Source organism: Chenopodium album, chromosome 18, assembly GCF_948465745.1.
Source record: "Chenopodium album chromosome 18, dcCheAlbu1.1, whole genome shotgun sequence".
Lineage (NCBI taxonomy): Eukaryota > Viridiplantae > Streptophyta > Magnoliopsida > Caryophyllales > Amaranthaceae > Chenopodium > Chenopodium album.
The window spans coordinates 3853825-3925612 of NC_137851.1; the positions used below are offsets into that span (position 1 = coordinate 3853825).

The 71788-nt window shown below is 33.1% G+C and overlaps 5 protein-coding genes, 2 long non-coding RNA genes and 2 pseudogenes across 16 annotated transcripts; 5 read left to right on the top strand and 4 right to left on the bottom strand.

Annotated features, from left to right (window-relative positions):
- Positions 1 to 3059: 3059 nt before the first annotated feature.
- LOC145592745 (uncharacterized) lies at positions 3060 to 4043 on the bottom strand. The gene is made up of 2 exons (XR_014102479.1): positions 3692 to 4043; positions 3060 to 3276 (listed from the first exon to the last, which is right to left on the bottom strand). It is a non-coding gene; the product is annotated as an uncharacterized LOC145592745 (long non-coding RNA).
- A 6889-nt stretch (positions 4044 to 10932) lies between these two features.
- On the top strand, positions 10933 to 12920 carry LOC145592746 (aspartic proteinase PCS1 pseudogene; annotated as a pseudogene).
- An 8415-nt stretch (positions 12921 to 21335) lies between these two features.
- On the top strand, positions 21336 to 26531 carry LOC145591205 (E3 ubiquitin-protein ligase SDIR1-like). 2 transcript variants are annotated; one of them, XM_081647608.1, is made up of 9 exons: positions 21336 to 21575; positions 22109 to 22249; positions 22469 to 22523; positions 22643 to 22695; positions 22786 to 23014; positions 23173 to 23287; positions 23904 to 23949; positions 25440 to 25565; positions 25982 to 26531. In XM_081647608.1, exons 2-9 carry the CDS (start codon positions 22175 to 22177, stop codon positions 26099 to 26101), a joined length of 819 nt encoding a protein of 272 aa, XP_081503734.1. In that variant the 5' UTR covers positions 21336 to 21575; positions 22109 to 22174; the 3' UTR covers positions 26102 to 26531. The 2 variants fall into 2 exon arrangements, with proteins under 2 accessions (XP_081503734.1, XP_081503735.1); XM_081647609.1 differs by having other exon boundaries at positions 25443 to 25565.
- Positions 26532 to 27970: 1439 nt separating this feature from the next.
- On the top strand, positions 27971 to 30326 carry LOC145591204 (laccase-17-like). Its single transcript, XM_081647607.1, has 6 exons — positions 27971 to 28130; positions 28228 to 28379; positions 28464 to 28708; positions 28817 to 28945; positions 29023 to 29985; positions 30102 to 30326. Exons 1-6 carry the CDS (start codon positions 28017 to 28019, stop codon positions 30230 to 30232), a joined length of 1734 nt encoding a protein of 577 aa, XP_081503733.1. The 5' UTR covers positions 27971 to 28016; the 3' UTR covers positions 30233 to 30326.
- Positions 30327 to 32838: 2512 nt separating this feature from the next.
- LOC145592747 (laccase-17-like) lies at positions 32839 to 35490 on the top strand. Its single transcript, XM_081649253.1, has 6 exons — positions 32839 to 33051; positions 33178 to 33329; positions 33424 to 33668; positions 33780 to 33908; positions 33982 to 34944; positions 35062 to 35490. The coding sequence occupies exons 1-6, from the start codon at positions 32935 to 32937 to the stop codon at positions 35190 to 35192; spliced, it is 1737 nt and encodes a 578-aa protein (XP_081505379.1). The 5' UTR covers positions 32839 to 32934; the 3' UTR covers positions 35193 to 35490.
- A 2946-nt stretch (positions 35491 to 38436) lies between these two features.
- LOC145591207 (laccase-17-like) lies at positions 38437 to 40867 on the top strand (annotated as a pseudogene). Its single transcript, XR_014102268.1, has 6 exons — positions 38437 to 38549; positions 38660 to 38811; positions 38895 to 39139; positions 39249 to 39377; positions 39462 to 40424; positions 40529 to 40867. The product of XR_014102268.1 is annotated as a laccase-17-like (transcript).
- Positions 40868 to 40914: 47 nt separating this feature from the next.
- On the bottom strand, positions 40915 to 43734 carry LOC145591208 (peptidyl-prolyl cis-trans isomerase FKBP20-1-like). Its single transcript, XM_081647610.1, has 6 exons — positions 43579 to 43734; positions 43129 to 43258; positions 41833 to 41966; positions 41664 to 41743; positions 41369 to 41461; positions 40915 to 41283 (listed from the first exon to the last, which is right to left on the bottom strand). Exons 2-6 carry the CDS (start codon positions 43235 to 43237, stop codon positions 41133 to 41135), a joined length of 567 nt encoding a protein of 188 aa, XP_081503736.1. The 5' UTR covers positions 43238 to 43258; positions 43579 to 43734; the 3' UTR covers positions 40915 to 41132.
- Positions 43735 to 45483: 1749 nt separating this feature from the next.
- LOC145591209 (protein CHLOROPLAST IMPORT APPARATUS 2-like) lies at positions 45484 to 49393 on the bottom strand. 2 transcript variants are annotated; one of them, XM_081647612.1, is made up of 3 exons: positions 47360 to 49393; positions 46570 to 46749; positions 45484 to 45796 (listed from the first exon to the last, which is right to left on the bottom strand). In XM_081647612.1, exons 1-3 carry the CDS (start codon positions 48446 to 48448, stop codon positions 45734 to 45736), a joined length of 1332 nt encoding a protein of 443 aa, XP_081503738.1. In that variant the 5' UTR covers positions 48449 to 49393; the 3' UTR covers positions 45484 to 45733. The 2 variants fall into 2 exon arrangements, with proteins under 2 accessions (XP_081503738.1, XP_081503739.1); XM_081647613.1 differs by having other exon boundaries at positions 46591 to 46749; positions 47360 to 49380.
- Positions 49394 to 53357: 3964 nt separating this feature from the next.
- Positions 53358 to 58564, bottom strand: LOC145591210 (uncharacterized). 7 transcript variants are annotated; one of them, XR_014102270.1, is made up of 5 exons: positions 58397 to 58564; positions 58169 to 58266; positions 53926 to 54040; positions 53721 to 53827; positions 53358 to 53642 (listed from the first exon to the last, which is right to left on the bottom strand). It is a non-coding gene; the product is annotated as an uncharacterized LOC145591210 (long non-coding RNA). The 7 variants fall into 7 exon arrangements; XR_014102274.1 differs by lacking the exon at positions 53926 to 54040; XR_014102271.1 differs by having other exon boundaries at positions 53358 to 53817; positions 53995 to 54040.
- Positions 58565 to 71788: the final 13224 nt, after the last annotated feature.

Here is a 71788-nt window from a genome sequence, read left to right on the forward strand (position 1 = left end):
CGACTTGGTCTCCCTAGACAAAATCCTTTGATCAACAATAATAAGGTGGTCTAAATTGTATTTAAAGTGATTTGAAATCGGGTCAGAAATAATTTGGGTTGAATTTAGGTCGGGTCAATAACAAGTCGTGTTGATTTCGAGTCGGGTTAGTAACAGATCGGGTTAAATTTTTGGGTCGGGTTAGTAATAGGTCGGGTAAATTTAGGCCGGGTCAATAACAAGTCGGGTTGAATTTGGGTCGGGTCAATAACAAGTCGGGTTGATTTCGGGTCGGGTTAAATTCGGGTCGGGTTGAATTCAGGTCGGGTTAGTAACAAGTCGGGTTAAATTCGGGTTTTGACGGGTTAAAACAGCACTACAAAATTAATTAAGTCAATATAGCATCAACTAAATTTGTTGCTATTCACCAAAAATTCGTTGCCAATTTATTTAGCAACGGGTTGGAAATGAAAATTTGTTGTTGCTAAAAGGCTTGTTGCCATGGGATTTTGGCTACCAGTTGCAAAGCAATTTTGTTGCAATATTGCATCCGTTTAAATATAGTTTCCATGATGGTTGCTATTTTTGGTGCATTCGTTGCCAACTTTGGCAACAGATTACCATTGGTTGTTGCTAAAATTAGCAACAAATTATTAATTTTAGTACCTAAAATAGTAATAAATTATTAATGTTGGTTCCTAAAAATAGCAACAAATTATTAAAGTTGGCTCATAAAAATAGCAACAAATCATAAATATTGGTTGCTATCAACACTACGAGACAAAAACCCAATCCCTATTAGCAATTCGGTTCAACCTGATGCAGACCTTTACCAATCCGAAACCTCACTCGAGTAAACTCGGCTCAACTTTGCATGTAAGGCTCTTTGAATCCCAAGTCTCAAGAATCGTAGTTGGTAGGAGTCGAACTTGTGACCTCAAAATCACATGGTAAATCTCTTACTAACTATACCAAGTACTATTTGTTTAATTCTATGCATATAATTTATAATAAGTGAACGAAATATTAGAGACGAAATTGAAAAATTTGTCTCTAAATTAGGTACGAAATCAAAAATCTGTCTCTAAATTAGAGACAAAATTGAAATCCGTCTCTATTTGATGTTATTATAGCAACAAATAATAAGAAGAGTGTCTTCAAATAATTTTATACATAATAGCAAAAAGTGGCTTATATATAAAAAAATGTAACACAACTTGTTTTCAATGGTAACAAATAAAAAAATACGCTATTATCTAGCAATAATAGTTTAGACAACTTGTTTCTAATGGCAACAATTTGAAAATTCATTGCCTTTGTTTGTTTCTAAATCAATACAAATAAAATATTTGTTGCCATAGTTTGTTACTATATGGCAACAAGAGAAAAGTACGATTCCATCTAGTAACAACTATTAAGATAATTTGTTTTAAACAGCAACAAATCAAAAACATGTAGCCATTAATTATTAAAAAACTAAAGCATAAAATGTCGCTTTTAATTAGGCAATGAAAGAAATTATATTTGTTGCTATCTAACAACGTTTTAAAAATCTGTTGCCAAACTTAGTTGCTAAAAAGCTTTTATTTTTGTAGTGCGGGTTTGGGTCAATTTCTGTTCAAATCGAGTTTGGCTCAGGTTAATAATTTACGGGTTACATTCGGATCAGGTTATCTCCGGATCGGTTCATATTCGGGTTCAGGGACAACCACCCCAAACCATATAAAACGGTAGTATTACTCGTCGTAAGCTGTTATTAATCACCAGAGTATAAATGTAGGTCCATCGCAAATTACCGAATATAAAGAGGCTTTCCGCGTTTTTTGGTTACTTGTACTGCCCACATACCATGATACATTGTTACTTTTACAAAATTATATACATATACAACAATTTTAAAGCCTTATTCCTCATTTGATTAGAGAACGACTAATATGAATCGTCATTATAAGGAACCACCGCTCTCCACAATAAAATGTAAAGAACAAAGATAATACTACCTTTGTTACTTTATATTTATAATAAAGGAATTTTTTATATCTCACAAAAATATCCCTTTGTTGTACCTAAAAAGTAACGGAGGTAGTATTTTAAAAATGTCCATTACAACTCAGGTTTCAATGTTCTAGAGCTTCAAATGAGTAAATCGCTCTACAAAGTATAAACCAATAAATCAAAATCTTGACGGTGTAAAGTTACCCCAACTCTTACGAAAACCTACTAAACACGTAGAACCAATAAAAAGGATGATAGCAAAAAGGTGAGAGTAATTAAGTCGTAACTTAATTAAGTAATCAAATAAAGCTAACCACCATCATTAATGTCCAAAGCTCTGAAACGCGGTTTTATCGAAGAAGATATTAACATACGTAATACTACTAATAAATCTTCGACTTTCGGCCACTTTTTTAGTGCAAAAATAGGGCTATTCCCTTCTTTCCTTTAGTAAGTTAGAACTACTACGTAGCACTTGGGCAAACCAACGCTTTTTGTTTGCTTAAAACTTAGCATATTATCAATTATAGAATAATTAATATAATGTTCATACTAACTTTTCAACTCATTGAATTGACTACTTTGGACTATGATTTACTGATTTCAACGGGATGAGCATTATTACTAATGCTACGTGTTGAAAATTAATACATAATGACTTATTGTATGTTGGAGGTCCATTATTAGCAACACTATGTATAACACACTACCACAAAAATGAGAATACAGAACGCCTAAAACATGTAATATAAAATGCCTCAAAGGCGTTCTTCTGGGGGGTGTCCTATAAAGTCTATAGAACGTCTCACGAGGCGTGCTATATCTAACACAATACAAATCGCCTATCTAAGATAGGCGCTTCATATTCTAAGTAAAAAGTAAATAAAAAACATGGGAAAAAGAGCGGTCATCTAAAGATAGGTGCTCTATAAGTATGTAAATAGAGAATGCATATCATAGATAGGCGTTCTCTTTTCCTTACTTTTTTTTATAAAAAAATAAAATATTATTATTACTATTAATATTAATAATATTAATAACAATAATAATAATTCAAAAATAACATCTAAAATTACGACAAAACATCGAAGTATAGTTTCTCGTTTTAACTTCAATTAATAAAAAATAAACATGTACGTAGAAAAACTCAAATACAATTAAAAACTAAATATAACACAAATTATATAATTTAAGATCAATTTTCTAAACTTATGCAGCAGCAATGCAGCATCTTCGCATCATCACTAGCTCCAGAATTGTTCTATCGGTTCATGTCCATTCATACTGCATCTGCATCAAAAGCTAAAAAAAAAAAAAAAAAAAAATTACAAAACAATTGTATAAAGAGCACCAACATAGCAAAATACCACCACCAACTACAACACCCACGGCCACTGCACCACCACCTACACCACCTAATACCGCACCCCCACAAGCCCCAACTGCGACACAGCCCCCACGAAATTAGAATGTAAAACAGAAATTATTAGAGAGCCAAAATAATTGAAAATTAAAACAAAAATCTAAAATGTAAAACAAAAATTAGAATTGGAATAAAATAAAAAAAATTAGATCGAAAAAAAAAAAATCATAAAAAATGCAGTACCCAGAAACTTAAATGTAACTCAAAGTAACATAAATAGAGTTAAATGAAATCAAACAATATCATATACAACATTTAAATTGAAAAAACTTGCAAGTCATATTCGATGATTACAAAGAGAAATATCTTATACTAGTGGCTCAACGCTGTCTCGTGGCTTGGTGTTACGGTGGACGCTCGTGCAGTGGCTCAAGGCTCGACAAAGGGCATAAACAACTTGCGAGGTGGACTGGTGGGCGTGAGAAACTGGACGACGGTGTGGGGGGATTTGAGGAGAGAGAAAGAGAGGAGGATGATTTTTGATCTAAAAAACAAAGAGAAAAGGAGTGAGAAAGAGAAGAGGATAAGGAAAGGGGTGGCTGTTTTGTTACTTGTATAGTTGTATGTTTTAGGGTTAAGGTAGGTTGTGGGTATATACGACAGTAGGTTCGGTTTTATTTTTTTTTTAAATACTTATAGAATTGATAGGCGCTTTATATTATATAATGTAAAATTTGGATATATTAAATAGAGCGGTTACCATATATAGACGCTTTATAGGTTTCAACATACCAAACACTTATCTTACATAGGCGATTTGTATAACTTTAGAGATCGCCTATGTAACTTGACAGTTATGTATTGTGTGTTACTTATTCCATATTTTGTGGCAGTGACATATTAGTATATTACTCAGTAGGTAATAAGATCATTAAGATTCAAGTAATCAGCTTTATGTTAGGCTTTTTATGCTCCAGTATATGTCTTACTAAATGGAAAAGTAGGGGAATGGTTCATTTAATAATACTAAGATTCTATTTTATTCAAGTTATTTTCTAAGAATTCACTTTTCTTGTAATTTGGTGAAGTTGTAAGCATATTATAATTTAAAAGTTCACAAGTTCTATATTTGTTTCTTTTTTATTTTTTTAATGTTAAATCGATACATTTTCGTGGCCGCTATCGGTTATTATAAGTTCATTATAGCTAATTAGCTCGAAATTTAGAAAGTTAAGTTTAAATTCATATGTACTGATTACAATGTATAAAAAATAATTGGTCGGGAAATAAAAGTAGTCTATTAAACGTGTACAGAACGAATAGTCGTTTTCTTGTACTTGTTTCACTTAAGATATGTGCATGGTTGTACAACCTATGTGTTTAGCCTTCTTAAAACGGAGTAATTATATTCATAAAGGTATGTAAATCCTAATACTTATAGAAATCTAAATAATTGAACGCCTATAACCTCAAACCTGAAAAAGATTACAAATTAAAGTTCAACGTTTTGTCTCCTTAATGACAGTACTTACGTGTTCAAATATGGACTTAATGATCCGAACTCTATCCTTAACAAATATCATAAAGATAGTACATAAATTATACATAACCATCAAATGTTGTGACATTGAATATAACCACATAACTAATCCATAAAACCTGAGTTTTTTTTCTTATAAAATAATAAAATATTATTCGTATTATTTAATTCATGGGAGATTCTGCAAGCATCAAATGTCAATATTGCGAAGAATGATGAGGAATCGCAATCATAGTGTGTGTGTAATGTTCAACTAACACAGACACAGATATAGACATGATCGAATTCGATAGACTAAATTAAAAAACGTCAAAATAGTATAGTTAATTTGATCCACAATATTATATAGTACGTGTTAGGCAGGCCGCCATTTAGGAATTTTACCAATTTCTCTCCTTCTATGTGTTGTATGTTTGCCAAATTAGCTTTTTTTTTTTTTTTTTTTTTTTTTTTTTTTTAATTGCTGAGCGAAAGTAACTCTGATGTTGAGAGCACAACCGACACCATTGTACTGTGTCCTTATATGCTTATTTGTCGCTTTACGAATTTAATCTCTTCGTTTTTTATGTTCTTTAAGATTATGCACAAGTTTTTAACAATCTTAGGGAATATATGTATTGTATGTTCACGATCGTTTACAAGAACAAATAATGGGTTGATTTTGCATCATACAAAGTTGATTACTGTATATATTAATGGTCAAATTAGCTAAATGGAGCATGTATGTAGACCCATGGTTCATATAATTACTTAAAATCTTATTAGATTCATTTTCAGTGTATGTATAGTCTGCTAGTTATGTTAAATGAATACTCCGTAAAAAGTATCTTATAGTTTCTAAAGTATAATTATAGATATTTATGGTTAAAATTGCGCATTAACATTGTGAAAATTCAAACTTATAAACGGTTGTAAAATGAAGGAAGCAACCTTGTCATGATCGCTTAGCTTGTATCATGGATACTTCTAGCTAGTGTAGAGTTGCTTTGGTGGTTTACTGGTTGTTGGCCTATGGCGGGGTCGGCGATAAGGAGGTGAGGGGGTGCAACAAGGTTAGGGACTAGAAGCTTAGAAAGGCTGGCTAGGTCACCTGTATGTGGTAAATTAGGATAGTGAAGTCTTTAATTTGAAATTAGCTAGGCCACAACGGCCCACAAGGATGTTAACAGTGTGTGCAGATAAACTTCAACGCCTTCAATTCTTTCGCTCGTTGAAATAATTATGAATTCTTGCATGCTTAATTTGAAAATGAAGTTCAATTCATAGCAGTAAAGTGCTTTTTTGCTTCACTTATTTTTACTTATGTTAGACCAAATAAGTATAAGTTTATTCCGATAAGATAAGACAATGAATAAAGTTCTAATATTGAATTACACATGATGAACTATAAGATAAAACTAGAACTAATAAGTTTAAACAAGATAAGATAATTGTCTGCGAGTGAAGATAGCACTACGTACGTTTAGAGTGAGATTTTGATCAATAACAGCCCATGATAATTGGCTTGATCAAGTCGATTTGAGAGCACCATAATTAATACAATGGGACCTTGGCCTAATTTCCTAGTAACGTTATAAAATTAGCATAGTTAGCCTATAGTCATAATCTAAAGTGCATAACCTAAAAATGTTTACAAGTGTCAAATTTTGGAGGAATATATAGGAAAGTGGAATTTTGGTTTTCTGGTGGTATAAAATTGGCAAGTCACTTTCTATAATTTTAATGAATGAATTATATAGATGACCAATGAAATATAAGATAGGATCGATAGTGATAAAATATGTAAGCTAAACGTAAACATTACTTTGGATGATATGATCAATGCAGTTGGTTGGCATAAAACACTTTGAAGACTTGGCCTGGTAATTAAGCTAAGACAAGAGAAATGTTTGCATCAATGTAATTTAAACTGGCTGTTTTTGTACAAAATTGACGGCTAAGACGCTTTCCTAAGTTCCCATCTTGATGCGTTTACTATGGGGTGGATTTTTGGGTCGTAGCACTTGCAGCCAGAACGATGTGGCTGTCATGCATATCTCGAGGCCCCGTTTGAAGATGACTCATGACTAATTTACAATACTAATCTATCGATTTCCAATCTCATAGTTTGAAGGTGATATTAAATATCCTGTATTGTATTTTAGTTACATATAGAGTTAATTATATCGAAATATAAAGATATGCAGATAATGCAATACTCCGTACCATATATACCATACAACTTTCAAATCGACTTCTCACTATGCACATTTGCTCACTATATAAGCTTCATCATTATGACACGGAGTATATGACTTGTATTAGTTGTATACTTCGTATTACTCCGTAGTACCGTTGTTGAGAAAACATATTACCAAAAAAAAAAAAAAGCTTCCTCATCCTTCCAAGAGTACTTGATCGGTTTTTATACTTTTCAACAAGGGAACCTTTAGAAAGCATCAACTTTCCTAGCATAAACGATAAGTTTAAAGCCATGTTTGGCTGCTAAAAGTGATTAGTCCTCTGTTCACACTAACCAAATTATAATTTATAATCATGACTCAATAACAGTGTTTATACTTCTTTTAAATAACGAAATAAAACCTATGTTAGCAATACCTTGAGTATCCAATATGATTATTTATTAAAAATAATATATGTAAAACTTGATCCATATTGATCTTGAGACTAGAATAGAATTCAGTATTCAATATACAAGTAGTATTTGTTAGAGAATCAACTCAACAAAAAAAAACTAAAACCAATATATACCCCCGTAAATCATAATTGATTAATAAAAGATGTTTGTTTATCTGAGTTCGTTCGTTAGTCTTTAACCAGTATTAACTCATCAAGTGATTGAGTTTTATCATATCTCTCTCTTTTTTTTTCTTTCAAGTTTTGATGATTAAAAGTCAATTCAATATGCTTTAATAACAAAAATGTAATGCATAGATCTATCATGCATAGTTCCCTCACCTCTCCATGTTGAGTTTAACAAACTCTTGGTAAGAATAATAATGTTTGAAGAATAATGAAATGATTAAGGGTAGAGCAAAGAATTGATTCAAGAAAAGTCTTGTCAAGTAAAGATTGGCTTTCACTTTTCACTTTCAAAGTAGAATTGAATGTGTAGTTTTAATTACTCATTGATTGATATATTTGGCATATCCATGCACGAAAAAGACGCTATAGACGATGATTTGGACTCTTCATCATCTTTCTTTAGATATGAAAGTTACACGTTTACACAGATCCTAAGGCAATTAGTGATTATTTTACAAAAAGCAAGGATTAAGCCAGACAACATTCTAAGCTTTCGATTACTGGTAATTCTTAATGCGAGTAACGTTTTAACACCGCTCTTCTTTACGCTTTGGCTAACTTTCCTTTTCTTAGCGATGGTAAGCAAATACTGTTTTTTCAACGTTAATTAAGAATGTGTACAATATGCCAAGTAAGTCCATCAGCTCTGAAAGTAAGAAAGAAAAAATGTATTGTATTTTGTACTATGTAATTTAAATCTTGTTAAATACATTTAAGTTATAGTGTATTTTGAAATTATTAAAATTTTTAAATTTTAAGTATTAGTCGTTAAAGATGTGTATAGGGATTGTGAAAATTGAAAATCAAGTATAAAGAGCAAAACAGAATTGAGAGGTTGTAATACAAATTGTCTTCAATGAAGTTATATACTTCGTATAAAATTAATTTGATGGAAATTAAACTTAGCTACTAAAAACTAAAGATCACTTTTTTCAAAAAAAAAAAAAAGAGAGAGAGAGAGAGATCACTTAAAATTTTCCTTCCTTCATAACTAAAAAAATACACGTACATGTATATAAGTAAAAAAGATCAGCCACGAAATTCTTTTACTAGTAATTTTAGAGAATAAATGAAATGCATAAAATTACATTGTCCTACTTCAAATTATATCGTAAACTACAAATGATATGAATACACGATAGATGTGACATAATGTACACAACACATCCTCCAAACAATATATATATATATATATATATATATATATATATATATATATATATATATATATATATATATATATATATATATATATATATATATATATATATATATATATCATTTGTTTTTGAGGTATAAATTCCCTAATCTCTCCTAGTAATTAACTCTAGTTGAATAAGTGTTGTTTCTAGGTTGTTAGTTGAACCCCTCCCTTCAAAAGAAAACAATGCCAAGAAAAAATCCAAAAAGACGACTGTCTATTAAAATTTTGTCAAGCACAATAAATGGAGTTTTTAGCTAAATGCCTAAATCCTTTTTCTAGTGTACTGTCCTCAAATTTTATTAGGGCTCAATTATTGAGTTGCCTTTGTCAATTACGATTTTTCTTGTGACAAGGAGAGGTATAAAAAATATAAGGCAAACTTCCAAAAATTAGGTAAAATAATGTCCTTAAACTATACACACCTCATGAAGAAAGTGCATAATTTGAAATATTTCCCTTAACATTTAATAAAAGAAATATAATGCATGAATTATTAGGGAACAATTATTGAGTTGCCTTTACTTTTAGAAATTAATTTGTATAATTAGGATATTATTTAGCTAAATAGTGTAGTATTGTAGCTATCTGATTTGTTCCTAGTCAACTAATTAATATTAATTAGAAATCATGATAGTTTAAGACAGGATATTGACAAGACTATTAGTATAAACCTTAGTTTGCTGATGATAACTACTCACTTGATTAATTTTATTCAAATTAGGAGTGCCAATTAACAATAATTTCAATTTCTGAATTGGCATCCAGCCATATCATTTGTAGTCCATGGCCAAATTGGCAACTTCCATCTTACATTTATTTCACAATGACTTTGTGCAACATTTTGTGGAACTTTTGCGATATAGTTTCTTCATTTCATAAAATTCTTTCCAGTCATTATTAATGAGGATAATAAACTAATAAAACTCAAGTATATAAAAATGACCTAATTTGCATGCTCTAATTGGGTCGTGTTTTAAAATTTATTTTCAATAAGTATATTCGCATTATATTGTATCAGTAATATGTAATTAGAGATATCAATAATCAAAGTCGTGTCTTAAAATTCTAGTTCCAATACAAGTAAATACATACTCCGTAAGTATATATGTAGTCTTCGTTAAAAGAAATGTAAGCTTACAAGGCATACTTTAATTTTGTTTGATCTTGAAGCTCCTTACTATACTATTAAACCAAATAAAAAAGAGAACAAGTGTCAAATGTTGGTAAAGTATAAAATACTTGTCGGGCAGCTTCTTTGACATACTATTGACGAGGTCGATCATTGCACAGGGCTCAACAAAAAAACATGATACCATAACATTACTATCATTATACTTGTACTATCTATCTAACTTCTAAATTATACTTAATTTACACGTTTGGAATGTAGTCTAACCAAATTAGGTGTATTTTTTCTATTCATGAACTACACCAATTTTACTCACACGTCGCATTATCTTCATGTTTTCACCAAATTTACCTTACCTTAAATTGGAGATTTGGAGGTTTTTTTTTTTTTTTTTTTTTTTTTTAAAGAAGAGGTATTTGTTAAAATACTTAATTTGATTTTCATTTTCTCAAATTATTTTTTATTTAAAAAATAAGCAAATAATCCAAGTTATTCCAATTTGTAATTTGTACACATGTACGAGTACATGTTACAGCCGTATAATCCATTAAATTATGTCATAAATACATTAAAAAAGATATATCTGAAAATCCACTAGATTTTGTTTTACTTTTTTAAAAACTAATTCCTGGCCGAGAGAACTTGTACCGAAATTTATTTTATAAAAACATAACGATTTTGGAATTTCTTACCAAAACCACCGATTTATAATTTGTCCTATTTATTATTCTCTATATTTTCTTATCCTTTCCCCCACTATTGTAACACAAAATCCTTCCCCAAAATTTTTAACAGTCTCTAGCATTTGGAAACATCTGCATCATAGGGGGCAAATTCACCCACTTTCCAAGAACAAAACTTTGAAAAATCAAAATTAGACCTTTTATTGTTTATTTATTGGTAACCCAAAATTTTAAATTTAAATCCACAAATATCAAATTGAATCAAAATTAAAAAATATCCCCTGTTTCTTTGTTTCCAGATCCCTAGCTTTTCCTTTTTCCATCCTTGGGAAAACCAAGCTCTTTTTCATTCATCACCAGCTGTTTTGTACCTTTCTTTCCTCCCTGGACCATCCTATATATACCATCACCAAACCCAACCCCCTTCTTTCCTTTTCTATAAATAACTTCATGGCGTCATTTTATCAAACACCTTTCATACACTCCAAAAATCCCAATCAATTTTCAAAATTTCTCCTTTTTTTCCCCCAAATTACAACACGAAAATCACTTCAAAACCCTTAATTAATAATACCCTTTAATGGGTAATTCGAAATTTCATCAAAAATATTTAATTTATCTGATTTTTCATATGTTTCAGATATGCTCTGTTTTCGTCCAATCAAAACAGAGCAATCACAGCTCAACTCCCTCTAATACTGTTATGTTTGCGCTTAAAGCTCAGCAAATCCCACCTGGGTCAATCCGACGGCCAGCAAGTAAGCTTCCTTTTCATCACAACGTTAGTCTTACAGTCTCTCTCCTAGTTGGCACTCCGCCACAACCTGTGACAATGGTGTTGGATACAGGGAGTGAGCTCTCTTGGCTTCACTGTAAAAAAAATCCGGGTTTAAATTCCTTATTTGATCCTGTTCACTCAACTTCTTATTCTCGAATCCCGTGTAGTTCACCCACTTGTAGGGCCCGAACGCGGGATTCTACTATTCCTGCGTCGTGTGACCCGAAAAAATTGTGCCACGTGTCAGTCTCTTATGCGGACTTCTCGTCTATGGAGGGAACGCTTGCAATGGATAATTTTAAATTGGGCGATTCGTCGATGCCCGGTGTATGGATCAGGGTTTTAGTAGTAGTTCCGAGACGGATTTGAGGACTACCGGGTTATTGGGTATGAACCGTGGGTCGTTATCGTTTGTGACACAAATGAATTACCCAAAGTTTTCGTATTGTATTTCGGGTCAGGACGCTTCGGGTGTGTTGTTATTTGGAGAGGCTAATTTTGCTTGGCTTAAGCCAAGAAGTTACACTCCTATGGTAAAAGTTACTAGCCCTTTACCGTATTTTGACCGTGTGGCATACTCGGTACAATTTGAAGGGATTAAAGTTGGGGGTAAATTACTTACTTTACCCAAATCCATCCTTCAACCCGATCACACGGGTGCGGGTCAAACCATGGTTGACTCGGGTACTCAATTTACTTTCTTACTTGGACCAGTCTATACCGCGTTGAAGAATGAATTCTTGGCCCAAACTAGAACCACATTAAAAGAGTTAGGCGACCCAAATTATGTGTTTCAAGGCGCAATGGATCTATGTTATCGAGTACCCTTAACTCAAAAGGGTTACCCGGTTTTACCTACCGTGACACTAATGTTTCAAGGAGCCGAAATGAGTGTATCCGCGGAGCGATTATTATACCGGGTTCCGGGTGAGGTTAGAGGACCCGATGGGGTGCATTGCTTCACATTTGGTAATTCGGATCTACTTGGTGTAGAAGCTTATATAATTGGGCATCATCATCAACAAAATATGTGGATGGAATTTGATTTGGTACAATCAAGGGTAGGGTTAGCAGAGGTTAGGTGTGATTTGGCCAGTCAGAGACTAGGATTGGGCCTCTAAAAACAGTGGATTTTTTGTCTTTTTTTTTTTAAATATACTTTTGTACGTAAATGTGAAAATAATGTGTTCAAAGCTTAAAGATATGGTGTTGGTAGGAGCTTGATTAAGAGTTTGACCAAACAAGGGTAGCTAAATATCTAAAGATAGGTCCACTTCCTTGAAGGTGAGCCGTGTGAAGTGGTTTTTTTGTTGGATGGGACATAACTCTCTTTAGGTTTGGCATTTGCCAACTACGTGAACATGTGCTATCTTTATGTACATTTCAAGTTTTTACTTGTATATAACAAATTTAAATGGTTAAAAGTTCTTCATATCTTTATACGGAGTACTTTCTAAGTTTTTATATAGCAATAGTTATAATTATGTAGTATTCCGTAATAATTTTCACACCGCATAAACAAGTAGAAGGAAAACTAAAAATGAGGATTTGGTAGCATTAAAGCTCAACTTTAAAGAAAGAAGGAAATAAAAACATTAAGTAATAGAGTATGTATACTTCTTTTAGGTATATATATTTATGTAATAAAGAGTGTTTAATTGGTCAACCTACTTGACTAGTAAAGCTAGTCAATGCATATAAGCATTGTTAATGTCTACATTCTAGTTTGGGTTAGGAATAATAAAAGTAAAAACTTAAAAGTAGTAGCAAGTTGGTGTCTTGGTGATTCTAACATTATTATAATCACATATGTATAATTTAACATGTTTTCAAAAAAAAAAAAAGGTGTAATTAAACATTATCAATTTATCATCCATATTCTACTTACAGAGAACATTAACTCCCTTGTTAAAAAAAAAAAAAAAACATTAACTCCGTAATTGCTTATACATACCCCCCTCAATAGCCATTTACGAGTACCATTTTTTACAGTTCAATCCTACATAAAAGTACTTCTCCATATTTTATCCCTAAATATTTCAAATCAACATCTCATTACCATGAAAAACATTTTGTAACTTGACATTATTTGCAAAATCTTCATCCATAAACAGCGAGGTAAAAACAAAAAATTTACTGTCTTTGCTTGGTAGTAATTTGCATAGCATCATCAATTTTTATCAGTGAGAAAGAGAAGACCAATAATAAAAATTAGGTGAGATATGAGCCAGATGTATGTTTTTGGTCCTTGTCACGTGTGCACAACCATTAATAAATTTCTAGATTCATCTTCACCTTTTTACGCACCTCCAAATTAATTTATTAATTAATTGTCAGGTTCATTAGCAAAAAAGATAGTGTTGCTTGTAATCGTGACATGTAAACAAAGCAACAGTACGTTTACTAATTATTCATGCTGTTCATCACATATATCTTGTGATTTTCTGACTCGATAAAGTCCCTCTTTTTACTCAACTATCTCCTAAGATTAATGAACAAGTTAAATTCATTTATTTCATGTTGTTTCTTTTAGTCCTCTTTAATGTTGAGAGAATTGTTTGATCGTGAGTTGATGCGGTAGTGACCATTGTGTGTATACAAATACAAGTATACAACGCATATGTCAAGCAACGCTCCGTGTTAAATTACTTTGCCATGCCTCTATAACATCGTCGCAATAAATGTTAGTTAGCCTCTAAGTTGAAAAAAGATCATACTTAATTTATTAATCTCTGGTCTGGATAATTACAATAGTTTAATTTTTACATTATTCGTACATTAATTTTGACCACATATATACCACATCAGTACTCTGTATTTACTAATATACAAATACTAATTGTTATTGTGTAATGTGCTGTTAGATTAATTTTAATTTATATTTTCAAAGATTAGTTTTTTTATTTTATAACATTGACAAATTTATGCATTCACAAAGTGAGTCAATACAATTTTTACAAGTATTTGAAAACCGTGGGAGCATACATTTCCGTAGTTAGTCCACTATTATCAAGCTATTAGCAAATAGTGTAGCAACAGACTTAGGGGGCATTTAGTCCACTATCTTCTTCTTTCTAAACTACTTTGTGTTTGTTTTCTCCAATAACATGTTATAAAACAAAAAAAAAAAAAAATTACAATTGAAAGTTGTATCTATAAACTAATTCGTGAATTACACGGGTCAGAAACCTAGTTTTATACTTCCTCTGTTTTTTAATAGATGCAACACACACTATTTCACGATATTTAAGAAATGTGGGGTTCACATCATATAAACACTTTAAAATGGGATGAATGGTTGTTAGGAATATAATTTAATGGGCCATGTGCTTTAATTAAGGAAAATAGTATAGATTTTCCCTAAAATAACTATCTATTTATAGTGTGTTGTAAATACTGTGACATTTCCATTTTAGGGAAGTGTTGCAAGTATTAAAAAATGGAGGAAATGTTACACTAAATGGAATTATTTTCCATTTTTCTTCATTCCCTTTCTTAAACTCTTTCTCTTTAACTCCTTAAGGAACCAAACGTCACCTTAAAAAAGTAGTATGGGTTGAAGCTAGTCAACCATGAAGAGAAGTTGGTCAATAATGGGTTGTACACTGGTACACTGTACAGTCAATACTAATAGACCTCGTGCTGCCCATCCTTCTTGACTGGATTGGATCCAGTTTACTCGTGGGCCCGTGGATCCCTCATCCATTTTTTCCCTTCTTTTTGCTGGTTTTGGATTTTTGGATTGTATAAAACGTACTTCGTAGTAATTTTTTTAAAAGTCAAAAGAAAAAGGCGTAAAATTCTACGAAGTGTATTTTGATAGGAAAAAAAAAAAAGAATATTAGTTTATACATAGTAGAATACTTGTATTAGTTAAAAACAATTTATACAGAGTAGTTAATTAAATTTTAATATGGACTTTATTTTTCTTTTGAATTTTATTGTTGTACAATATTCTTGAGTCTTGATAAGGAGTAGTTATCATCATATAAAGAATTTTCATATAGAATGGAATCTTCTATATCCAAGTAAATTGTAGTAAGGGGTTAAGGGCTGGTCAAAAGAAGACAAATATTGAAAGGTGATACATGTAATGATTAGTCAAATATAATTTTTAGTTAAATATAGATGCTAATTATTGGTCGCCAATTTTATGACATCCCTACCACTTAATTTTTAATCCAATTGTGATTCGAACTTACATGCAATTTGGAATTTTGTTGTAATTTCCTTAAAAAATAGTTTAAAATAATTGTTCTAAAAAATGAGTGTAAAATAATTTTGAATGTAAATAGACACATAGTTCCTCAAAAAAATGTAGTATATAGACATTCTACTTGCCCTGCAGGGTCAGCAATCATATTTTCGTTGCAACAGGGTTTGCCCCAGAATTTCAACGGAAAAAAAAAAATTCTTCATCGTAACATCGTTATATCACTATTTTTTTTTTTTTTTTTTTTATCTAGCAATCTAGCAGAATGCCTTGCATTGGGAAGACTATTTCACTATATTTGATTGCAAATTATTTTAATGTAATATTTAATTGGGAATACTTCAATAAATCTACAATTTATAAATTTTTGGTATAAATGATATGGACATATGATCCCTTTTTTTTTTTTAACAAAATCAATTCACTAATAAAAAGACGTCCGTCATTTGTAAATGAAACTTAAATTAACAAATACATAAAATAGAATTAAATAAAGATTTTCTTTATCAAATCTACATTCGTTGAAAAAATCTTGTACTGTGGTACATTCCTCACACACATTGCTAAAAGAAGCAGCCTTTTCGAAGAGAGTCTAAGGGTGCTAATCGAGTTGAGCAGCTCATGAGCAATTCAAACTTGACTCGATCAAAACTCAATTCGAGATGGCTCGACTTGAATTCAACTCGACTCGATGTGTTAACGAGCACGAGTTGAGCAAGCTCTAACTCAACTCGACAAGCTCGTGAGTAACTCGATAATATATTGTATTCATGTAGAACTACAAACAAAGTTATTGCCATAAACAAATTTGATACTTAATAAGAGTTAATTTATATTATAAAAAAAGAAATAGTGAATCTTTAATATTAAATAAAATAATTAAAAGAAAACGATATAAAGTGAACAAAAACAATAAAGACCTATAATTTTAAAAGGGCTAAAATTTTAGCGAGCAGATCGTGAGCTACTCAACTCGACTTGAAAATTTAACGAGCACATGAAAAAAGTTTTTGGCTCGTGATCGTCTCGCTTGATTAGCATCCTTAGGAGAGACAGTCTAACGATTTATTGTAGCCATAATGATGATTATTATTTATATGATTCGCTTTAACGCATTTGAGAATTCGACAACCGTTGCGATATCGAATAAATATAAACTAATGAACTGATAATAGGGCAAATGATTATTACTTTTTTTATAAGCCTTGACACACAAATAAACCCTAACGATAAACAAACAATTAAACTAACAAAAACTAACGACTCCAAGACGACGAATATCTACACTACTCGTGTAGATTTATTGAAACCACAAATGCAACGTTATATAAAAACAAGATTAAAGTGCCGAAAATAGTCAAATTAGAATACTTCTGGCCTAAACGGTCAAAATATTATTAACACTAGAAGAAAAGAGGAGAGAGGAGGGGACGACTATATTGATACTATCTTGGACATATGGTACCTTAACTTGTGGTGCCACAATTTCTTGTCCATCCCTTAGACCCTTACTCCTTTAAGAGTTAGGACACGTAAAGGATAAGTCATAAGTGGTTGTGTAATATTGTTGCTTGTAGTTGTAGGATCAAATCCCTTAAATATACATGTATGTCGTATGTAATTAATATTATTGTGCAATTAGATGTTACTTCGGGCTTGTTTTGATTTATTGAACTGAATTGAATTAAATTGTTTATGAGAGAAGTAAACTAGGAATTGAACTGAAATTAAGCTGAAGAGAACAGGTCACTATATATATACACACATATACAAAGATATTAAAGGGTGCTTTAGTGCTTGTAAATTGTAATGGATGACTTTATAGTGAACTAGATGAAAGCCCGTGCGATGCACGGTTTTCCATATATTAATCTCAAGAAAAGATATTTTCGTATTTGATTTTTTTTTCCTATTTAATAATTTCAAACAAAAAAAATTAAAAATAAAATAATAATAATAATAATAATAATTTAATTAAAGTGTTATTTCATATTACAAAAGTATTATTTTTTTTAATGTAATTTATAATGCGACTTTATTTATTGTTGTTATGTATTTTATTTGTGGTTGTTAGTTATATGACAATTGAATTTAAAAATATAAATAAATTGTAAATATGATATCTTTAAAAAAAATATTGTAAATATGATAATTTATCGGTTACATAAGGATAAAATCTTTAATGTGAAAAGATTTTTTTTTAATTTTTACATATTTAAATCCTAAATCATTATTCGTTGGTTTATTAAAAATAGAAATATTAAAAAATAATAAAAACCTGTATACTATTTATCTTCTATTTCTTCATCTAATAAAACTGGATAAATAAAACATGTTAGCAAAAATAAAATTTATATAAAATTAATCTTTATAGTCTTATAAAATAAATCAATAAAATTTTTGTGAAATTGATCTAAAATTCCTAATTGTACAAAATCAAATCTATGCATTGGAATATTTTAATCGTCCCCAGTCGCCGCTTCTTATTTGTAACGATTGAAAAGTAACTAATGGAGTAAACTTTTCTTTCAATTAATTTTGGACGAAACTGTACAAAGTTGGCTTTAATTGAGGCATGAATGTTAATTTGTTCAATTAAAATAATTTGATGACTTGATTAAGCTACCTAAATCACAAAAGAATTATTTTAATCATAAAATTAATTAATAAAAACTAAAAAGGTTTATAAAAAAATTTAATAAATGTAAATGATTTATATAGATATAATACCTTATCATACTTTGTTTTTCCAATCATTTTTGCTCGAATTTAATTCGTTGATTAATTAAATTAGATATGCATATAAAAACAAAATTCAGTAAACAAAACATAAACATATAATCATTGCGCATTCCAAATAAACACAATGTAAGCAATAATCACAAATATACATTTAAACATGGATTTTAAAAATAAAACTAAGAATTACGTAGCCAGTGATGACCTAAAACTAACACAAAATTATGACACAAAATTCGCTTGATTTGGTTTTGTGTTGATATGAAATTTTATTGGTGTTGTAGGATGTGTCAATTTATAGTGGTAGGCATCAAAATTTTTAATTTAATTATTATTAACGAATAATTTTTATTTTTTTATCATAAACACTATCAAGATTATCTTAGATATATAAATCATATATCTATAGATAATTTTTAGTTTTTAAAATAAGTTAAATCCTTATAAATCACTATTCGTTATTTTTAACTACGTGGCAAAATTCTTAAATCTCATTCATTACTTTTGTTTAGGTGCCAAGTGAATTTTTTAATTCTAAAATAAAATAGAAATCTAATTTTAATTGGTAAAAAATATACCTTTGCTTATGTGGCGCGTCGAATGCTCTCCAAAAATGCCTACTTTATTTATATACTAGTTTTGTGCCCCGTGCGATGCCCGGGTTGTTTATTGAATTTTAACATAAATTTTTAATCCAAGATAACTCATGACCGACCCTAATTGATAGGTATACATAGTAATAAAATTCTATATTCTCTTAACTGATTAGTTTATATTATAAATGGATGTTTTAAACTACTTCCTTCGTTCCAAAAAATATTATGATACAAAAAAAAAAAAAATTTATTTGACAAATAATTTTTGAGATTATAATCTAATAATTTAATAAAATAATAATCCAATTTGTACATCTGAAATATTGATAATTTATCGAAAACTCTAAACTAACAATTTTTATCCTAAAAAACTTTAAACTAACTTTATTATCTTATGAAATCTATTTAAATCTATCCAACGTGGCACAACACTTGGCGAAAAATTAGAACGCCAAGTGTCGTTGCCTCGTGACCAGGCTAACAGTTTAGCTTTATATATTAGTTATATGATGTTAGATTAGTGATAAAAATACTCAATAACTATCTTTCGAAAGGAAAACGTATAAATTACACATACTCCCGTGGATTTACTTTAGGTCTATCATCACTAGGGTAGCTAGCTACGATATTGAATCGTTAACTAATATATTTTAGATCGTTATTTATTTATTTATTTTTCATTAAGAAAATTGACAATACTTAGAAGGACAATATGATGTTTGAAACCTTTTAATCTTTAATTAAAAATAAATATTAATTTTAATTCCTTTATATATGTATATGTACAAATGTTAGTCTAACTTTGCATGATGATTAAAATTTAAAAATAAACTCAAAATAAAAAATATAACATCTAAATTACAGTAGATAAAGTTTTAAGTTGATTACGATAAAATAAAATATTTAAAAAAATTGATATGTACGAAGTATGAATGATTTGCCAAATTGGTGCTAAAAAATAAAGAATTACTAAAATAGTGTTCACTTTAAAATATTTCTTAGAGTAGTGTTCACGTAGGATTGGAAAACTCTAAACCTAATTTTTATCGCTTTGTATTTAAAGTCTAAATAAAAAAAATCATTGTAGTCTCAATACTATTCTCTAAGGGTTTTAATTCACCATTTTTTTTTACAAACTTTAATTCACCATTGTTCCAAACATTGATGTTTCATGTTAAATATTTTTTTTGAGAATTTATGTCCATAACAAATATGCTACAAATGGATTGCAGCAATCAATTCACTTATTTGAAGCAGGGGAAGCATGAAATGTCTAGCTTTGGTCATATTATTGTTAGGGACATCCTTAAGCTAGCTGCTTTGTGCTCCTTTATTGATTACTCGCAAGTCAGCAATGTAGGAATGTGGCTGCCCACAAACTTGCTCAAAATAGTAAAAACTATGAGGATTTGAGAGTTTGGGTGGAAGACTATCCTTCTTGTATTAGCTCTGCTATTTTGCTAGATATTTCTAGTTTAGCTTAATAAAATTCTTGGTTACTAGCTATGCTATTTGCTAGATATTTCTAGCTTAGCTTAATAATATTCTTGGTTACTTGCTGTCAAAGAAAAAAAAATGCTAGAAAATTTATATATTACTACATCGTATTCATACTCCATAGTGCTAATATCCATTTTTACAATTAATAAAATACAAAAGCATTAATGATGAGGCTCAATGCTAAATACAATTAAGATATCGTAAGTATTATTTAAAATAAACAATTTGATGTTTGACTTGATAAACATATATCTTATATGCATAAATGAAAGTTTGGCTCGAAGAAATCCTACCTACTGTAATCTCTGATGTTCTCCTTGATTAAGGTTTGAGTAACTAATATAAAAAAATCCTCTTCGGGTCAAAAAAAAAAAAAAAAAAATTGATGGTATACATATTTATTAGGATTTTATTAGAAAAAAGTTCTCTCAATGATTTTTTAACCATAACTTAGGTTCGTAATTTCCAAACCTACATGGACACTAAATTGAGAAATATTTTAGGTGAACACTATTCTAGTAATTCCTTTATTTTTCAACACCACATTGGCAAATCGTTCTACGAAGTATAGCCTAACTTTTTTTTTTTTTTTTTTTTTTTTTGACGGATGTATAGCCTAACTTCTAACGACTAATTAGTTACATCGGGGGTATATTATTATCCATTAAAAAAACTTAGTGTAGTTGACAAAATAAATGTTAGGATTGACAAGGTATTTCCGTAACTTCTGTTACTTGTATTATCCAACTCCTAAACGCTGCGTTTTAATAAAACTTCAAGTTTTACACCACAAAATTAATTTGTAAAAAAATTCTGGAAAATTAGAGCTGACGAGAGACCTCCCGAGTCAAAACGTTGTGCGCAACTCGTCCGAGTCACAACGCCGGCTTTCGTTGTCTACAATTCTTTTGCTCTCTAAATTCTTTCAATTTTTTTTACCCGCATTTGTAATTTAGGATTTAGTATACTAAAAAAATTATTGATCATTTTGATTTTGATCAATTGAGTACATTTTGTTCGGTTTTACTCACAATTTCTGACGCGAATTTTCGTAAGTTCCTCTTTTTTTCATTGATTCTGTATAATTTTGTTTGATTTGTCTTTTATTATAATTATTAGGGTTTATTAGGTGAATTGGAGTTAAATAAGCGTCATGTTTTCTGTTTTTCTTTAATTGGGAAATGTTTTAGTTAAAGAATCAAGAATTTGAGCTGTGTTTGGTAATTTTAGGGTTCCATTTCTAAATTGATGTGCTAAAACGTTGAAATTTTGTGGCTTTATGATTTGTAGGTTATGAATTAGGCCCTAATTTGACGACATTAAATTTTCACTCCCAGCTTAATTAATTTAGGGATTTTTTTTTTTTTTGAGTAATTTAAGATCATTTTGTGTGTAATTAGTTTACTGGCATGTTTTCAAAAAGGGTTTATAATTTGGGTTTACTTGGACAGTTTATGGAGAATTGTATATTTGTATGTATTGCAGAATGCAAATATTTATGAGATTGTGTATTGGGGCAAATTTATTGGATGTTTGTTGTTTTATATTGACATTTTTCTTGTTATTTGTTTTGAACCTCTGAAGGGAAGCTCTTCATACAACATACAGATTAATTTTGTACTGGAGTTCGTTTTGTGAAATTATACAATCATGAGTTTTGTGTTTCGAGGGTCTCGAGCTGATATCGAGAATGCTTTTCCAGGAATGATTCCTGAACGACGTGTGGTACATTTCTTGTAGCTTGATTTCAAGTTGCATATCCTTATTTATGGAAAATTTTAGGATTAGCACAACAGTTCAAAGTTCCTTACCCCTGTGTTAGAGTTTCACTGATATAAAATGCCCTGGTTTAATAAAATTTACCTTGTCAAACTTGACACTTCTTGTTTTATGATATTGACACTAATACAAACATTCATTTCTTCTGTTGTTTTTGTTTATCAGCGCATTCATGCAGCACGGCCAGTGAATACCAATTCACTTGCTTTTCTTGTTACTGGTATATTACTTGCTTCTGTCTTTGTAATATTTGCAACTTTGGTTTTTGTTTGTATTATATATGTTTCTATTGGTGAATTTTGGATTTGGCTAATTCTTATACATTTTTATTTGTTGCAGTACTTTTGATCTTCATGATACTAAATTCACATCAAATGTCACCGAATTTTTTGGTATATATGTTTGAGATATGCAAGTTGATTTGTGTTTAGTAAATCCAGTTATTTTAAGTGTAACATGATGTGTTTTTACACTATGTGAAGCTCTGGCTGGTATTTGGCTTCTTTTTGATGGCTACTAGCCTAAGAATGTATGCCACATGTCAACAACTTCAAGCGCAGGCACAAGCACATGCTGTAGCAGCCAGTGGCCTACTTCGCCATACCGAGCTCCGTTTGCAGATGCCACCATCGATTGCATTTGCCACTAGAGGACGTCTGCATGGCCTTAGGCTGCAGCTTGCACTTCTTGATCGGGAGTTTGACGATCTTGGTATAGTGAATTGAGTTGCCTTTTGCGCTTGCCTATAATTTAAGTATTTAAATGGTGGAATGATGCTGATGATTCACTAATGTTCAAATTGATTTTTTTTTCTTTTCCTGTCCATTTTCCTTGTGTTCTTTCTTCTAAAATAAAATTGTCATCTGCAGATTATGAAACTTTAAGAGCGCTGGATGCTGACAATGCACCTGCTGTTCCTTCAATGAGCGAGGATGAAATAAATGCTCTTCCTGTTCACAAATATAAAGTTACTGATGTAGAAGGGTGAGATTTTGTTTGACCTTGTTTTCAGCAAAAAGGTTCCTTATATATTCGTTTCTTTATTTAAATGTCTTCAACAAGTGTTATACAAGTTTCACATCACTATCAATTTGTGGCCTATATTTTGGATATGCAAGTATTCTTCCATGAAAAATGACATGCGCGTGCACACACACACACCAACTGCTAAACATGGCTATTAGGTTGCTGTGATACGTGAACCGTGTCAGGTAAGCAGATTTATAACAAACATCATCTCATTGGAGAGATTGAAACCCATTACTGTCTTTATAATTTGTCTTGGTGTACATGAAGTGATAGTATTCTTCAACTTAATTTTCATGTTTTTGCATGCACTTGTCGATTTCCAGTTTGGAGCTTCTACTTTTGCATTTTAATCTATTGTTTATGTAAATTTATATCTGTATTTTTCTTTGGAATAGGCTATCCTGCTTATCTTTTCTTGATATCCATTGACAATTATTAGGCCAATCTTGGTAGAGATAATCTATATTAATGCTCAAGAAGGATTTTAAATTTAAATTTATTTTTCTAAAGTTTGTTCTTGTTAAATTTTGCTAGCATATGCGTATTGACGTTTTGTTTTCTTTTGAGACAGTGATATGGTATCAAATAAGCAGGCATCATCTTCAGTGACTTCTGAGGTATTCTACTTCTGTGTGCTTGATTTTTGTTGGCTTGAATTCCGTAAGATGCTGTGTGGATCACTACTATACCACAGTCTAGATGAAGATAAGTTCAGTGAGTTTAATAGCTTTATAGGCCATCTTATTAGTTTCTTAAGAAGAAAGAGAGATACAAGGTCAATTTATCAATTACTTAACAAGTAATAACAGTCTTCCTTAGGCTTTAACAATCCGACAGAGCTGACAATTATATGTTTAATTAAGCATTCCATGAGAATTAGCAAGGTCTTCTCGTATATATTCTGTGTAGTGGAACAAACAATATTCCAGGCAGCTCTGAATCAAATATCGCTTCCTCTTGAGTCTTGATTGCATTATTTATTTTTAAGTCTAGACACAGATAAGTAACTTTTTAGATATACTAGGTTGAAATGATATTCGATGGTGTGGAGGTGTGATAGATCAGTACATCAGTTTCTTCTCTGCTACTGAATTTACAATTTTTAATTTTTTTTTCCACACCAGATGAGCGAGCTATTGTAGTCCAACATTATGTGTATTTGTGGTTACTGAGCACTGAATATTCAACCTTTTCATCAGGCCTCTGTTTAGTTGTGGCTCTATCTCTAGTTGTTTTACTTTAGTCAGTAAACAGTACTTCTTCCTCCCTTCATGTTTATCTTCTTCCTTTAGTATCTTCTTCCTATCTTTGTCTCTAGTTTTTCTTTAAAATCCTTGTTTCATTTATTAGGAATCATAAGTTTTGCTAGAACTTCGGATATATAGGCATCTCCATTATCTTTGGGCTATAATTCTGCCTTGAAACGTCTACTAAAGGTCATTGGATCATTATATGAGTCTTCCATTTCATTCAAGTGCTCTGTGAAAGGGAAGCAACGAGAGGGGTGGGGGGTGGTTAATAAAGCCCTCAGTCCCAAAATCCTAGGCCTATGACCCTTATATATTTTTGCACGACTCAGATATATTGGACAATGCCATTGTAGACTTGTAGTCTATATACCAATAAACGTTTCCATTGATTGTGGTTATGTACAGATTACTTTAATTTGACTGAGATAGTAAGTCATAAATGAAACCTGGATTTGCTCTCATCTGCTCGAGAACAGTTGGATATCCTTGTAATAGGATTTTTTCTGTTTCATGTTCTTTTTAACTCCAGCACTTTTGTGCATATTTTCGTGATTTGTTTAAGGGTGAAATCTTTTCTGTTTAGATTTAGAAACTGAATATACTCATGGTCCTTGTTTATGTGATTCATTCTGATTTATTTATATCTGCAGAGAAGGTCAAATCTCTACTGTCTGTTTTGTCCCTAGATTAGGCCTATACTAAATTTTCAGTTAATTGAATATATGGCTATTGAGCTTGAACCAATAATAGCTGATTTAGTTCTGAACTTTTTTAATGAACGTAATTGATGTCTCTCTTGTCTATTCACTATATTATATTGATATCTTTTGTTGGGTAACTTTCTCCTAAACCTGAAGCAGCAGGACATTTCTATCAATATTGGCAGCTCCAAGGGAAGCTCAGAAGATGAACTAACTTGTACTGTATGTTTGGAGCAAGTAAATGTTGGAGAACTCATTCGTAGCTTGCCATGTTTGCACCAGGTGAGTGCTATTAGAGGTTTTCTTTGCTTTTCTTGTGTTTGAGTCTTCTGTTGGTTTACATAACTTTGTGTTGTGAGAAAATGAGATTGATATATTGTTGCCTATTACTGATAATACAGTATTTCACAAGGTTGGTAAGTAGTAAGTTAATTTTCTGTTTTGTTTTGTTTGTTTGTTTGTTTGTTTGTTATTTATTTATTTATTTTTATAGTCAGTCTTTAAACTTGAAATTTGTTGTTCCATGCAACAGTGGTTCAGTTTCTCTCTGTATGACCACAATGGCTAATTGGTTATGGTGCTTCAAACTATTAGAAAGCTTTTAACGAGAGTGACTAAACTGATTAATGATTGCATGTTTGAAGTTTTTTGTCATCTCATTTTAGAAAACTTATGCTGTTTTTTTCTTGCTCGTGCAGTACCATGCTAGTTGCATTGACCCATGGCTTAAACAGCAGGGAACGTGCCCTGTATGTAAGTATAAGGTTGGGACTGGCTGGCACGAAGACAGCCATGATGATGCTTCATATATGGTTTAAAAAAGCTCTGTAATCATTGCATTCAGCCTGTTTACGATTGTGTGTAGCTTTAGTCCTAAGCTGGATGCCTCTACATTCCTGTGAAAATTTAGCTTATCCCAGAACGTACCAGTAGTAGGAGTATTTGCTGATACATTGTTAGAAAATTTATACACGGCATGCTCGGTATAAGATAATAGAATAGACAGAATGGGGATGATGTTTCATGTGAACACATGCACTATAGTATGGCCTATATGTGTGGGTACTGAAAAATACAACTGAAGATGTTCTTCGTTGGGCTATTGTATGAAAACTACATGTAACATTGCCACTCTCTTTATTTTATAGCTGTACCAAACAAGTCGTGAAGTTAAGCCTCTTGCTTTGCTTTGTAAATTTATTAGCTTTATTAGAGAACTTGCATTATTACATTTTTCATTTATGTGAATTTACTCTGATTTCTTTCAAAGTCTATGAATTTTGATTTAGATGCTGATACAGATTGAGATTAGCTTGGGATTTATTGACATATTGTTTATGAGAGCTGGTAATATTAATATTACTGGTTTATATAATATTGAATACGAAGTATTGCAGTAAGATTGAGGCCATTAATTGACTTTCCAACATCCTTTATTGATTGGATTGAATTTCCAACATTAAAGAACATTTAAGTATAATAAAAAAAGACATTAATCAAGAGCATAATGTATATCATGCTTCCGAGTGCACAAAATATTGATCGATCGTCCTAAATTGGGATTTACATCCACAAAATATTGATTGTCATTAAATTGGTAGCTCTATAACGCTAATTGATAGAGAGTAAAGCCTATATTTTAGAGAAGAAAAGTTGGGTAAAGAAGAATGCTTAATCCATCTTCAATTATCTTTGTATTTCGTTTTTATGTTTGTTGGTTTCGTCTCTTTTTACGGGAGATCAAGTGCATCGTTGATTGCATACCAAGCTAAATTAAATGTCTAATCTCGTATAATCTGTAATAATGTAATATATCTTCATTTATCTCTCTCAAATTATACTGTATTATTCATCGTATAATAAATGGTAAGCAGAAGTACGTATTTTGTAATGCACTCTTGTATACAGAATTGAAATGGACTTTGCAACCATGCATGCATACGTTTATAAGGAAAGCCTGTCAACAGGAGTACCCTCTAAGTGACGCTTATTTTTATTTTTTCACAACAGCTGTATATGCTTAATTCTATCGATTTCACAAGTCATTCACTAACGAAGTAGTCATTTAACAATTTATCACTACGAGTATACGTTTACAAGACCGACTAGATTGGACTTACAAAGAGAGAGTTGGCTTGATAATTAACTCGACAATAACATAGTCGCGCTAAAATATCATGTCATCATTTTGCTATTGTGTTTGAAATTGTACTTACACTAACACATGCCCTCGCTGCCAATTTGATAATGATTTGCACTACTCCTGCTGGTGTGTTGATTATTAAGTACATCTTGCTACTACCGGTTAATTTAGCATATATGATGATCATCATTTTGCGATGAATATATTCACAAAGTGAAGATTTAACTTCATTATCACAAGAACACTAGCTAGCTAGGAATAACCAAGCAAGGCTTTACTAATAATATCAATAATATAAAAAAGGAACAAGCTCAGTTAATTCTTGTTCTTTTTATATAATTACAATAAAAATACATGAGAAAATCTATATACTTTGGGATTACTCTAAAACCAACAATCTAACAAACATATTAGATTAATCCATTAGTACTTGCTGGAGCTTCGATTACCATTACTTTTGTTTTCCCTCCCACCTAATTTTTCAAAATACACCCTATATAAGCTCCTCAGTTCATTGCTAACTCCAAAATCATTCTCAATTTGGTAATATCATTCTAATACACTCTCTCAAGCTTATCAAGTTGCAAAATATGGCAACTTCCTACAGATTATTCTTTGTCCTTTTCAGCTTCGTGTGCTCGATTCTTTCCTACAATGTTGTTGATGCAGCTGACACTGGCATCACTAGGCACTACAAGTTCGATGTACATGAAACAACTCTATTTATTAGTTTTGTTCTTATATTATATGCAACATTGTGGTCTAACTCGATATATTCTTGTTGCAATATTATGTTTGTAGATCAAGATGCAAAATGTAACAAGATTATGCCATACTAAGAGCATTGTTACAGTAAACGGAGAGTTTCCAGGGCCTCGTATTGTTGCTCGAGAGGGTGATCGACTAGTTATCAAAGTTGTCAACCATGTCCAAAACAACATTACCATTCATTGGTATACTTATGTCATAAAGTTTATTTATTTTTGAAATTTGACATCAAAAAAATGTTGTACTGATTTGTGTGACTATATATGCAGGCATGGGATTAGGCAGATACGAAGTGGATGGGCAGATGGACCGGCTTACATAACGCAGTGTCCCATACAAACAGGACAGACTTATGTGTATAACTTCACCATTGTTGGGCAGAGAGGAACACTTTGGTGGCATGCTCATATTTCTTGGCTCAGAGCAACCCTTTACGGACCTATCATTATTCTTCCTAAGCGCGGTGTTCCGTACCCTTTTCCCCTGCCTTACAAGGAAGTTCCTTTAATCTTTGGTAATGCTACAAGCTCTACTACATGCTACACTTCAATTTCAATAATTATATAGAATGAATAAAAAGAAATTTTTTGTTGAATTTATCAAATTGTATGTGGGGTTGCAGGGGAATGGTGGAATGCAGACACTGAGGCAGTCATTAACCAAGCTACAAAAACAGGAGGCGGTCCAAATGTATCAGATGCCTACACCATCAACGGCCTTCCTGGACTATTATACAACTGCTCAGCTAAAGGTATATATGCAAGTAAATTGAAGAATTATTTGAAATGAACATATAAATTGTGACTAATTGCGAAAGTGTATATGCAGACACCTTCAAATTAAGTGTAAAACCGGGCAAAACTTATCTCCTAAGGATTGTTAATGCTGCACTCAATGACGATCTCTTCTTTAGCATTGCCAATCACACTCTCACAACAGTTGATGTTGATGCTGTCTATGTTAAGCCCATTGAGACCGATACAATCATTATAACTCCTGGTCAAACTACCAATGTCCTCCTCAAGACAAAGCCTACTTACCCTGGTGCTACCTACCTCATGATGGCGCGGCCTTATGCTACAGGAAGCGGCACCTTTGACAACTCTACTGTTGCCGGTATGCTTGAATACCAACACCCAAAACCGTCAATTTCAATCAAGAAGCTTCCTCTCTTCAAGCCCACCCTTCCAGCTCTTAATGACACTTCTTTTGTAGCCAACTTCACCAACAAACTTAGAAGCCTAGCAAATGTTAAGTACCCGGCAAATGTACCAAAAAATGTCGACAGACACTTCTTCTTCACAGTGGGGTTAGGAACCAATCCATGCCCTAAAAACAAAACATGTCAAGGCCCAACCAATACAACCATGTTCGCGGCTGCTATCAACAATGTATCCTTTGTCATGCCTACAAAAGCTCTGTTGCAATCACACTTCTCCCGTCAATCAAATGGTGTGTTCACCACCAATCTTCCTACATCTCCATTAATTCCATTCAACTACACCGGCACACCACCTAACAACACGAACGTGATAGATGGGACTAAAGTGGTGTCAATTCCATTCAACACAAGCGTCGAGCTTGTGATGCAGGGCACTAGTATTCTAGGGGCAGAGAGCCACCCACTTCACCTTCATGGGTTTAACTTCTTTGTTGTTGGACAAGGATTCGGAAACTTCGATTCTAAAAAAGACCCTGCTAAGTATAACCTTGTTGATCCTGTTGAGAGGAACACAGTTGGTGTGCCTGCTGGAGGGTGGGTTGCTATTCGATTTCTTGCAGATAATCCAGGTATAATAACAACCAATTTTTTTGACTATATATTAATTTTAACACCTTTTTTTTTTTTTTTTTTTAATACTGTCCTAATTGATTATGAAAATTTGGATGCAATATAATCTTTGCAGGAGTATGGTTTATGCACTGTCATTTGGAAGTACACACAAGTTGGGGCTTGAAGATGGCTTGGGTAGTCGAAGACGGAAAGTTGCCTAATCAGAAGCTGCCACCACCCCCAGCCGATTATCCCAAGTGTTGATCAAAGTGCTTCACCTGAGAATTTTTTCCTGCATTGACTGACAGAAAATGACTGATTTTTTTTTCTTTTCTTGAGTTTGTTTATAATGTCTTTAAGTGCGGCTCAATTTCTAACTTGTTATTCCTTATGAAGGATAGAATGAGTGGCCAATTAGCCGTAGAAAGATTTCTTCTTAATTTTTCTCATTTTGTATTGTTTTCAATGATCAAGTATATTTTTCAAGAGAAATTAATTTGCTCAAATTATTTCATTACATCAGCTCACAATTTTCAATCTAGATACTTGAATATGCCTTTGCAACATTACTTGGTTCAACTACGTCAAAATGGACTTAAAAATGAAATATGTCAAATTCTTGGATGAACATTACAACCAGTATTTGGAACTAGTAGGATATCTAATTCTTAGTGATAACATACAAGCAACTGCGCCTTAAGCTTCACACATCCTTCTAAGGGGTATATATGATGGTATGACGAAAAAGTAACCTTTCCCTTACCACTAACCACAATAGCAACTAACCAATTAACACCGAGTCCAGTGTATAACATGGGACAAAACTCGTCAAGGACCCAATTAACAACATAGCATTGATGAGCGAGCTATAGGTATGCCACAATAGCTAACATCAATCCAATTAGGCTCTGCCGCACCACATCCACCACGTCGTGGATTTGATGTGCACGTTAATAAAACTGTTGCATACACCCATACACTAGTATAACTAGCCGGGAAAGCGTGGATCCTATGACATTTCTGATTTTGTGCAACAGCAACTGTACGCCTCTACCACTCCATCACGCACAAATGTTTTTTTTGACTTGATGTGTGTTTTACTCTATTAACATAACATTAGCACCCTTAACGATATCCTTAAGATATGTTAAGCAAGATCTTAAATTTTACCTTTTGAATTTTGATGTTGATGAATGAAATCATTGTCATTTGGAGCTTTGAAGTTTGATAAAGTTACACATTATTAGATCGTTGCTTTCTGTTTTGGTCACCTAATGTTTTAGGTTTGAATTGTTTAATACTACTATACTATAATGGCCAAACCTTTCTTTGACCCTAGCTACTGTATATTAAAATGTGCTAATGAAATAAAAAGTTAATAATGGTTATCCAACTTCTATTTATTACTAAAATAAATCAAGTATTTTAATGAACATGTAAATCAAATGGATGTTTATGAAGTACTCATCTTTAAAATGACTATCACCATAATTTAATAATGACAATATTGCTAATATAATTAATCAGTCAAATTAATCATAATTAAAAATTAAAATTATTATTGGAGATGATATCATGTCAACCTTGTTAATTACAGCATTCATAGTTCATACCACATGTTCCAATCAATTTTTCAATTATACACCATACGAAATACTTCGTACTATTTTCAAAGACTACTAGTAGTTCACTAGAGAGTGTATACGTGCTAATGCAAAATGGAAAAGTCTGAAGAAAAAAAATCAACAACGGGAATTTGCGAAACCTCACCTAGAGAATATAATGTAACTTTCATTCTTTAAATTATAATGGACATTACAATAATCTTTATTGTAACTTTTTAAGTGTCAATCAATATCAAGAACAATGCTCTTTATCGCACCAAACAACATCGTGTCGAGATTCTCATGAACCTGTTAAGCATACACATCCTACACTTTATCATATAATAATATCCTCAAAATTATAATTAAATTCTTTCTAAAATGACTTGCTCGAGAAGTAGCAGTATTTTGTAATGCACTCTTTTACGGAAGTAGACCTTACAACCATGCATGCAGACGTTTACAAGAAAAGCCTTTCAACAGGAGTATCCTTTAAGTGACGCGTTTTATTTTTTAGGGTACATTTTCATAACTTAACAGCTTATACCATGCTTATATTGTTCTACTTCCTCTAAATATTTACTTATCAGTACTATGATAAAGTTGAGGCATAACATCTACCGTGTTCATGAAATCGAACCAAAACAACATTGCATTAACATCTATCATATTCTCGATATCAAACCAAAACAACATTGCATTATACGTACATTCACTGGCCGAACTTGTTAATGAAGAATAGGCTTATTGGTGTCCTTCCCCTACACAATCAGAAAAATTATTAGAGAAGTAGTGTGAAAATTAACTTTTAACAAAATCGGAGAGTGCTTTGTTGTGCTAATATTTGATTTTTATGTAGGAAATCGATTTTATTAATTAATATTGAACTACATACGTATTTTAATCTAACAGTAGCTAACACCAATGTGCAACATATAACTCAATTAAGCTAGCTAGATTTATTGAGATTAAACTTTTGGGATTAGCTTTGCTTGAGGCCTAATCGGCTAGGGCTCTGCTAATCTTCTTTTAGGTAACAATATTATAACATAACATTGGAGAAACAAAGGAAGATTAATTCACTTTTCACTTGAGAAGTTCACTTTGATAACATTTAATCTTAGTTTACATAACATCACTAATAATAAACAAAAATCTCAAAGATTATGCATTGACTTTAGGATCACTCTAAAACCAACAATGTAACAAACAATTTGGTCCATTGTGCTGGAACTTCAATATTCAATTTTTTGCAGTACCTAATCATAGAAGATTAACTCTATATAACCTCCAATGTTTTAGACTCCAATCATCATTCTCATCCTCATATTATATTCTCTTAAGCTTCTTGGTTCGACAAATATGGCAACTTCCCACAGTTTGCTCATCATTGCTCTTTTTAGCATTGCTTGCTCGATGCTTTCGTACAATGTCTCCGCTGCAACTTCTATTGGCATCACCAGACACTACAAATTCGATGTACATGACATAATCACTTATTAAGTTTCCTCTGAAATTCAACATAGTTTTGAATTTATATATCATACATGTAGGCTGCAGCATTATCTTATGCTAATCATTTTTATTACAACATTTTGTTTGTAGATTAAGATGCAAAATATGACAAGATTATGCCACACTAAGAGCATTGTGACAGTGAACGGGCAGTTTCCAGGTCCTCGTATTGTTGCTAGAGAGGGTGATCGACTTGTTATCAAAGTTGTCAACCATGTCAAGAACAATATTACACTCCATTGGTATTCTCAGCTCCGTCTACAAGTTTCTTTTATTTTTTTGCTAATGATGTCAAAACAAAATCATACTGATTTGTGTGACTATATACGTACACAGGCATGGGATTAGGCAGATACAAAGTGGATGGGCAGATGGACCGGCTTACATAGCGCAGTGCCCCATACAAACAGGACAGACTTATGTGTATAACTTCACCATTGTTGGACAGAGAGGAACACTTTGGTGGCACGCACACATTTCTTGGCTAAGATCAACCCTTTACGGACCTATCATCATTCTCCCTAAGCGCGGTGTTCCATACCCATTTCCCCAGCCCTATAAGGAAGTTCCTCTTATCTTTGGTAATGCTTCCATCTCTACTATATGCTACACTTCTATTTCAAACATTGTTTAGAATACTATGATTAAACATATTGTGAAATTTACCAAATCGTATATATGTGGGATTGCAGGAGAATGGTGGAATGCAGACACTGAGGCAGTCATTAACCAAGCAACGAAAACAGGAGGCGGTCCAAATGTATCAGATGCCTACACCATCAACGGCCTTCCTGGACTACTATACAACTGCTCAGCTAAAGGTATATGCAAGAAGATATATACTTTTTTCACTGAATATACAAACTGTGACTAATCACAAAAGTCTATGTGCAGACACCTTCAAATTGAGCGTAAAACCTGGCAAAACTTATCTCCTAAGGCTTATTAATGCTGCGCTCAATGACGATCTCTTCTTTAGCATTGCCAATCACACTCTCACAACAGTGGATGTTGATGCTGTCTATGTTAAGCCCTTTGAGAGCGATACAATCATCATAACTCCCGGTCAAACTACCAATGTCCTCCTCAAGACAAAGCCTACTTACCCTGGTGCTACCTTCCTCATGATGGCCCGGCCTTATGCTACAGGAAGTGGCACCTTTGACAACTCTACTGTTGCCGGTATGCTTGAATACCAACACCCAAAACCGTCGATTTCAATCAAGAAGCTTCCTCTCTTCAAGCCCACCCTTCCAGTCCTTAATGACACTTCATTTGTAGCCAACTTCACCAACAAGCTTAGAAGCCTAGCAAATGTCAAATACCCGGTCAATGTACCAAAGAATGTTGACAGACACTTCTTCTTCACAGTGGGGTTAGGAACCAATCCGTGTCCCAAAAACCATACCTGTCAAGGCCCAACCAATACCACCATGTTCGCGGCTTCTATTAACAATGTCTCTTTTGTCATGCCTACAAAAGCCCTTTTGCAATCACACTTCCAACATCAGTCAAATGGGGTTTTCACTGCCAATCTTCCCACCTCACCGCTAATCCCCTTCAACTACACCGGTACACCACCTAACAACACAAATGTAATAGACGGAACTAAGGTGGTATCGATTCCATTCAACACCAGCGTGGAACTGGTGATGCAAGGCACCAGTATTCTAGGGGCAGAGAGCCACCCACTTCACCTTCATGGGTTTAACTTCTTTGTTGTTGGACAAGGCTTCGGAAACTTCGATTCCAAAAAAGACCCTGCTAAATACAACCTTGTTGATCCTGTTGAGAGGAACACAGTTGGTGTGCCTGCAGGAGGGTGGGTCGCTATTCGATTCCTTGCAGACAATCCAGGTATGATAATTAAGATTGATAACATCCATTTGTATAAAATAATTTGCTTAAATAGTTAAGGTAAACAAGACTATATATAAACATTTTTTTCTATTATTTTGGATACATTCTTTATAGGAGTATGGTTCATGCACTGCCATTTGGAAGTTCATACAAGTTGGGGCTTGAAGATGGCTTGGGTAGTCGAAGACGGAAAACTGTCTAATCAGAAGCTGCCACCACCCCCAGCCGATTATCCCAAGTGTTAAAAATACTTCACTGAGAAAATTTTCTGCACTAACAGAGATTGATTCTAAGTTTTTCCTAGGAAATCTTTTGTTAATTTCGCAAATATCTGTTTCATATATTTCATACCATGTCACAATCTTCCTTAGCTTGTCAACCCTTATAAAGGAAGATCGGCCTGATAGATGTAGCAGGATTTTATTGGATTTTTTTCGACTTTAAAATTGTATCTTGATCTTATGAAAGTCTTTGTTTGACAACCAAGTGTAAGGAAAACTTCTTGAATGTATTTCATACTTTGCTTACAACAACAAACTTCAAGTATGAAATATTGAGTATTTTTCACTCAGTTTACAGTTATCTTTCTAATAGCTTTCGCTCAATAAGAACATCACGTATTATCGTATCTAACACCCTCTAATAAAGTTAAAGGAGCCAAAACACTTCATAATCCAACAGCTATATTATGATGAAGACTTCGACACTTCGTTTCACACCTAGCTTAAAACCTTCTGAAGGAAGTTGATCCTAGACATTTATGAACGATATATGCTTACAAAAAATATGCAGAAACATTGTGGTTTTTAGGTTTGACTGAGCAATATAGAGATCAAACTCAAGGTAAAATTTATCTTACCATGCTCATTGCTCATACAATCAAACTTAAATTTTAAAATGATGAGAATTGAACGATATAATATGAAATTTAAACAGAATTATAATGGTACAATGTTAATATATCAGCATCAACATTCTCTTCCTTTGAAAGTCCAAAGAAAATTAGCATATATAGTCGGTCAAAATTTTCTTACTTATGAATGCCAATATCAGCCACGCTCTTTAAAAAAAAAAAAAAAAAGGAAATTAAAAATTAAATCAGAGACCATTATTTTAGACTTGAAGCTTCATTTGATATAGTAAGTCCAAACTTTCTTAATTATAAAAACCCTTACAGTAATTTGATCATGTAGCACGTTATTATAAAATTATACTGTGGTTATGCAAATTTTCTTCAAAAAAAAAGACATACTCCATGTAAGAGAATTAATATGAAGCCCTTTGTTTTTGCACTTTCTATTTAGAAATATAGTTATTTAGAATTTACTGATCCTTATTATCCATGCTAATGTTTACAGTACAAGATTTTTGTCCTCTTAGATATGGTAGTCGGAAGACATTAAAATGTGGCTAAGTTACCCCCAAAAAAAAAAAAAAAACACCCAACTTCTACGTCACAGTCAATCCCCAACAAATCAATAGGAATCTTTTAAGGCTGGCTGGCCAAGTGCCCATATGCTCTGATGACTCGACTCATGTTGCCTTTGGTGTTAGCTTTTCTTAAACCCTCCCTGCAATAACCTTCAGCCAACGTAACCATTTAACGATGCCTAGTTGCCCTAGCAGCCGGAGTTGTTCTGCCTATCTCTCTCTCTCTCTCTCATAAGCTTTCTATGGCTCTATCTATTCGTTTCCTTTCTCATTCTCCACGGCCTTAACCCCTTCCGTTTACATCCAACCCTTTTTTTTTTTTTTTTTTTTTTTTTTTTGTGGGGGGGGGGGGGGGGGGGGGGGGGGCGTGTTTAGTCAAAGTGGTGTTTTTGTGGAGATTGGCGGTGGTGGCTGTGACAAGGATTAGAATTAGCACAGCCACACCAAAATAAAATGAGGAATAGGGCTGCGCTGCGAAGCAGTGGTCAGGACAGAGTCTACATAGGCGGTCCTGGGGATGGTAGTGGAAGGGGAGGGGAGGGGTTTAAGATTTTTTTTTTTTTTTTTTTCAGTGATGGGAACATAATAATATGATAAGATCGCCATGTAGAATTTCCCTAACAAATGTGATGCGACGAGGGACTATGATTGATCAACTCGGTCTCAACATTAATTCAATATGTAAATTAAGATCCATATTTCCACATCACTCCTATGAAACAAACTTAAAAGTCTATTGTCTTAATAGGCAATGTATTCTATACTTTTTGCCCTCAAATTTTTAAACTTATCCTGGGTTATAAAAGGCCTTGCTCAGGAAGTATTAGTATTTTGTAATGCACTCTTTTGTGGAGATTGACCTTGCAACTGTGTATGCATACGTTTACAAGGAAGGCCTTTGAACAGGAGTACCCTTCAAGTGAAGCTTTTTAGGGTACATTCAAATACAGCTACTATTTGCTTTATAGTCAACTCATTTTACACCATATTTCCACTAACCATTTACTAATCACACTGTTAAGTAATGACGTGACTACATTATCATGAATTTAAACTAATACAATAATCATTTTAATATTACCAGCTAAACTTGTAGAAGAAGAGTAGGCTTGGAGTCATTTTCTTTCTTAAACAAGTCTTTACACAAATTATGAAATAGTAATTTCAAAGAGAGGGATAGCTCAAGTGGTTAGAGCTTTCCTCCCGATTTCAAGAGATCTTAGGATTGATTCTCACCCTGTCCTTATGGCTCTCTAAGCACCAAAATTAAAAAATAAATACTACCTCTGATTTTTTTTTAGTTGCAAGTTTGGGGTATTATTTAGTAGTAATTTCAAACTGGGAAAAATCAATCTATTAATTGGAATATTTGGAAATGGGCTACATTATATTTTGAGAACTACTAATAGGTTAAACTAATTTACCTATTAAAGCATTAATTTTGAGAATCATTTGCAGCATATTACTCTTAATCGCTCTGCGCCTCTGTTAGGACTTCCTTCATTAAGCAAATGGAACTGCATCAGAGCGCCTAGAAAAGTGTTTAGTAGACAATAATTAGCCTACGACGACCCAAACTTGCCAGATTATCAAAATATGCAGAGTAGTCTTAAACAATAAACAGAATTCAAATGTTGGGCTGAACAACAATTACGACCACGACTTTGCTAACCTCTAATATCTTAAGGCAAAATTAACCAGGGTTTTGCTAAACCAATAATAAAGCTGAGATGAAATAAGGAAATAACCTATGTGCATAAATGTCCCTAGATTTGTTGTAGTAGTACATTCAAAACCAAGACATAATTGTCACTTAATTTAACATTACAAACATTAACCCTAGAGTTTAAAGAGTAACAATAGACTTCAGAATCACTCTAAAACCAACAAAGTAACAACCAAATTGGTCACAATGCTGAAAATTTCAATATCCAATTTTCCTACCTAATCATCTGAGATGTATCCTATATAAGCTCAACTCTTTAAGTTCCATCATCATTCTTTAATTTGGTAGTATAACTCACAAATACAGTCTCATAACTACCAAGTTTGCCAAAAATGGCAACTTTCAACAGATTGATCATTGCCCTTGTTAGCATTTCCTGCTACATCCTTTCCAACAATGTCGCCAATGCAGCTTACAAGGGATCACTAGGCACTACACGTTTGATGTACATGAATAAACTTTATAAAGTCGCCTTGAAAATTCAATTCATAAACAGTGTAGACATTATACTTATTTTACAAACTATTCTCATTTTCATTATTATGTACATTGTAGATAAAGTTGAAAAATGTGACAAGATCATGCCACACCAAGAGCATTGTCACAGTAAATGGGCAGTTTCCAGGGCCTCGTATCGTTGCTCGAGAGGGTGATCGACTCAATATTAAAGTTGTCAACCATGTCCAAAACAATATTACCATCCATTGGTATCCTTTCGTCAACAAGTTTTATATAATTATTTGAAATGACATCAAAACAATTTCAAACTGATGTGCGGATGTGTACACAGGCATGGGATCAGGCAGCTCCGAAGTGGATGGGCAGATGGACCAGCATATATAACACAATGCCCCATACAAACAGGACAGACTTATGTATACAATTTCACCATTGTTGGTCAGAGGGGAACACTATGGTGGCACGCCCACATTTCTTGGCTAAGATCAACCCTTTACGGGCCAATCATTATTCTCCCTAAGCGTGGCGTTCCATACCCATTTCCCCAGCCCTATAAGGAAGTTCCTCTTATCTTCGGTAATGCTTCCATCTCTACTGTAAGCTACATTTCAATATCAAACATTGCATAGAATGACTAAAAACAAATCATTGTGTGAAATTAATCAAATTTTATGTGGGCTTGCAGGAGAATGGTGGAATGCAGACACTGAGGCAGTCATTAACCAAGCAACGAAAACAGGAGGCGGTCCAAATGTATCAGATGCCTACACCATCAATGGCCTTCCTGGACTATTATACAACTGCTCAGCTAAAGGTATATGCAAGGAAAATTTAACATTGTCTTGACTTATTCAACTGAATATATAAACTGTGACTGATCACAAAAGTTTATGTGCAGAAACCTTCAAATTGGGTGTAAAACCTGGCAAAACTTATCTCCTAAGGCTGGTTAATGCTGCACTCAATGATGATCTCTTCTTTAGCATTGCCAATCACACTCTCACAACAGTGGATGTCGATGCTGTCTATGTTAAGCCCTTTGAATCGGATACAATTATCATAACTCCTGGGCAAACTATCAATGTCCTCCTCAAGACAAAGCCTCATTACCCTGGTGCTACCTTCCTTATGATGGCTCGGCCTTACGCTACAGGAAGCGGCACCTTTGACAACTCTACTGTTGCCGGAATCCTTGAATACCACCAACCAAAGCCATCAACCTCAATCAAAAAGCTTCCTCTCTTCAAGCCCACCCTTCCAGCCCTTAATGACACTTCTTTTGTAGCCAACTTCACCAACAAACTTAGAAGCCTAGCAAATGTCAAATATCCGGCCAATGTACCAAAGAATGTCGACAAACACTTCTTCTTCACAGTGGGGTTAGGAACCAATCCATGTCCCAAAAACCACACATGTCAAGGCCCAACTAATACCACCATGTTCGCAGCTGCTATTAACAATGTCTCTTTTGTCATGCCTACAAAAGCTCTCCTGCAATCACACTTCCTCCGACAATCGAATGGGGTTTTCACCACTAATCTTCCCACTGCACCACTAATCCCCTTCAACTACACTGGTACACCACCTAATAACACGAATGTAATAGACGGGACAAAGGTGGTGTCGGTTCCATTCAACACCAGTGTTGAGCTGGTTCTGCAAGGCACCAGCATTCTTGGGGCAGAGAGCCACCCACTTCACCTTCATGGGTATAACTTCTTTGTAGTTGGACAAGGCTTTGGAAACTTTGATCCTAAAAAAGACCCAGCGAAGTACAACCTTGTTGACCCCGTAGAGAGAAACACTGTTGGAGTGCCTGCAGGAGGGTGGGTTGCCATTCGTTTCCTAGCAGACAATCCAGGTATGCTACATCCATTTTTGGGATCATTATTAAAAATAGTCTCTGCAAGAATTTTGAAGGTAACTAAAACTAATAGTAATTTTTGTGATTTGCCTAATCTATAGGAGTATGGTTCATGCATTGCCATTTGGAAGTTCACACAAGCTGGGGCTTGAAGATGGCCTGGGTAGTTGAAGATGGAAAGCTGCCAAACCAGAAGCTGCCACCACCCCCATCTGATCTCCCGAAATGCTGAAAGTGCTTCACCCGGAAAATTTTCTACAACTCCTGAGAATGGTTTCCCATCCCCCTCTTCCAAACAACCCCGCTCCAAGTTTCTGTTAAATCTATTACACTGCCACTCATTTTCTACTTTGTCAAACCCTAAACAGGATAGAGTGGACAGTTAGCTGTAGAAAGTTTTCTTTTCAAGTTTTCCCATTCTGCATTGTTTTTTCATTTAATTTTCCTAGTTTAATAATCATGTAAAGGACAAGATACACAATGAAACTCATAATTTTTTTGCGAGACACAAACATCCAATTTCATTAAAGAAAAAGATGTTTATTACATTATCTCACACTGAATTTGTATACTTGCTAACAGAAAATGGTCTTACTGGAGCATTCATATGCCTCCCATTATTATAGTAAATTGACACGGAAAGGCAGAGATATGTTCTACTTTCTACATGTCTGAAGGATGGCTATGAAAGGCCAGAAACAGTACCTATTTTCCTTTGCCCTTTCCCTTCCCCTGGCCTTTCTTCGCCTCCATCTTGGCCTGGATACGAGCAGCAGCAGCTGCTTTAGCTTCCTCTCGCTTCTTCTTCTCTTCTTCTTTCATTGCAGCTGCCATCTCTCTCTGCTTTTTCAACTCCCTATTTTGTGATTATACAACAGCAAGTAATGAACAATAATACACTGGCCAAAAGACTAAATTGCGAATAGAAATAAGCAACTTACTCAAGCCTAGCCCTCTCATCTGCAGCACCACCAACACTCATACCCTTGCGTGGTCGACAGGCTACCAACTCCACCTCAAATATTAAGGTTGCACTACATAATACAAGATCAAGTCGATAAAATTAACAAAAGGAGACAACAATTAAGAATTTCAGAAGAAAAATTTCTGATCCTCCAAACACACAACCCCCCAACCAATTTTTTTTCAAAAAACATTATGAACGTAGATTAAAACCAAATAAAAAGGTTTTGACAGGTATCAGTGGAGTCGAAAAGGCAGTGAGCAGTGACATACCCTGGAGGAATATCTGGAGGTGAACCTGCACTTCCATATGCATACTCGGGCTTGCAAGTAATCTTAGCTATTTCACCAACCTGTTATAAAACTGATTGTCAAATTACAACTAGATGATACGCATAATTGGGCGACAGAGCTTATGAATAAGCAAATCAGTGACATTCACCTTCATAGTTTTGACTGCAATATCCCATGCTTTGATCACTGTGCCCTGTCCTATCTCAAATGAAAAGATTGTATTGTCTTCATGTGTACTATCAAAGACTTCCTCTGTTTCAGCCAGAATGCCTTCATAATGAACTGCCACACCCAAAATTGTCTAAGTAACAGCTACAGAATTTCATTGCTGTAACAACCTTTTACATAGAACAGACATCATACAAGGAAAATTCTTCATTTCCATTACCCTCTTGATACAAATTTCCCTTCCTTCAATTTGTTCAAGTCGAAATTACAAGTATAACACAGTTCTATACTTAATACTAAAAGTTTGAGTAATAACCCATATCAAGCTCCTCTATATCAGAAAAAGATATAAACAAGAGGCTCTTAATACAAGTAAGAAAAAGAAAAACCAACAGATATCCTTCCTCAAGGTTGAAGAAAGAACGGTGTATATGTTGCCTATCCGGAAAAAAAAAAAAAAAAAGGGAAGTCAAACTCAAATCTTCCATAATAATGATGTACAATTATTATCAAGCTATTGCTGAGTTTGTTAAGCAAACAAATGTATGAGTGTTCCATAATAGTGATGTGCATTTATTATCAAGCTACCAGAACAGATTCATGAGACATTGTTCTCCTCTATCTTCTCAGGGTATTTCTTGTAATGTGGTATATACTACCATAGCGAAAAGAAAAAAAAAGCCAAAGGAGTAGGAGATAACTACCATAATATCTAGTTTTGTGTGTGTTTGTGTCTATCCCACATAACAACACTATTAATTCAGTGACAGGCTAACAGCAGCCAAGTCATAAACAAAAGATTATCTTATTCAAGAACCGATTTACAAATCTCTCCACAATCTGTCCGAACACCTTACATCATTAAATTTTTAAATCCCTGATAATCTTCTATGGCTCAAAAAGTAATTCGCCACTACAGCTCTAAAAGCTGCAAAAATCATTAATCTCTAGTTGTCTTCTATATCTCATAAAATGTTTTGCCAGAACAGGCTGCAGTAACAACTCAAATCATCTTTACTTCTATAGCTCGTAAAATTTTTCGCCACTACAACTCTACAAGCTATGAAATCATTAATCTCTAGTTATCTTCTATATCTCATAAAATGTTTTGCCACCACAGGCTGCAATAACAACTCAAATCATAACTAGTTATCTTCTATAACTCGTAAAATGTTTCGCCACGACAATGCCGCTCAAAGGAACATAAAGACAGAAACACAATAAAAAAGACATCATAAGTACAAATTAATGATGAGTAATCTCAGTGAATATATACCATCTACGAGAGGAAGTTCATCAGTTGGACCAACAGCATTATCCTTAGGCCGCCTTACAAAAGTCTTCAGAACACCACCATCACCAGTTAAATCAATTACATCCCCCATACTTTCGATTGTTTCAAACACCTGATGAACCAACCAGTAATCACAAAATTATTATTTCACAATTTGTAATGCAAATGCATAAAATGCACAAATATAACTCAAAACATACTCATAAATATCCAAACTTGTTAATTTCCAATCAATCAACACCAAAAATACTCGAATTCATCTCAATTCGACTTACGAAAAAAATAAAAATTCAACAAAAATAGAACAGAAATAAGCCAAATTTAGATTAAAAAAAAAATTCGCAATTTCACAAAAATTAGGTTAAAACAAATTAAAATCGACGCCATTTTTTCACAGAATTGAGTATCAGAGGAGAGAGAAAGAGAGCTAACCGATATAGTTGTGAGGAGGGCGACGGAAAGAGACGGCGGAGTTAGCGGCGGCGACGGCGGCGGAGAAAAGTAGGAGAGAGAAACTATATAAACCGAGAAATTTGAAGGCCATAGCAGTAGGAAGAGCACGATTTATGTGAGAATTGTTGAATACTCTATTTTTAAAAGAGGGGAATAACATTTTTTTATAAAGAACTTTATCTTATCTCATCATATTTTTTAAAAGTCAAAAAAAGTCAAAGTTTTTTTTTTTTTTTTTTTTTTTTTTTTCTGTTAAAGGAGGCGAAGATTTCATTTTTATTTTTTTTTAAGAAAGAAAGAAAAAGAACGGTGAAGATTTAATTATTTTGTGAAAATCATTAAAAAGGAGGGGGAAAATATGGAATCTTTAGTTGGGAAATGGGCTATTTAAGTCAAGTGTGTAGTAGTGACATTACACAAAAGGTTTGGTATGCCCCCAATTGGTAAAGTTCATATGTCATCAATCATTACTTTATCATCCTCCATTTATACTTGTGTCTTTCATAACTTTAAATAATTAGCATCCTTCAAATCATACAATAATTATAATTATAATTATAATCATATTTAGTTGATTAAAATGAAAGTATTTGTATAAGTTGTACTTCGTATATATATAATGAGGAAATCAATTGGAATTTTGGATGATTTCATCTAAGTTCGGGTATTCAATACTTGATCATGTATTATTAAAGGGAGGAAGGAAGGAAAGGAAGAGGAAGAGGAAGCGACTCACCTAAGGGAGCTTTTTCCATTAAAACAACCTTACAAAGAATTAGGTGTGATGATGGTGCAATTTGCGACAAGAATTGGGATTTAATCTAGTGGGCTTAATTAGAACGAGTACGTATAGTAGGTAATTTCATCGTAATTTTACAAGCGGTATAGGCTAATGAAAAATATGAATCGAGTTAAAAGAAACTCAGTCGATGATCCTCAATGCAAGCAGTCTAGTGCAAAACAAACATCTTTGTACATGTTTTTTTTTTTGGATTGTGCGCAGCTAAGGAGGTATGGAGAAATGTAGATGGACTAGCTAGGGGCATTTACTTCATCAAGTTGGGGACTCTACAACAATGTCAAGCCATCAAGGTAACCAACTAGACACCCATACCAAATTTGACTTGTGCATATTTTAAAGTTTTAATAAATTAAGCATAGTCATCCAAATCAAAGAAAAATTCACAATTCAATTTTGACTTCTTATGGATTTCCATAATCTAAGAAGTCACAGTTTGATTAAGGTTTATAAAAGAAGTCACAATTCCATAATCTACAACACAAAATCGAATTGCGACTTTTATAAGCAATATGGAATTGTGAATTTGTGACTTCTAAGCTAGGGACATTAGACTATTAAGCATAGCCATTCAAAAACAAATTGTGACCGAGTTCATAGACGCATTCAATTATGTAATGTCTTAGAAAATTAAGCCCAACTCTTTAATTTTAGACATTTTCACCTTCATTTAACAATTTGATTTGGTAGTTGAAATGTTATTCTTTTTACTCCTAGCTCCAAAGAAAATTAAGTTAATCAAATTTAAAAGTCAATCAATTTGAATTAACTCATAGTTCCATACGGAATACTACTCCGTATATGCTAAGTTTGCCTATGATAATTTTTTTTAAAATTTATAAAAAATTTAAAACATAATTTTTAAAAAATAAAAAATATAAAGTGAGTACTCGGTATCAAAATAACTTTGCATTGTAAAATATAAACTCATGTACGTACTTATTAACAACTTGTGCAACTTATTTAAGTACACATGAAAGCATGCCTTCTCAACTAATATGATGATAATTTAGATGTGGTTTCTTTCTCATTTAAATTATTGTCATACCAATTGAAAAGCGCAAACTCTCGTATGCACCTAACAGTTCTCACCAACAAATCTTCTTATTGAAAGAAGCTGCTAAGTACAGATACAAAATAACAGAAAAGGGGTAACCGTTGATTTAAGACTACAAAAAATTGAGGGAATAATAACACTACAGCTCTTCAATCATCACTATTACCTAGCCTTAGCTACAGTTTGGTGTGTGAAATTTGGCAAAATTCTTACAAAAAGTGTAATGTCCTATAAGGTACTCATAACAGCTAAAAGGACCTGAGAGGCCAAAGGCAAAACTACTCATTCGCTACTTCGTTTTCTTCACTCCCAGATGAATTCGGCCTTCTAACAAATCGCCCCTGCAACATGACATGAATCCTGATTTAAGTAAGAGATATAATTATGGAGAGAAATGCAAGATATCAACCGTTAACTTAGGATGATCACAGCATACACTGCATACAGATGCAAAACATGTAACCTAAGGGAACTCGCTCACATGAACAAATGGACTGTCTGATTAAAAGAGAAAATTAGTGAAAAGTGCAGGAAGATTTGTATTGCATTTTCAAGAAGCAGAAAATCTTCGCAGTTGCAGGAAAGAACAGTTGTATTACAAAGAATTGACTGAAACTTTCTAAGAATTGTGAATAGAACATGAACATCAAATAATCAATCAGCAAAAGCTACAAGTATGCCTTCGGTACAAGTTGCACCATAGGTCTCAAACAACATACTCCCTCTGTCCTTGTAAACAAAAAGTCACAATTCTATTTTGAATCATCCAAAATAATTGGCTCCTTACTAGATTACAAACGAAATTTGAGTTTTATCATATGCCTTCATCAGTATCCTTAACCAAGAACATAAAGCAAAAAGCTTTGGAATTGCAAACATATTAATAATGAAGCATAATTATGGGCTTATGGCATACTGTTTACAGGATTGATGGAGAACATTACATATAAGCTCAGAAAAACTAACCCAAACAAGCACAAACACACCTAAACAAACATATTTCTCTTATGTACATCCACGTAAGGTAGAAGAGCCAATAAAAGGCACAAAGCACCATGAACAAATGCACACCCACATATATATAACTTTGACATGACTGAGATTGAGCACTGACCGAATTGGCATAGTTGCATACCTTCATTCTTGGTCGTTGATCGGCATTAACTTTTCTAACTTGATATCTAATCTTCTTTGAGAAGAAACGTGTTCGCCTTTTTTCCTTGTACCGCTGAACACTTGCTTCCCTCAAGGCTCCAGGCTCACCGAATAGATCTATTTGCGCCAATCTTGCTTGCTATAAAAACAGTTCCATCCTTTAGTTTCTATTGTTTTATTAATGATTCCATCACAAGTGAATACAAGCATGCAAAACGCTTCTATCTAAAAGATTAACTGTGTTAGACAAACAATGTTAGCAAAAAAAAGCAACTATGCAAACCCTAATTTAGGGGCCAGCACAGATTAAATATAAATAATATAATACGAAGTATCTATTATAATACATAACACAAAAATATTCTTCATTTTGTCTCACTTGATTAAATTAATCATTTTGCAGCTGAGGTATTGCCCAAAGAAGAAACATCAAAACTGGAAAACTCCAAAACCGGAACTTTTTAATTAGGAAAGAAAAGTTTGGTGACCGTTTAATCCAATCGTCAAGTATCATTAGGCGCCAAACACTGTCCAACTAATTTTCTCAATCCATACAAGAGAGCGTCTATTTCCCCTTCACTATAGTCTATATGCCCTCCATAATAGTCAGTCTAAAAGGAGCAGGAATAGAGTTTTTTGGACTCTGAATAGAAGACTTCATTCATAAATCTCTAATTGAACAATAGTTCTATATATTAGCAATGAAACCTTGAAGAACTTAAATGAACAGAGGTAAATCTAGAACATACCAAGGCATCACTTCCAGAAAGCTCGGAGCCCACAATGTCATCGGAGAAAGGCGAGCCTCGATTTGACCAGGCATCCAAAACCTCATCATAATTCAATTTCAAGAGCACCCAAGGGCTGGATTTAGAATTTGGAGTTGAATTTTCCTTGCCTGATGATGTTGAACTGGATTTAGGACTTGAAGACGAATTTTCCTTGCTCAAGCCTGAACTGGATTTGGGAACCGACACTGAATTTTCTTTCTTTAAGGTTGAAGGAGAGGATTTAGTGTTCACTTTTTCCAATTTTTTCTTCTTTTCAGCTGGCAAAGGCTTGCTTAATCTTGGTGAAATTTCACCAACATCAACAGCAGGAAATCTCCACCAGTCTCCCTCGTCTTTTTGTCTAAATGCCTTGGCCACTCCACCTCTCATCAATCCGAATCCGAATCCGAAATCAAATCTCCCACCTAATCCTAATCCTAATCCTAATCCTAACCCCACTGGATACCCATAACAGAAACTAACCGGGCCTACACTACCATCATTGGAGCAAGCAGTGGATTCCCCTTTAACACACACATTCACATCCCCCATTATGCTGTCTATGGCGCCCTCCCCGATCTCTTCATCAAGGATTGATTCCGCATCGAAATCGTCGTATCCATCACATAAATCAGAGGAATTCGTTTGGCAACCAATTTCATCCATGTCATATGAGCATGACTTACCATAGGCAGTTGAATCTAGCTGGAAAACTGGTTTCTCAACTGGGAATTGTAGGAGCAATTCACTAGAGGGTTCTTCACAGGAAAAGGAAGAATACTCACGAGGTTTGATGAATTTTCCAGGCTTACACATATCCTTGGCAGGGAAAATATTTGGATATGCTGTGGAAAGCAGAGCAGCTGCCTCATTGTAGGTCTGATTTGGGCGTTTCCGAGGAGTCCGTGGTTTACGAGTTGAGATGGCTAGTGGGGAATTGCTTGATTCTGATATAGTCGAAGAAGGCGACGAAGAATGAGAGGTACGGGTTGAAGTAGAGGGAGATTTAATAATATCAAGGTCAATTGCATAGGCAGCCCGTCCACCACCACTCAAGCAGGAGCTCATTGTTGAAATGAATCTCCTGGCTGAACTTCAATCAAACAGGCCTAATTCAATTAGAACTCAAGGATGAGAGACTGAACAAGATTGAATTAATCTTCATTAGCTTCAAGAAGCTTAGCAAATTCAAAGGTGCCAGAATCAGGGATTGGATGAAGAAGACTCAATTTCAGAACATCAGTTTATCTGACAGTGGCACAGAACAAAAAAAAAAAAAAAATAGAGCTTTGGACTCAGCAAAGTTGTTAGATTTAGTAAGCTTTTGAAAGGCAAATTCAAAACTTTACCAAAGGAATAGCAAAGCAAAGAGAGTGAAAACCAAGCTTCAAGCTTTGTACCAAACTAGGCAAAAGGCCAAAACCCTGAACCCTAGAAAAGCACTTACTATCAAGGTGAAAAGCAAAAAGATGTGTAGAGTACACCAAACCCAGTTTGCAAAAACAAGGAAAGTTTCTGAGTCCTAAGCTTAAACCCTGAAAAACCCCATATATGAATTGACCACAAGAAGCAATTCTAAAAATGTGGATTGCTAAATTGGTTGTGTAGGAAGACAATGGATTCTCTTTCTAATTTATACAGAAGCAAGGAAGGAAGGCACAAAGCTCAAAAATCACAAACTGAACAGTGGATGGGTTTTGCAGTGAAGAATCAGAAGTCAGCAAGATGAAAATATACCCGCTGAGAGTTCAAAAGAGAAATCTAGCCCCACAATGAAAACTGAGGGGGGTTGGAATGGAGGGGAATGGGGGAGGAGAGAGAGTTGATGGGCGATTTGTGTATATGAGCAGGTCACGGGGGATGAGATAAGAGGTAGTAAAAAAAAATCCGTTAAAGAAGCTCTGAAGATAGCAAAAGCAGAAGAGTGGGACTCTCAGAAACAGAGAGGTGGGATTGTGTGTTCTTATGAGTAATGAACTGATGGTTAAGAAAACAGGGCAAGAGCCAACCTTTTCTTTCATATGCCAACAATACTTACTGGACCACTATTCTCTCTCTCTTCCTCTACTGTCTACACCAAAGTATTTACAATAATTTTACCAGCGGCATTGACTACAATGCCCCTGAATTTGAAGTACATTCTCACTTCTCAAAGGTACTATGTTACCATCACAGAATTCTTTTTTCACTGCAGAAAAAATTATCACCCAGAAGGAGATTGATTGCCAAGTGCCAACACACTAAGGGGTGTGTTCTCAGGTCTCCCAAACTTATTCTCGTAATCTTGATCATGGTTTAGACTCGGGTAACCTTTATTAAATTTTATCTGAGGAAAATACGGCTTATTAATCAAGCTGCCAAAAGTATCAGACATGTTCAAAGTGTATATAATCAAATTTTTGGCGATCAATCACTATAAGGAATATTGGATGCCTAACTCATTTCTTGATGATGTTTTATATTTCAGAGAAATTTACAGAGATTTCTGAATTTATTGGCCCCATCAACTTTCCAGAGAGCTTGCAGATTTGTAGTAACATATGTGATGCAGCCAAATTTTCTGCACACCGATTACTGAATTCTGAAAATTGTAAAAATCCCTAGATATTTTCAAAGTAAAATTAAAATTCCAAATATTTCAGTCCAAATTTAAAAATAAAGATGGGTTCTTTTTTGTTGGCCTAACAATAATCCTTATTTATTACCCCATATGCTATATTCATGATATAATAATCAAACATGTGAATTAATATAAAGTATAATTCATGGAATACAAACTCCCTAATAAAGATTGACTATGTAAAACTCTTCTCTTTTTTTTTCTGTTGTCAGAAGTTAAATAAGTCAATCCTTCTCCATGGAATAATAAAATGTCTAGGGTGCATAACCCAAATAATTCTTCTTCTCTCTTATTATTATAATTATTGTTATTATTACTGATTATTATTATTATTATTATTAGTATTCATATAATAGCAAGAATAATACAGAGAGTAATAATTCAAGTTAACTGAGAAGGGCAAAAAAAAAAAAAAAAAAAATTGAAGTGGCTCTATATGAATCTATCCTAATCATGGGCAAGTATGGTGGGCTAGGTAGATTTTTGCTGAATTACTGAATTAGCTACCCAACGGATCTACTAAAGTAATCAATCCACAGTCATTTATTGCCCATTTATATTGGAAGTTCTCTTATCCGATGACATGGAAAAATACTATTGGTTGTCCGGATTTTTTACGGCTGACCTGGAGGATACTTTTATAGATTGGTGGCACTTTCACGTGTATCTAGAAAGGAGAGAGAGAAAAAAAATAAAATAAAATAACTTTTGGGAAACTAAATTAAAAAAAAAAATTCCCTCAACGCGGCAGCGAAATGATTTGCAACTTTTTGGTGTGTTGTGTCCAAATTTATGTGTGGCAGATGACCCCTTAACGTTGCACTAAAAAGCTCCTTCAGATTTCGGATTAGAATTTAGAAAAAAGCCAAGGTTTCGTGATATTGGAACACTACTACTTGCACATCATTTTGCAATCGTTATCCTCTTAAGCTTACAGCGAAGCCAAGAGTCGTATTTTATGATAATGTGAGGCCTTAGTCTATACAATTTAGCATGTAACAAAATTCCACCACTCTTACAAAGATTGAATCCCGTATGATGGGGACTCAAGATTATTCTAACCCTACACTTTAACATTATCTAAGATATTAAACCATTTGATAAATTGAAGTTCCAAGTTTACAAATACTCCACGTAGTGATTTAATCAGTGACTTATTAAGAGATGATATTGAGCATAGGTTGCAATGTGAATATGTGATCAATTGGAGAGCAACCAAAATAAATATGCCAAGTAAGCAAGTATATCAAAATATTTGATGTAAATTTTGGAAGATTATGATAATATTTCAAGGTGAATCCATTAGTATAGAAAGGATAATGGACACTGACTATATAATTAGTGAGCAGAAAGAAGAGAAAGAAAAATCGGATTAGATATATTGTCTCTCTATACATCTTTAAGTATCACAGGCATATCTAAATGAAAAGGGTAGACACTAGCCTGCCTTTTTTAAATTATTTAGTTGTATCATAAACCAAGTCGTAGAGTAATACGGAGTAGTATTTATTTTTTAATTACACGCATGTTTCAATATAGATGGTCATGTGTTTTTATATTCATGCCTAAGAAAAAATTTGCCAGACTTTCCTAAATTTTTTAGTACTTAAATATCCTATATTTTGTAAATAAAATTTTATATAATAACTCAAAAATATACGTAACGTTGTAATATGTTTATAAAAAAATTAAAAAAAAAATTAATATAATGCCCTATTTGGAAATTCTAAATACACCACTGTGACTTTAATGTATACTTCCTCTGTTTTTTTTAGTTGACACCTTTCTATTATCACGCTTGTCAATGCATGTTTTAACGCTTAATAACTCTTATTATCAATATTGTAAAATTATAAAAAGTGGATATTAATAAATTATATATCGAGACAGTTCAAACAAGATCACACATAACTATATTTTATCGTATCTATAAATCACAAACGCGAGTCAAAGTGTAGTGTGTGAATAGTGTAAAAGTCAAACGGTGTCAACTAAAAAAACGGAGGAAGTAGATAATAATGAAATAATCAAATATAACTACTACTCATTTTTATAAAGAAGGTATATTTGAATCCCTCCTCCATATTTTGTGAATACTTTTCTAATGAAATGTGATGAATTGAAATTAGCATACACGGATAAGGATCCTCTTTTATTATCAATGATAATAATCCCAACATTTCTTATTTTGCTTGTCAGCTTTAAACACTACGAGTAATAATTATCATTAAGTTGATAAGTGTCCAAATCTAAAGAGGTTGGCAAACAAGATGGGACATGGACACAACATATGAAATATGAGCATATGACATGTAATTTTGAATTTTTAACCCTTTTAGGAAATATTCATACAACATTCAAACTCCAATGATTTTGAAAAATCTTGGACATCTTATAGAGAGTTAACTAATATGAAAATATATCTTTAATGCCGCACAGCAATTAAAGCTCAAAAAATGCTCCATATGTTTGAACCATCAATAGTTGGGTTGTTTAGTTGGGAGGGAACGGGTAGACAGAAACATAAAGATTTTGATGAAGGGGCAGTTTAGCCAACACATCTATACTTATTATCTATACTAATATATTAAAAGGCGTTCCTAAAAATCTACGCCACGTAGACCCCCTCACTACGCCACGTAGACCCCCTCACTACGCCACGTCACTCACTCAACTCCTTATTACGCCACGTCATCCACTCAATTCCTCAATGTGCCACATCATCTGCACTACCAACAATACTTCATGTTGCCTCAACTATATTAAGAAAAAAATATATGGATGAAAAGGTTCGAACCCTTGACCTTTTTGAAGAAATGTTATTGTTTAACCATCTAGGCAAATTGTTGGTTATGCTTTAATGTTTCACACTAAATAGTATTATACCATAAAAGTATTGAATATACATACTACATACACACTAATACACTATTAAATGCTCTTAAAAATTAGTACTTGCACAACTACAAAAGTAGTATCCCGGGGCAACGCCCGGGCTACTCACTAGTTATATATTAAAAAGCGTTCCTAAAATCGTTTATGTGCCACGTCATTCCCCTCTCATAGCATTGTGCCACATCATCACTTAATGACATGTCATTACCAATTAACAAATCATTCCAACTGTTATTGATAGATAAATATTAAAAAGCATTTGATGAGATTCGAACACTAGACCTTGAGGATACAAGATCTAGCTCTTTACCATCTTAGCTAATAATAATTCATGTCATCTATACAAATAAATATAATATAAATGATACGCACCAATTAAAAAGAAAACGTGATAAGTAGTTTGTAAAAAAAAAAATTAAGAGGAATAAAATCAACATTTCTCAAACAATAGAGTATTAAAAATTGCTTTCTATAGTATTTGGTAATTAGTAACATTATATTTAACATTTATACATAACATACATAATGGATGATAATATATTTCATAAAAAAATAATTTAATCTAAGTGGTAACCCGGTGCAACGCCCGGGCTGCACACTAGTTTAAAGGTAAATGAAACTGCTGAAGTCATATAAGATGTAAATACAGAGTACCTTGGACATTAATTTAAGAAGTTAAGACACCACAAGCCACAAGGAAAACGCAGGGGCACCATAAAGAAAAACGCTTGAATCATGAGCTTCTTTCTATCCTACCCAGAAATATAATGAAAACCAGATAAAATATTTTGGGAATAAGTAAGGGTGCACCAAAGTCGAGCTTACCTCAATAGAGATTCGTGAGTTGTTGAGGTCCTTTGCTTATGAGCTCATGCTGTTGTTCCTGGTAATGGAGACAGTCTTCAACAGTGACTTCCAAGTGCTAAGTTATCCTGAGTAAAGTTGCATTAATGACTGAAGTCACATGCTGAACGATAGAAATAGAATGAAATTTCATCGACTATAATAGAATCAGTCATCATAATCACACATGCACTTGTTCTGCAATATGCTGAATGATGAGAGAAATTGTTGAGGTTAGGCTATCATTTACATCAACCTGGACATTATTGTTGAGTAACACTTTTTCAGGCAACCCTTTTTTCCTGAAAAGGCAGATGATAAAATTAGGTCCTTTTAGTGTCAGAAACCTGACTTATGCAAGCGTATCGCAAAACAAACTGATACATGTTCTGATGACAGTTGATCAGCTTACCATAAAACTTACAAAATCATTCTAGAATCCCTATAACCCAGTAGACCCCTAGGCGTATATTACTTTTACAAAAAAAACAAAAAAAAAAAAAAAAAAAAAAAAAAAAAAGAGTAAAGAAATAAAGAAAGAAGGAAGGCTGTCTGCAAGGCCTGTCTTATGAAAGAAAACCGTCTGAAGCCCCTTTCCCAACTGCTCCTCACAAATACACCCTGTGTCAAGACAAGAGGGACGGTGGGAAGAGGACAAATGCTCCTCACAATTGCTTCATCGTTATTTCGAGCAGCTTGACTGGAACTGAGGCTAATTGATCAATCAAGCTCAGGTAAAAACATGTCAGTTCACTTAGAAAACATTTGATTTAAAAACATTAAGTAGGTATTGATCACTCTTAAACAAACAAAACTTTGGCTGCGGAAGATTCAAGTTTCAGTTGACAGCTAGCAAAACCTTATTCCCCAGGCCTTATCCATGAAGATCCTCATCTTCTGTGTTTTCTGCATGTCATTCTTAATCCTTTATCCAAATCATATTTGGCCTCCCTCAGCTTATTACGAAATCTCCATTGTCCTAACCTTCCACTTTCCTTACCAACAATCCAGCACATACTTTGGTTGACATCTTACATGCCAAAACCAACATAGCTGATTTTCCATTATCTTAAACTCCAACTATCCTTTAAATATCTAAACTTCTAATCTTATCCATCAAGGTGCTCCCACACAAACATCTCAATATACACAACTTTGCTACACCTATCTTCTCCATATGCTCCTTCCTAAATGCCCAACATTCTCACCTGTATAGTAACGCCAGTCAAATTGTTGTCCTAGCTATAGAATTATTCTTCTAACCTTAGCACACTAATATCATGTAATAATTAGGCATTATTCTCCATTATTTGCCACCTACATGTAATTATATTGAGTTACATCCTGATCGAAATCACCATTCTTTGCCATGTACCTCCTTGCCATCTAAGTCTACAGGACTCAATACATCCTCGCTTCTCCTCCTCTTAATACTAAAATGACACTCAGTATTACTCCAACTTAACCTCAAGATTATATATTATGTCTTTATTGATCCAACTTAGCATTCACCCCAATTTTTGTTCTCACTAACCAACATGATATCTTTCCACTGCTTTTAGGGACAAAGAATGATAATAGGAGACTAGAAAAAGTTTAAATAAAGTATGAATACAGCGTAGTACAATCCAAAGTTTGAGCATGCAGTGGGTGTGCCAGCCATCTATTTTATTGTATTTGCATTCTGGTATGCTACTTAAGGGAGAAATAATGGAGGATACTTGGAATATACAGGACCATTCTGAGGGTTTTGATGACTGGAAAGAAATTAAGAAAGGATATTTGGAACAAGACTGAAGTCATGGATTTTCGGGGCTAGACATATTTTCCTTTCACCACGTTAGTGTTCTTATACGAAGATTTCCAAGATTATAAATTAAATATATACAACGCTCAGGTGGCATGCAATCATCTTCATGGGCACTAGGGGGCTAGTCCTCTATTGATGTATACTCTGTTCATAAAGTTCAGTAACATTTTTCTTATCCCCTAAAAAGAAGAAACAAAAGAAAGAAAAAGGACAAAAGACAACATGTAAGATAAAGAAAAGGTATATATTAAATGGATGCAGGGCAAGCATCTAAAAGTATCAATACCGCAACGATATGTACCCTATTTACAGCCCCAAGGGTTCAGATTCTGTGTGCTTAGATGAAATCTGAATGCTTAGAAGTTAGAAACCACATAACTATTAAGGCAATTTAGCCTATTTTCTTTCATTCAAAAATGACACAAGTTAGCAACCTAAGAAACGCTTAGTAAACCAACAGAATCCATTAATAAAGACCACTAGGGGCAGGATATCAATAAAGTGAAGAGTAGGGCAAGGACTTTTTGGAGGAAGTAACATCGAGCCGATAGGGGTATTGACTCCATATTCCTAAAAATCACCCGAAAATCAGGAACAGAAAATTCTTGACTTTAGAAATCTGAAGGTGTACCATGGACATATATGCCAACCATAAGAATCACATTCACGATGTGAAGGCATTGCTATAATCAGTCATATATAGCATTATTGGAAGCTAGCCGACACTTCAACGGACAAATTCTTTTGATATCAAGACACATCGTGAACATAATAGCAAATTCTTAATCTTACATTTCTTTATATCTCATAAAACATAACAACAATTTTTTATTATCATCACAAATACCTTCTCTTCCTCTATTCATACAATTATTACATGCATGTTAATGCCTCTATCCAGGGAAATAGTATGCTAGTGACATTGATGCTTTATATAAACATAATGTTACAGACAAATAAAACAAAGTAAGTTTCAGGGCCATTATACACTCCCCCAGACCCCAGTTACAACAAAATGAAGTTAGCTTCAAATCCAATACATATATAAATAAAAAGTCACCTTCAGTAGACCAAACTCTTCACCATTGTGCTCAATTAACATTGTGAAAAATTCCTAAAGGAAAAGGGAAATTTAGCAAATTAAACTAACAGTCCAGCAGCTAGAACTATAGCAGAACTAATCTAGAATGAAACATTGATTTTCCTAACTAACCGGCAAATATCAGTTCATAAGCAAAAGCTTTTCCTGAATCCTGAGTTTATTCTACGAAGTCCAAACTTAATCAATTAGCCAGAGCACTGCACAAAGCCACAAACACAACCTCTGTTGCTCGTGTTCCTTTAAACACCAAGCCCTTGCATGTTTCACCAAATACAAGCCCAAATATAATCCCATATAATCTCATTCATAAGAGCTGAATTGCTCCATGCCTCCAATGCTCCTTACCTAATAATCCAGCCAATCCCAAGCACTAAAAGAGCTATATTAAATATATATATATATATATATATATATATATATATATATATATATATATATATATATATATATATATATATATATATATATATATATATATATATATATATTAAGTGGTTAAATGGATGCTCCTGCATCAACTCTCTACTAGTACTGAATGATTAGTGGATAAATTACAAACTCACCTCCCTATATCCTCAAGTTGTTAGAGACAGAAATAGGACATATGTTGGCTGCTTTTACCATTGTAATAGAAGCCAGTATAAATGACATATAAAAACATGAAAGAGGGCATAGCTATTTAGAGTTAAAATTGTCATAAAGCTGTTACAAGTTGAAAAACCTCCATCTATTAAGTAAGGGAGAAATGTCAAGTTTCCCCATTAAAAGGGCTTCCATGACTTCCATATTCCAAACTGGAAAGTTCACTGAAAATCGAATGCTCATTTAAGTCATTTTCTTACAAAAACACAAGTACAAGCCATAAAGTAATAATTCCATTACTAACATTTATCATAAATTTACCACCATCTTCTTAAGCGCCTATTACGACTCTTAAAATTTGAACCCCTCAAATCCTTATTCTTATCAAAGCATTGCCCGGGAATTTCCTAGGTATGATCCAAATCAACAAGATCAAGAGCATGGTAAATGCCAGAATGCCAAGAGATAGATGGAAAGCCTACTTCAAACGATGTGACATAATAGAGTCTACTCTTTATGATTACCAAAAGTAACAATGAAAAAAGGTCACCTTGGCATCAAATGATGAATAAATATAACTTTGACAAATGCTTTTTATCACTAAATTTTGGTAAAAATTACGAAGTACTTTGTATATCTAGTACGTAGTATACAATCTACAAAGCTCAACCTCAAAAAGCCACAAGGAAAAGGTGTATCGAAATGAGACCATACATTAGAACAAAATGAGCACTATGTACCAAGAGCTACCAACAAATTCACAGTAAGTAGAATTCTGGCAAAAACTTAGTCATCAGCATAATGAGAAGATAAATGATCGAAAAACTCTCATTGCATACAACTAATTAGTAATTTCATTCAATTTTCCAGAACTCGTTCGTAAACGAAATTTTTCAAAAATTGAACTAAAATTAGCGCAATAATTCAATCTATTACCAAAGTGAAATCTCAAAATAGCGCCAAATTCTGCACTCTTCTAGCTGAATTCTCGAAACAACGAGACATGATCGATCAAAACCGCAAGTTAATTTGCCCTAGAAATCAAAATTTCGAATTAATAAGCCCTAATTGCCGAAAAACAGCGTAAAATCAGATTAAAACTTTATAGATAAAACAGAATAGGATGAAATAGATGAGAGAGAAAAAACAGTAAGTATGAGATACCTGAGAATCCGCCATTGAAGGTGAGAGAGAAAGCTCGGATCAAAATTGGTTGTGTTACAGAAGGTGTATGGAGGACAGGAGGAGAGAGAATGAGATTGCGGGAAATGAGAAATCCGTTGGAAGAAAGGAGGGAAGGAGATCAGGAAGAGAAATAAAAGGTAGTTGGGGTTTGCCATCTTTGCCCAATTGGATTGAGCATAAAGATTTTACAATCTCTTATGTGGCACTAGCCAATGTGAACTTGACCTCTTAATTCACACGTGTCATTTGTTGGACAAGAGGACTCGGATCATAATCGGGTGAGTCAGGTCATGTACAGTTATATTTTTGTCAAATGAATTATTGTGAAAGACTAAGTAATTTCAAACTTTCATACATAGCATAAGGCCATATAAAATTTAAATAGTCTAATTTAAGTGTTGAAACACTGTTCAGGCAGATATTAGGTTAAATTTGCTTACTCAGGTAATCATGTTACTATGAGGATGATCAATATATCAAAAACAACCAAGGAAATAGATTATTACAAATTTAGTTCACCAAAGTCCAACTTTGAACTAGCTTGTCATGTCTTCTATGTGGTGCTAACCATTAAAATTGCTATATAATTTCAAGCATATCCAAGTTAAATTAAATATTCAACAAATAAAAGAGAAGTTAAACATAATGAGACTAATAAAGATGCCTTTTACAAGGTCAAGTCCAAGTGTATTAGGAGCTTAAGCCAATTTTTGGCTCGCTGTGGAAGAGTTCCCAATGAACAAATATTGATTGTGGGAGTATGGTCATGTTGGTGCACATTGTTTCTACTTCGGGACTGTTCTGATTTACTGAAATGAACTGATTTACTGAAATGAAGTGAACTGAACTAAATAGAGCTGAAATGAATTGTTTATGAGAAAAGAAAATTAAGAACTGAACTGATTGGAGCTGATCTGAACTGAACTGAAATTAAGCTGAAGAAAACAGGCCCTTCGTCCGCTTAGTTGCCCATGCTCATAACCTAAACCTAGCTCCAATAAGCCTAGGCTCAACAAGTTTGTAGCCACACTATACAATAAAATATTGTAGTGATCGTAGTAATGGATCAAATAATTGTTTTACTAGTAGTTATGATTATTTTTCTATATATTGCCAACAATTAGGTACTTCAAATTCGCAATTCACTAGTAGCTATCCCCTTTGACTTTTTAAAGCCTCGATACAAAATCTTACAAATTGTAAATTTGTAATTGATACTTAAATATGTCTTTTTGAAAGTGCATTAAGCTAAAGTATCACAGATTAATGGGATACTAGAGCATTGTTGTTGGGCATAGATGCATTAACTAATGCATAGTCCCATAATTCAAAGTTCTATGACCGCTCACATCTAAATAGTGCATTAGTTAGAGTGCATGAACACATAAGAGTACATGGGATTGATGTGAAATGGTGTAAAGGGTTGGAATACAAACCACAAAGAAATGTTAAAAATCAATGCTCAACATGATACATGCAATGGACTAAACACGACACGACATGCTATTGTTATTATTGGACCATGGGCCACAACTTTTAAATTACACAATATGACTTAACACAATAAATTAATAACTCGTAAACAGGGCATAGTATCACGTAAGCTTGAGTGGTCATTTTATAAATCTTAATACGACACTTAGGTGTCAAGCCATGCGCAGGACCTAGCCATCCTCATAGCACACGAGCTCGTCACGAGGACTGGCCCCATAGCCATTTCTAAGATTATGACTACACTTGCCGTCACTTATACTAGGATAGTAGGATATGTGTGTTAGAGACTAATTAAAGAGAGAAATTGGTGTTTAGTAGCTATCAAAAAAACCTATGTTGGTGTTAAGTGGGCCTACAAAACGCTTTTTCTGATTGGGTCAAGGGCCTCAAGGCCATGTTGAAGAGCTGACCTGGACTTCACGTGAACAATTAGTTCATGGCGAACAAAAGAAAGGCAAAAGCCCAGATCGTGGGCCTTCTTCTTAGTTTTATCTTTTTTGTAATTTTGAGATCTGGCTAGTTAACAGATAAATAAGTGCAACTTCTAATGTATTTAGCTGGAGCTTTGCTGTTTAGGGAGCTGGCCCTCCTTCCCTTGAACTTTCTCTATAGTGTAGAGTGTAGACCTAATCAATAATACAGAGTACTACCTCTGTTGCCAGAATTCTTCAACACTTTGACTTTTGACACTCGTCATAAAATCTATTTTGACCATCGTTATAGCTGTAAATACATAAAGAAAAACATAATCTTGTGAGATCATATTAGATTCATTTAAATATAAATTTTCAGATATACTAATAGTTACGATTTTTATTACAAAGTGTAGTCTCCGTCTACCAAATAAAAATGAATGTAACATAAAAATCTAACAACAACATAATTTTAGTTTATTTTTCTTTGGCAGCAGCGTGTTGAGTATGTTGAAAACAATAGTTTATAGAATGATTAGAATGGTAGCAATAATAACGTTGGTTAGGTTACGACTTACGAGTTCCATGCATATCAAATTTGTATTCATTCGCACACCAATGCTCGTGCCTGATTGTGGACATGTCACATTGGTTGTATATGTTACATTTGCAACCATGGCGTGGTTGCTGCATGTGGGCCTTTTTTAATTATCAACTCTCTTAAGTTTATGGGCCCCTTTATTTGGTAGCCTATCTTGTCTAACTTATGATTCTCCCTGTTTAAATAAACCATGATTTGATCATATATAAATATATATACTCCGTATCTATAAATGCATGAACTCGGAATTTTATAAAACTGGGTTAAATCCCGTGCCATGTACGGTTATAATTAAATTTTACAACAAATAAACAATAAATAATGGTGTTAATTCAACGATAATTTATCCAAAAAAATTATTTGTAACAAAATAACTTGAATTTTAATTAATTTATACCAATACTAAATACGTAAAGGTTATTGAATTGGATTGTTTAAATAAATAAATATAGTAATAGAAACTTAGAAGCTATAAGGTTTTATATAAGAAAATTAAAATATTAGTTTAGGTTAGTACCCATATACGAACTCATATACATTTGTCCTTAAATTGTTGACACACTTTGATCAACATAATATGAAAATTTAGTTTAGTTCATTTTACTTTAGGATAATTAGTATTCAATAATCAACTTTTTAAATATATATTTAGTGAGTAGTAGGGGTTTTTATTTTTTAAATAATGACATAAATGTTTAGAATAATTAAATAATTTTCCAATATATGTTGTGTACAAAGTATACTATAACTAACTTATTTTGTTCTTATAAATGTTATGATAATTTTAAGATTAATACAAAGTATGCTGCCAAAATGATTTTTTTTTTAATTAAAATAAATTTTATTATCAAATGATAAAAGTTGGTGAAAAAAAAATTGATATTGATAATATTATAAGAATTTTGGAAAAGAATATATTCCAATACATTATTTGTAATCAATGTTAGTATATTGTAACTAAAAGTTTCCTAGTATATAGAATATATGTAAAAAAAATTTGAATATAATTGGATTAAATTAAATATGTTGTCAAAAAACTAAAAAGGAAAGGAAAAAACGGCGAGAAAATTTTTAATCAGGAAATGACAAGTGTCATTCCTGGTTTCGCCTTTAGTATAGGTTTATTGATGATTAAATCTAGAACTTTATTTGCATCATCTCTAAATTATAAGACCTAAAAATTAACTAAAACAACACAAAAAATTATCATAGTAACACAACAAAAAATTTCTTATTTTTCTTGTATGTCATTGTGGAAGCCATTAAGGTATAATTCAGTAATTGTAACCCTGATATAAATAAAAATAAGTACAACAAGGTTGTGTTTGGATACAAATAATTAATTTCAAATGATTCATTTCAAATCTAGAATTACAAATCATAGAATTCAATTCCAAATTATATGTTTGGGAAACATTAGAATTTTAATTTTATGATTTAAATTCTAAATGGTGTTTGGAGGTGAGTAGAATTTGTGAAGTAAATCTGGAAATTTATGAATGATATATCTACATTAATCAATGGTTAACTAATTGAATGATAACAACACCTACAAGCATCAACTTCTTTGGTAATCAAATTAATCTTCAAATCATACAATGATGTCGTTGGAAGCTACAACCAGGTGCTCAAATCATACAAATTCAGACTTTTTTTTAAATTTATATTTTTAACCTAATTTTTACCCCAATTTGATTATTTGAATTGAAAAAAAAAACGGATGTAAAATTACCAAAGTAGCTTAATTTAGATGACATCAATGCTTTGGTATTTGTAGTTTGCTTCAAATCTACCAAAAACAGCTTGTAATTTCAAGATTTGTTGTCAAAATTGTTCAAAGATTGAGATATTCTGTGCGCATAGCATAGGTTGGTGACAAGGTGTATGTATAACAATCGTCGAACAAAAGTTGTAGACAAAAAAAATTCACGGTACTGAGAGGTTGTAGTAATGGAGGATAGAGAGAGAAAGTTGTGGTTGTTGGAGCTTTGGAGGAGAAAGAAGGGAAAATAGCAAAAGAAATTGAAATGACATGTATTAAGTTGGAATTTAAAATTTATCAAACTTTACTAATTTTGTAATTGACTTGGAATTGGGCCAAATACAAATCCAACTATTTGCATTACCCAAATAAGATACTTGACCCAATTCTTGGATTTGAAATGAAAACCTTAAAACCAAACAGAAGTTCTTTCTATTTCTCTTATAAAAATATTGGTATGGATTATTTTACAATTTTTAATACCTTGTGTCACCTCGTAAACATAATGTCAGCAGCCTATTTTCAAAATCATGACTCATACTCTGTCACTATACATGATTGAGGAAGAAAATAAAGTTTTTAAGAATGAAAATAAAATTAAAAAAAAAAAAAACAATCAAATTAGAATTTCTTAGAGGAAGAGATAACTTGTCTTGTAAAATAGATGTCATGAATTCATGATAGGAGTTTGAAAGGTTGTGAAACTAAGGTGGGCACAGAAAAAAGAGGATACTTCCTCCTATATATAGTAACCAAATGAAAAAGTTTAGTACCATAAACTAATCACATGTACTTTTGATAAACGCGGGCCTGGGCCGCACCCGCAAACTAAGAGAGAGAGTCCACTTCACAACTTCAAGGAGATTCCATCCCAAAACCATATGGCAATAGGAGGAGTAGCCTCTTAGCCTTATAAAGTGTTTAATTCTCTCTTCTTCAACCAATGTAGGACACTTACATGTGGTGACACTTGAGAGGTTTATTCTTCAACACTCCCCCTCGCATGTAAGGTCCCTTTAACTCAAGGATCACTTGATCCAATTTAATTTGGCCCAGAATACTTGATGCCATTAAAGGTCCCAAACTTTGGGCCTGGCAATATACTCAAACCATTAGAGGTCCCATACCGTGGGCCTTGCTCTGATACCATGATAAACGCGGGCCTGGGCCGCACCCGCAAACTAAGAGAGAGAGTCCACTTCACAAGTCCAAGGAGGTTCCATCCCAAAATCATATGGCAATAGGAGGAGTAGCCCCTTAGCCTTGTAAAGTGTTTAATTTTCTCTTCTTCAACCAATGTGGGACACTTACATGTGGTGACACTTGAAAGGTTTATTCTTCAACACCTTTTCTATAACATGCTATTTTCCACACAATTTTTTGGAGACTAATCTTATAACAATGGATTGCACCATAACGTGTCAAGCTCCATCCAAGATGAAAATAAACTTTAATGAATATGAGATCCATCTTTAATCATGATTTGCCTAGCCAAAAGAAGTTAAAGAACCGGGAAGTATATCAAGTTGACATCAGGATATGCACTGATTCCAATCGCATGGCATTTTTGGTAAACATGATGTTGTATTTAAAATCATACTTTTTGACATACTCCTTATTAGTGTCAAGAAAATCATGCATGTTAGTTGACTTTTTACAAGTATTGAGGATTACAAACCATAACCATAAATGTGTATCAATCAATGCGGAGTAGCTACTTCAGTGTTAATAGAGGAAATTGATTAACAATGCAACTAAAGTGAGTATTAGAAAGTATGTTTGACTTTCAGGAAAGAGGAAAAAAAAAAAAGTTGTAGTTATATATACTTTTATACTGATATCTCTCACTTACATAAGTTACATTGACATAAACATTAAACATAATGTAAAACTAAATACAATTTAAGTGTGTTGTAGCATGAACCGTTACATAATTTTAGTCTTTTAGAGATCATCAATTAAAATTGAAATGTTCAAATATAAATAAGAAATAGCTAACAATTTGAAGATAGAGAGAATAAACTACAAGTATTAAATTATTATGAGAATGTGATTCAACCTGAATTATTTTATCCATAATTGATTACTACTTTATGAATTGGAAACACAAGCACATAACACATACGTAAGTAATTGCAAGATGCGTTTCTGGGCTCTTGAAGGTTGGTTGGTGGTGTAATTATGAGATAAGTTATGGGCTGAAATCGTCTCTTGAATTTACAGCTAACCTTTTGTCCCATACTCTTTTTTCTTTTTTTTTCTTCTTGAAATAAAATAAATTATGTATTACCTAAAAGTAATAATGCTGATAAACAGAACCCTCCGATTATAAACACAGAGATACAGTATCTTTCTCAGATAATTTTCCTTTTTTTTTTCAAATAGAGATGGAGGAGACTGTAAATTAGAATCTAATATAAATCACGGAGTAGTATTAAATTTAGAATGCATATTAAAATGCACGCAATAATAAAATTAATATTTATTTCTAACCTAATATTTCTACTTATAATTATCGTATGGAAAATGTTATACAGTACCTAGTTCTTAGGGATACATATAAGTACGAGTATTAAAAACACTCTTGACAATTGTTTAAATTTAGAAAATCATGACATAAACACACTAATTACACTAATCTACGCATGTTTTTGTCATGTATAACATTACCCTTATCTTATTTATTGCCCATCCCTCAAACATTCATTAGCTTTTTTATTTATTTTGAAAATTGAATACAGAGAAGAGAGAGAGGAAAAAAAAAAAAAAAAAAAAACTACTTAATTTGGGGATTACATTATAGTAATGGATTTCTTGGGAATGGCAAATTGGGGTCTTATGCTGACAAGGCAGCATGAGAATTCCACATGGTTTTGCTTAGTCAAGGCACTTCACACTCGCCAACCAAAAAACAATCTTTTATCTTATTTTTACAATTTCTCTATTTGTTACAGTAGTACTCGTACTCCGTATTACAGTCCTTAATTTTGACAAGGAATTTATCTTAGAAATAAGGGGTGGTTTGGTTTATCATGGAAATTTATGAAATTTCAATTTTTGGGAAATAATTTATATCATTAAAATTATAGTAATTTAACAAGTTTATTTGGTTAAGAATGGAGGAAGTAAATTTTCATGGGGGTAAGGTAAGTGAATTCCCATATTTTATGGAAAGTCAAAATTTCTATGAATTTTCATTGCCCTTATTTTCACTTTTTTAAGTCAACCAAATAAAAGGATGAAAACGAAATATATAGCCAACCAAACAAAGCCTAAATTTGACAATAACTATATAGCCCCTGTAAGGTCGTGACTCTGTATTTTATTCTTATTATTCGTTATAGTAATAAAAAAGGTAAGAGAAAGAAAAAAAACATTACCAATCATGTCATTTATTTTTATCTGAAATTCGTAATACTAAAACATAATTTTATTCATGTATTGTAATTAGTTTTTTTTTTTTTTTTGGGTACGAATTTACTACTCGTAATATAATATGCTTCAAAATACATTATCTTTAATAATCTTAACTTTTAATATTATTGAATATATACATCATCTTAAGATGAAGAGATCATTGTTTTTAGTTTCGTTATAGTAATAATGGACGGAATTTGAAAAGTGGAAGAAAAAAAATCTAAGAGAATCCAAAATCCTTATCCAAGTCGTATTTACTAACTGTTGGTGGGCCAAGTGTGTAGCCCCAAGGCTTGTAACAATAGACATGAGGGGCTCAATCAAAGCTTTTCTATATGATATACAAATAGCCCAAACACCATCAACATGGCCCTCCTTGTTTGGTCAACGGTCACATCATTTGTGCTCCCACCTAACCTCTTTCTTGGCCCTACCACCGCCCGCGCTACTGTTTTACCGCATGATTTACCGCATCGGTGGTGTGGATGTGTGATCATACCCGGTCTATATCGGGTGGTGGTTGTGAGAATAAAATATTGATCCCGTATTAATATAGAAAATAATTCAATTGATCAGGTTGGTAAACAAAAAAAAAAAAAAAGGAAAAAGAGGGGAAAAGAGGCGATAATTAGAAATTAAAAATTATGGTAATAGAGCTAACTTTTGCTCGTATTTAGGGCATTTTCGAAAAGGGAAGACTTTTAAATGGTTACAATAAAAATGTAGTCATTGTAACTGTTTTCAATCTTGACCCTTTAAATTTAATGGATCAATCTAGTCCCTCTATATAGTTATTTTTGACATAAAATATAACTGGAAAAAAAAAAAAAAAAACAAAACAAAACAAAAAAAAAACTGTTTGTCTTTCATACTTAAAAAAAATTGGGTTGTCGCCATTTATGGTTTCTCAACCTACAAGTTAAAGGACATCTCCATCAAATATACATATAAGCTGATAGGCATAATGTCAACACAGATGATTATACAATTAAAATTTAACAAATTGGATTGTTTCCCACCCAAATTAAACATTCATCATCATTATGTATGCCTTTAAAAAAATTAAAATCACCCAACTCCCATCATCAGATATCAGTATATAAGTATATATAACTACAACTTTTTTTTTTTTTTCCTCTTTCCTGAAAGTCAAACATACTTTCTAATACTCACTTTAGTTGCATTGTTAATCAATTTCCTCTATTAACACTGAAGTAGCTACTCCGCATTGATTGATACACATTTATGGTTATGGTTTGTAATCCTCAATACTTGTAAAAAGTCAACTAACATGCATGATTTTCTTGACACTAATAAGGAGTATGTCAAAAAGTATGATTTTAAATACAACATCATGTTTACCAAAAATGCCATGCGATTGGAATCAGTGCATATCCTGATGTCAACTTGATATACTTCCCGGTTCTTTAACTTCTTTTGGGAGAAGGAAAAATATGGAGAAAAAATGACTGAACATTAAAGTTCAACTCAAATGCAAAAGTAGAGAGGAAAAAAAAAATTAAAAAAAATAAACTTTAAAAAAAAAAGTTACGGAGTAGTTAGTGAAAAAAAAAAATGAGAATACAGAGAAGATTGTCTAAATCTATATGAGGTCTAACCGTCTAAATATACCACAAGATTGTTGGTAATTTTAAGACTTTATATTGGTACAATTACTATACCAATATGAGGTATGGAGTATAAATGTACAAACAAACACTTATCATTTATGACAATAGTAATTGTGTGCTTAGACTTTCTCGAATACATAGCAACATGCTTCACCTAAATTATGATTAATTTTCTTATTTCGTACGAGTACATATTTTTTTACCCTGTAATTTCTTTCCATTTACGTGTGACCTAGAAGGATAGGCAATTAAGGAAGTCAATTAATTCAGCATATTACTAGGTCAAATTTGTTAGATGATACTATCTTTTAGCCGAAAGTTACATTTCAATCAATCCAATGAGAAGTGCACATTACTAGAATTAATGTTTGATTAGGATCAGTTCTTTAAAAAGTTGTGTGTTCTTATCAAGGTGTTGATTTGACAAGTATCATAAATAATGTCACTTAACATTGCTACTTTGAGTACTTTAGGCTAGGTCTTCAAGCAATTTACTCTAGTAATTTAATTTTCACGTCAATCAATCATATACCTCAAAATAAGTTTGTATGATATTAGTGCAATATGAAGTTCAAATCCAAGGCTAATGATGAACTTTATTGTGTGTTTGTAAAGAGGAAGGTTCTCTTATTGGGTTTATGTAAAAGGGCCAGTAGGAGCCGTGTAGCCTCACTAAAGAAAAACGAAAGCTTATTGAACCATAAATAGAGTTCAAATTCAAATTGTTTCATAAATGACCTATATAAACTACTCGACACTCGTATCAAATAAACTAGTTAGCATTCGTAGTATACCAACGAAACATGAATTGTAATCCAAGTAGCAAGATCAAAATGGTCTTTGGCGTGGAGCTAACCATTCCATAACTTCCAAATTTAACATCCACTATCTAGTAATATGGCTGCCCTACTTTCCCAAGGCAAGGCACCAGGTTCACTTGATCCACTTGGCTAAAACTCCAAAAGCCACAAAGCCAAAAAGACGAACAAGTTGAGCCTAGGATAAGTCAAAGTGGTCCATTATGTGGTCAAACAACCCGTAGTATGAGACCCCAAGCTATCTTGAGTTCATTACTCAAGCTAGGTTCTGATCTACTACGTAGATTCATCAAGACATTGCCAAATGACAAATCAATTGTCTCAAAAACATTTTCTTTTTATTGATAATGACCTGATTAAATTATCACCCCACAATATATTTCTCCCGTTTTTATAACACAAGACTCGCCTCACTTTCCAATCATAAATATAAATCAAACCTCAACTACTACAATCTTAAACATAACTTATTTCTTATCTTGAAAATGCTAGTAGATATTTTGTATGCTAGAAATTTTTTGATCTTAATAGAGTATCATTTGTGCTAAAACATAAACTCCACCCAAAATCACTTGACTCGACCCAACCTAATTAGACACGACACGACACATAATCTGTCTAATATTGATCAATTTTATGAAAATCAATTCCAAACCCAAAATCAAGTCGAACAAGCATGAATCGAATTGATCCAATTCAAACCTGATTTGACCGGCCCGACAACCACCTCTACTATGATTACCATACCTAAATCCTAGCCGGGCAACCCGAGTCAACAAGGGTGAAGATCCAATTTCCTGAAAATACAAATACCACCATAATTAAAAACAAAGTTTCCTTGATTAACAAAAATAATGCTCCTAGGGAGTTGGAATAGTAACTTTTAGCAACAAAATTAAGGGCATCTCTGCCACCTTTTTAGGCATCCCTATAACTTATTAACTTTCTCTCTCACTCCCACGTTCATCCATATGATCAACCGCAAATCTCTTAATCACCAAGTCATTACGTATCACTAATTTCACCCTAATTACACTTCAAATCAATTAATCAACCATTAATTAAACTACTTTATTAACTGTATAATCAGTTGTACTTGATCATCAACCAGATTTGCGGCTTCAAAAAAAAAGCTGAAAAATCTGTAATCAACATATTAATACACATTAATTCAAATATGCAAATCGCAAAACCCAGAAACAGAATAATAAACAGAGCAAGATTAATCAAGAAACAGAGTAACAGAACAACAGAAATTGCTTAGCATAGATTCTAGAAGGTTTTTTCCTTCAATCTTTAATTTTCTGGGATTTGTTTTTTCTTTTTTTGGGGAAATTACAACATGCTATTGAACCCAATAGAAGTCCTATTTTATGGAAAACAAAATTTTTTTTAAAAAAATAGATCTGTACAGTATATGATCTTAGAACCCTAATAATTCCTCTTCTTCCTCGGACGCCAACAAAAGTGTGATTAAAGTGCAAAATCAAAATCTTGAATTGGGTATTTTTAATCATCTAAAAATCTATCTCGAAGAAAGAAAGGGAAAGAAAAAAGAACCTAATTTTAAAAAGAGAAAAAGGATGAAGAAAAAAAGAAAAATTCCTTCTTTTTGGATTCTCTTTCTAAAAAAAAGATTTATTTTTTTATGCAAAAATTCTCTAATCTTTCTCCTTAATCAAGAATCAGCGTAATCTCTCCAACAAAGGAGCATAACAACACACCTCCGCATGATATAGAACCTTGCTCTCTGTTCTTTAACAAGACTCGCACATTTTCTCGAGAACGCACACCTTCTGTTCGACGAATTGCCTGAAAGAAACGACGATGAATTTGAAGAAGATTTCGAACTTCCGACACTTCTTCTACTGCCGTCTTTCTTCGATAACTTCCATTTTTCGTCGAAATATAACGCCGGTGTTGTTGTTGATGATGTCGATGTTGTTGTTGTTGAAGAAAACGCAGTTTCTGATGCCATCGTTATTGCCAGAAGAAATTGAAGGTTTTTAATGGGGGTTTTGATTAATTTGAAGAATTGGGTTTTTGTTTGCAGAGTGAAAAACGAGGAGAGAGAGAGAGAGATTGAAGAAGATGATTATGATGAAAGAGAGGATTTGGAAAAGAAGATGGGGTCTGCTATTTATTTACAGGTTGGGAGAGAGAAGGGGTGACAGATGAGTGTGGCAGTGGGTATCACCTGGGCCTCCGTTTTGCTTCGATAAGCCCACTTTCCTTTTTTATGAAAAATAAAAAAAAACTTGTAATAATTTGACTTTTATACGAAGTAGGTTATATGAAGTATTATATATTTGTAATTCAAATTATTCGTATTTATTTTAACCGCTGATTATTTTATGATTTATATGAGGATTTAATACAGAGTACAAAATATAAGCCATATTCTTTTGAGCTTTTGACAGGACAGAGCAGAGTAAGAGAACAGAGCCATAGTCGGGTGAAATTTTATTAAATTCATCTTAAATACGGAGTATATTTTATTATCATGACAAATATTTAGATGTGGTTAGTCATAATAAGGATTACTTCGTTAGTGTTGTAGAAGTTACTCGGGTTAATTCATAATGTTATAGGGATTAATTGGTAGTCATATATTTGTTAATATTAGTGGGGTTATTCGGTCAGTGTCAAAGGAATTACTTCGTTAGTGTTATAAGATTACTCGATCAATATTATAGGGGTTATTATTTTGTTCTTTTTGCAACCGGTCATACACAACACACAAGACGAGTAGTATTATTAATATGTAATAGTTTGACTATTACATGAAATATTATTTGTTTGCTTGCTATATTTGATTATTTATACGAGCATTTGATACAGAGTAGTATACATAATTGTGTAAATTTTTGTTAAATTCGTCATGAAATAGACTTGATTATCAAAATCAAAATTATTAAAAGTACGAAGTGCTCCGTATATAAGATAATATTTTGTTAATGTTACAATTTTGGTAACCTAGCGTAGCAAGTGTAGCAACGCTCAAATTGTTAATTTTGTTTTTTTTTTAAGATAATTATTTGAAAATTAATATTGTAATGGTATAGTGAATTCCCAAGGCACACGTCATGTTTGGATGGAAGTGAGGTGATACATTGAAAATAGGAGAGGAAGGGAGGAAATAGGAGTTCCGCATTTTGTGATGAAAAATAGGTGGTTTGGATTTACTGCCTTAATTTTCGTATTTACTTGGTTAAAGATAATTTTAAGATTGATT

What these genes read in the sequence shown, in the direction of transcription:
- LOC145591205 (XM_081647608.1), top strand. Translation starts at nt 22,175, where the DNA reads ATGAGTTTTGTGTTTCGAGGGTCTCGAGCTGATATCGAGAATGCTTTT. An exon ending in AAATGTCACCGAATTTTTTG is followed by an intron (nt 22,696 to 22,785) that starts GTATATATGTTT and finishes CACTATGTGAAG; the next exon opens with CTCTGGCTGGTATTTGGCTT. An exon ending in AAAGTTACTGATGTAGAAGG is followed by an intron (nt 23,288 to 23,903) that starts GTGAGATTTTGT and finishes CTTTTGAGACAG; the next exon opens with TGATATGGTATCAAATAAGC.
- LOC145591204 (XM_081647607.1), top strand. Translation starts at nt 28,017, where the DNA reads ATGGCAACTTCCTACAGATTATTCTTTGTCCTTTTCAGCTTCGTGTGC. An exon ending in GGAAGTTCCTTTAATCTTTG is followed by an intron (nt 28,709 to 28,816) that starts GTAATGCTACAA and finishes GTGGGGTTGCAG; the next exon opens with GGGAATGGTGGAATGCAGAC. An exon ending in ATACAACTGCTCAGCTAAAG is followed by an intron (nt 28,946 to 29,022) that starts GTATATATGCAA and finishes GTGTATATGCAG; the next exon opens with ACACCTTCAAATTAAGTGTA.
- LOC145592747 (XM_081649253.1), top strand. Translation starts at nt 32,935, where the DNA reads ATGGCAACTTCCCACAGTTTGCTCATCATTGCTCTTTTTAGCATTGCT. An exon ending in CCAGACACTACAAATTCGAT is followed by an intron (nt 33,052 to 33,177) that starts GTACATGACATA and finishes TTTTGTTTGTAG; the next exon opens with ATTAAGATGCAAAATATGAC. An exon ending in ATTCCTTGCAGACAATCCAG is followed by an intron (nt 34,945 to 35,061) that starts GTATGATAATTA and finishes CATTCTTTATAG; the next exon opens with GAGTATGGTTCATGCACTGC.
- LOC145591208 (XM_081647610.1), bottom strand. Translation starts at nt 43,237, where the DNA reads ATGGGGGATGTAATTGATTTAACTGGTGATGGTGGTGTTCTGAAGACT. An exon ending in TGAACTTCCTCTCGTAGATG is followed by an intron (nt 41,967 to 43,128) that starts GTATATATTCAC and finishes TGGGTGTGGCAG; the next exon opens with TTCATTATGAAGGCATTCTG. An exon ending in TTGCAGTCAAAACTATGAAG is followed by an intron (nt 41,744 to 41,832) that starts GTGAATGTCACT and finishes GTTTTATAACAG; the next exon opens with GTTGGTGAAATAGCTAAGAT.
- LOC145591209 (XM_081647612.1), bottom strand. Translation starts at nt 48,448, where the DNA reads ATGAGCTCCTGCTTGAGTGGTGGTGGACGGGCTGCCTATGCAATTGAC. An exon ending in TTTCTGGAAGTGATGCCTTG is followed by an intron (nt 46,750 to 47,359) that starts GTATGTTCTAGA and finishes CTGTTTTTATAG; the next exon opens with CAAGCAAGATTGGCGCAAAT. An exon ending in TATGCAACTATGCCAATTCG is followed by an intron (nt 45,797 to 46,569) that starts GTCAGTGCTCAA and finishes GTCATGTTGCAG; the next exon opens with GGGCGATTTGTTAGAAGGCC.